This window comes from Nuphar pumila, chromosome 7, assembly GCF_984573655.1.
Source record: "Nuphar pumila chromosome 7, dmNupPumi1.hap1.1, whole genome shotgun sequence".
Taxonomy (NCBI): Eukaryota; Viridiplantae; Streptophyta; class Magnoliopsida; order Nymphaeales; family Nymphaeaceae; genus Nuphar; species Nuphar pumila.
In genome coordinates this window covers 57,947,430-58,019,518 of record NC_143255.1, presented here as the reverse complement: position 1 = coordinate 58,019,518, position 72,089 = coordinate 57,947,430, and the positions used below count along the sequence as shown (strand labels likewise).

General features: G+C 41.0%; 2 protein-coding genes and 1 pseudogene across 4 annotated transcripts; 2 read left to right on the top strand and 1 right to left on the bottom strand.

Annotated features, from left to right (window-relative positions):
- Positions 1 to 17,127: 17,127 nt before the first annotated feature.
- On the top strand, positions 17,128 to 42,014 carry LOC149832329 (gamma carbonic anhydrase 1, mitochondrial-like; annotated as a pseudogene). Its single transcript, XR_016433336.1, has 5 exons — positions 17,128 to 17,919; positions 38,521 to 38,664; positions 40,873 to 40,998; positions 41,151 to 41,302; positions 41,491 to 42,014. The product of XR_016433336.1 is annotated as a gamma carbonic anhydrase 1, mitochondrial-like (transcript).
- A 2,892-nt stretch (positions 42,015 to 44,906) lies between these two features.
- Positions 44,907 to 49,018, top strand: LOC149832328 (uncharacterized). The gene is made up of 8 exons (XM_090014450.1): positions 44,907 to 45,122; positions 46,461 to 46,724; positions 46,833 to 46,904; positions 47,012 to 47,050; positions 47,447 to 47,554; positions 47,639 to 47,736; positions 47,832 to 47,943; positions 48,500 to 49,018. Exons 1-8 carry the CDS (start codon positions 44,961 to 44,963, stop codon positions 48,749 to 48,751), a joined length of 1,107 nt encoding a protein of 368 aa, XP_089870576.1. The 5' UTR covers positions 44,907 to 44,960; the 3' UTR covers positions 48,752 to 49,018.
- Positions 49,019 to 52,748: 3,730 nt separating this feature from the next.
- LOC149832327 (proteasome subunit alpha type-1-B-like) lies at positions 52,749 to 69,349 on the bottom strand. 2 transcript variants are annotated; one of them, XM_090014451.1, is made up of 2 exons: positions 68,890 to 69,349; positions 52,749 to 53,491 (listed from the first exon to the last, which is right to left on the bottom strand). In XM_090014451.1, exons 1-2 carry the CDS (start codon positions 69,238 to 69,240, stop codon positions 53,060 to 53,062), a joined length of 783 nt encoding a protein of 260 aa, XP_089870577.1. In that variant the 5' UTR covers positions 69,241 to 69,349; the 3' UTR covers positions 52,749 to 53,059. The 2 variants fall into 2 exon arrangements, with proteins under 2 accessions (XP_089870577.1, XP_089870578.1); XM_090014452.1 differs by having other exon boundaries at positions 52,749 to 53,479.
- Positions 69,350 to 72,089: the final 2,740 nt, after the last annotated feature.

Below are 72,089 nucleotides of genomic sequence, written 5' to 3'. Positions count from 1 at the left end.
GTAAGTTCGGTAGCAGAGATTTAATTCTGACGGAACTGAAATCAATAGGATCTACTGTGAAAATAGATCAAAAATGATAATTGACCACCAAAATTTCTGAAAATTAAAAGGGGGACTACTGACATGCATATGAACAACTTTCATTTGTATGAATTTGGCATTTGGCTAACCGATAGAGAAATAAAAATATGATATTATACGCATAAATCTGAAGAGCAGGTATAAACACCAAAAAAGGAGACCAAAATAAAAAATATGAAAAGGGCATGCAGATTATCCTAAAAATTACAAAATTTTAGAATCAAACAGAGGACATTTTTAGCATGAAGTTCTTTTTTTACAGATCTGGATTTGGAGCTATATTCAGAGAGAAAAAATCGATCCAGAGTCTCAAATTAGGCTTTGACACGTGTCCCGAGCTCTCAGATTTTTGACAGATAGAAAAAAATAGGAAAACTCTGATAAAATCAGATTAAATACTAGTCTCCATCCCAAATTTAGAGCATCTTTTGGATCAGGAATCGGATCTCACATGAGGGAGATCTCGATTTTACAAATCGGGATCCAATGTCTTGAGCGTTTCCCGGGTCATAAAACCCGATTTGGCATTTTGAATTTTGAATGAAAAAAATAAACTCAAACGATTCTAATTTTTTTGAAGATTATCAGGGATAGCTATTTACACGCAATACAATTTTTTTGGCATTTTTGGAGAAAGATAAAAATATAAAATAATGTATGGACTGACTGCTAAAAACAAAGAACTACTGAAATGAAACAGAATTGAAATAAACACTAAATGCAACCTAATTAACTTCTAAAATATGCTAAATTAACAAAATAAAATATAAATTAAATCTAATTAATGCATGAATGCTGGAAAATCATCAAGGAAGCATGATTATATTTAATATATATCGTTTTATGGGAATGGTTCGATCCATCATTCAGACGAACCCTTTATTTAAAATGAAAAGTCCATGGGATTCAGTATGCAAATTGAAACTAGAGCATTATTTTCATAGAATCAACTTGAGTGGTAGCTCACCTTGTGTTCTTTTGGAACTTCAGAAATGAGCGGCTACGGATGACTTCTCTCGCTTTTCGAACCGAGCTTCGGAATACACATGGAAATCGATCACTGCTCCTAGGTTGAGTTTGGAATGACGTGAGCTAGGTAGGTACTTTGATGCAATCTCTCAGATTGGCCCAATGGGAGGGCATGAATTTAGAGGAGGAAAGGAAGCTTTAAAAAAATGAAGTTGAAGTTTAGATCCAGAAAGAGAATTCTTTTAGCTGGGCGTGGGCTAGGGTATTTATAAACTATTTAGAGAGTTTTGAAATTCAAACAGAATGAATCTGGACCCTTCATGTGGCACCATCTCAGAGGATGCTACTTTGGATTTTTTTGAAATAAATAAAATACAAATTTTGTAAATAAGACACCTCAGCAAAATTTAAATTTTTTTGAAATGAGGTTGGCTTGATTTTCTCTGTAGGAGCTTCCCATGTGGCGCCACCTATGTGTGGGCCCATATTGAGATTTGCTTTTTCTGGAGGAAGTAGAGATGGACATGTGGCATCAACTCAGGGTGGCTCTACATTGCCATGTGTTAGAGGGAAGGAGCAGAGGAAGCATATGGCGCCACCTTAGAGGCCTTTTGAATTTTGGTTTTTGCTTTTTCCTAAAATCAAGCTTCAAAGCTATTTTTGAGAAGAGCTCTTTTCAAGGATGGTGTCACCTCAAAAGAGGGTGATTCTGCTTTTTCTGAAGGGGGAGTTGGACATGTGTCGGCTGTAGGAGGAGACATCTCAAATGGCGCCACCTCAGAATCATTTTAAAATTTGAACTTGGTTGGTTCTGGAGAAAGGAGGGATGGCCATGTGGCACCACCTCAGGGTGGCCTCACATTGCCATGTGGCAAGTGAGAGAGAAGCAAGGGGGTAGACATGTGACATGTGGCATGAAATAAAGAAGAGGACTGAAGACATGTGGTGTCTCCTTAAAGAGGTCCCACACTGACACATGTCAAAAGGTAAAAAGAGGAAGATATAGGGAGGACAAGTGGCAACTAATGGAGGTGCAAGGAGGAAAACACGTGGCATCACCTCAGGGTGACCCCACACTAACACATGGCAAAGAAATGGAAGGTGAGAGAAAGTGACATGCGTCGCCACCTCTGGGTGAACTCCACACTGACCCATGGCAGATGATGGAAGGAGAGAGGAAGTGACATATGGCACCACCTCAGGGTGAACCCCACACTGACACATGGCAGAGGATGGAAGGAGAGAGAAACAACCAAGTGGTGCCACCTCAGGGACAAGGCTCCTACATTTGAGGCTTTTTGAATTTTTGCTTTTTCTGAAGGAGGACACATGTGGTGCCACCTCAGAGTGGCCCCATATTGACACGTGGTTGCAAGAAATTGGGAAACACCAGATGGCGCCACCTCAGGGGAGGCTATATATATATTTTTTCTTTTTTTTTGGCCTTTTCAAAAGCTAAACCTGATTTGAGAAATGCTAGTGTGACGCCACCTCAAGGTGGGTGCCACCTTGCTTTTTATTGAGGTAAGAGCAAAAAGGTAAAATCTCTTTTTTGGAATTTTTATAAAAACTTGGACTAATTAGCATATAAGACATAAACTTGGCCTAATTATGAAAATTTTGAAAAGAGGTGGCCCCTGCAGGGCGATTTTGTAAAAGAATGATATTTGAAATTGCTGACTAAAAGGGCAAACTCTGAGATAAAATTGTTGAATTCAAAGCTTTGTCCCCTTCTTCAGGCAGAGCTGATCCAGTTGATAAAATTGGAAAATCCATATTGAAAACTAACTAGATCGTTTTCTTGAGAAAACTTTTCAAAAATCTAGGGTCTTGGGGTTAAAATCAGAGTTACCGGAAGCGCCTAGGCAAAAGGGGAAGCGCGCTTCGGAAGCGCGAAACGTCGCGCTTCCGAAGCGTGAGGGGAAGCGTCCTCCTTTTTTGGGAAGCGTGCTTCCCTTTTATGGGAAGCGCGTCCCCCTTTTATGGGAAACGCGCTTCCCATAAATGGGAAGCGCGCTTCCCCCATGCTTCCCCCTCGCTTCCCCCATTTTTTTCATTTTTTTCGCTTCCCCTCGCTTCCGGTTCGCTTCCTAGGTCGTTTCCGAGACGGTTCGGAATTTTCTTCTAAGTGGTCCCACGCTTCCCCGCTTCCTAAATTTTTGAAAGTGCCTCGCTTCCCGCTCCCGCTTCCTCGATTGGTAACTCTGGTTAAAATAGGAAAAGATAGCAGTTTTGAAGACCCAGGGGTTGGAAATTGATTTTAAAAGAGTTTGAAATTCAAATCTGGATTGAGAATTTTTAAATCATGAGTTCTGGACTTCAAAATGACATGCTGTGCAGTGAAATGATATGAAATGCTCTAAAATGTTATGCAATGACATGTCTCGAGGAATTCAATGTTGCATGAAGAACTGAAGATTTCAATCTCTTGACGTGAACAAAACTTTGAGGAGATGATTCTGAGCAAAACAATAGGAAAACTTTGAGAATCGGGGATGTAATCTGAAGTTTTGCAGGATTCAAGCTCAGAGAATGATCATTTTGCCCTCCGGTGATCCTAAAGGATGGTTCACAATGGTTGGTGGAGATGTCGGGGAGGTGAGTGAAAATTTGGGGTGTTTACAGTAAATTAGAAGGCCTTGGTGATATAAGGCGCGACGATAGTCACCAGAGGATATACACAAAGTTTGGCATCCAACGAGAGTTACGAGGCGAGCGGGTGAACACTAAAGTGTCCCGAAGGGCTCAACCAAGAACTAGGGTAAGATACCACTTTTAAGAATGCATATACTGCGTATTCAACATATATATCTGACAATAGTTACGAGGCGAGCGGTTGAACACCGAAGTGTCCCAAAGGGCTCAATCAAGAACTAAGATCAAATACTACTTCAGAAAGTATATGCCATATACAAAAAAGCAAATACTTGAAAGAGATGAATCAACGAAGCAAACTTACTTCAGTTTGCGGAAGAAACGACTCCTGAACGCTCTAACGCTTCAAACGAGGTTCAATCCTTCCGTCAAAAGGTCAAACTAGGTCAGACGAGGTTGACCTAGTTGAGAAAGATGTAAAGTAGGTCAAGCTGCTCAACCTAAGTGGTTTGAACCAAACTAGGTTCGGTCCAAGTCAACTGGGTTCAGGAGGTTCGGTCTTAGCCCAAGCAGGCTAAGCCTGGGTTCAGAAAACCAATCCAGAATTTGGATAAAAAAGGACCTTGACTTTGACTTTAAACCAAACCAGGTTCAAGTCAAGTCAACTAAGTTTGGACCAGGTCAAGTGGGTTCAGACCAGGTCAGGTGAGCTAGGACCAGGTCAGGCAAGCTCAGACCAGGTCAGGCAGGCTCAGGTGGGCTAGGCTAGGTAGGGGAGGTTCAGAAAGGAGGAGAGAGAGAGGGGGTCGATTTTTATGAGAAGAGAGAGAGAGTGCTCCCCTATTTATAGATTTTCAAAAGGCATATTCTATGAAATATGCTTTTTAAAAAGGAATATCCTATAACTTATATATTGTAGAATATTCTGAGAATATTCTGAGAATATTCTGAGAATATTCTGAGAATATTCTGAGAATATTCTAAGAATATTCTAAGAATATTCTAGATATTTTCTGAAGAATATTTTCGTGGGTCCCGCCAAGAATCTCGTGGGTCCCACAAAAATGTTGACTTTTTCGGCAATTTTTTTCCGAAAAATTTTGAGTACGCCATCCCTTTCGTATTGACGTAACTAAGAAAGTTGGCTCGAGAAAATCTCTTGATTTCATCCAAGTAGGAAGTTATGACTTTCAGAGTGTTTGAGCATATATTCGTAATGTGACGAATATCCTAAGTATAACTGGTTCATAAAAATTGATTTGTTTTGCATTCTGAGTGAAAAATGCTATTTTTACCGGTAAATGCCTCGTGAATTTTATTCAGAATTTATACTAAAAAATTGTGGGTCTTACATCATTACCCCCTTAAAGGAATTTCGTTCGCGAAATTTAGATTCCATGATGTTGTCATATCACTTTTACAAGTGGAATGACCTTCGTTCTTAGCACTTGCTCTCGTCGGTCCATGATCTCCACTGACCTTTCTTCCACCGTCATATCTTCTTGAATATCAATATCTTCATGTTGGATGATGTGAGAAGAATCATGAACATATTTCTGAAGCATTGATACGTGAAATACATCATGTATTTGCACGTATTGCAGTGACAATGCTACTTGGTAGGCAGTTTCTCCAATCCGGTTCAAAACTTCGAAGGGACCAACAAATCTGGGGTTGAGCTTCCCCTTCTTTCCAAAACGGAACATACTCTTGGTTGGGGAGACCTTGATGAAAACCTTATCCCCAACCGCAAAAGTGAGCTCCCTACACCTTTGATCTGCGTAGCTCTTTTGTCGACTCTGAGCAATCAGTAGTTTCTTTCTGATCATATGGACCTGCTCAGTATAATGTTGCAACACAATGTGCGAGTCCAAGGTTCACTCACCCACTTCGCCCAATGGATTGGTGATCGACAGGGTCGTCCATACAAGACTTCATACGGTGTCATCCCAATGCTAGCGTGATGGCAATTATTATAAGCAAATTTAGCCAACGCTAGATGGAAATCTCAATCACCTTTTCATTACAGTATACAGGCTCTTAGCATATCTTCCAAAGTCTGTATGGTTCGCTCAGATTGTCCATCAGTTTGGGAATGAAATGTTGTACTGAACTTGAGTTTCGTCCCCAGAGCTCTCTGCAGCTACTCCCAAAAGTGAGAGGTGAACTTCGGGTCACGATCAGATATGATCTATATCGGCACTCCATGGAGTCTGACGATTTCTCGAATGTAGATTTCTGTCAATCTTTCAGTTGAGTATTGAGTGTTGATTGGCAGAAAGTGAGCAGACTTGGTGAGTCTGTCCACAATCACCCATATTGAATTATGTTGTCTCTTGGATCGAGGTAGTTCTATGATGAAATCCATCGTAATGTCTTTCTACTTCCATTCTGGAATTTCGATCCGTTGCATTTTTTTGTCAGGTCGTTGATGTTCGATCTTGACTTGCTGACATATCAAACACTTCGAGACAAACGTAGCCACATCTCTTTTCATACCTCTCCACCAGTACTTTCTCTGTAAGTCTCGAAACATCTTTGTACCTCTAGGGTGGATAGTGTACTTGCTACTATGAGCCTTCCGGAGTATTTCCTCTCTTAGCTCAGGGTTATTTGGAACCCATATTCTTTCTTTCATCCATATTCCTCCATCTTCTTTCAAATGGAAGAAAGTGTCATCCTTTTTTGCATGAGCTTTTAGTTCCAAGTACTGGGGGTCCTTGAACTGTTCGACTACAATTCGATCAATGATTTCGTTATGGATTGTCAAACAGGACAATCAGATTCTGCCAGAATCAGCCAAAATGGCCTCTAGTTGACGAAATCCTCCATCAACTTCCATTGTCCTGCGCGGCTGGCGAGAGTGCCAACAGTCTTCCGACTAAGGACATCTGCTACGACATTCATCTTTCCAGGGTGCTAGGAAAGCGTGAATTCATAGTCCTTGAGGAATTTCAGTCATCGTCGTTGCCGCATGTTGAGTTCTTTTTGAGAAAAGAGGTATTTTAAGCTCTTATAGTCCGACATGACCTCAAATTTCTCTCCATAGAGGTAGTGTCGCCAGATTTTAAGCGCGAACACCACCGCAACAAGCTCTAGGTCGTGGATTGGATAATTTTTCTCATGGATTCTTAATTGCCATGAGGCATAAGTGATCACTTTGTCGTGCTGCATCAATACGCAACCCAGACCCGTTCTCGAGGCATCAGTATAAGCCACAAAGGCTCTTTGACTAGAAGGTAAGGTAAGGACATGAACAGTAGTAAGCCTCTGTTTGAGAATCTCAAAGCGCTCCTTACTCTGGTCATTTCATTCGAACTTGACTCCCTTTTTCAATAATTTCATCATGGATATGGCGATTCAGGAGAAGTTCTGTATGAACTTCCGATAGTATCCAACAAGTCTAAGGAAGATACAGACCTCAATGATATTTTTTGGTTCCTTCTAGTCTATCACAGCTTCCACCTTCGCAGGATCCACTGCGATTTCATCTTTCGATATTACATGACCGAGGAACATCACTTTGTCTAGCCAGAATTCACATTTTGAAAACTTGGCATAGTGTTGGTTATCCTGAAGGGTTTTCAGAACGATCCTCAAGTGCTCATTGTGTTGTTTTGAGTTTTTTGAATATACAAGAATATCATCAATGAAAACGATGACAAAGCTATCCAAATATGGTCTGAATATCTGGTTCATCAAATCCATGAAGGCAGCAGACGCATTAGTGAGTTTGAAGGGCATTACTACGAACTCATAATGGTCATATCTCGTTCTGAAGGCAATCTTAGGTATATCCTCCTCTTTAACTCTGAGTTGATGATACCCAGACCTGAGGTCGATCTTTGAGAATACTCTGGCAGTTCTGAGTTGATCGAATAAGTTCTCAATCTGAGGCAACGGGTACTTGTTCTTAACGGTTGTCTGGTTAAGCATCAGGTAATCGATGTATAACCGAAGAGATCCATTCTTCTTCTTTACAAATAGCACCGGGGCTCCCCACGGTGATACACTCGGACGGATGAACCCTTTTTCCATCAATTCTTCCAACTGACATTTCAACTCACTGAGTTCAGCTGGCGTCATTCGATACGGGGCTTTGGATATCGGCGTTGTTTCAGGTAAGGATTGAATTTCAAATTCAACCTCACGCAGTGGCGGAAGTTCTGGCAATTCCTCAAAAAATACATCGGAAAACTCGTGCACCACTTCCAAACTCTCAAGGGGCTGGTCGTTGGATTTTTCCACCGAGAGACTCAATAGGAAGGCCAGACAACCCTTTCTAAGGTATTTTTGTACCTTAAGTGCTGATATGAGTCTTTTTTGTGGAACTGGTTTGGATAACCGGTATTCCATCTTAGGCAATCTCGGTCGAATCTTGGCATTATTCTGGGTCAACCAATTCATTCCCAGAATGACATCGTACTGTACCATATCGATTAGGATGACATCATTAGGCAAGTGTTGCCCTGCTATCTCAATATCCAAGTTTTTCATGCACCGGATACATTTGGTGCGTGAACCCAACAAGTTATATACCTCGATCATTTTATCAATCGGTTGCACCGAAATGTGGAGTTGTTCGGTGAAGTCATCAGAGATAAAGGTACGAGTAGCACCACAATCAAACAAGACGTAAGTTGCATGTCCATTTACAGGTACGGTGCCTTTAATCAGGTCACTATTTTCGACTTGTTCAGTCGTTACAGCATATACACGACATGCAACAGACCTTTGATCTACTCTAGGTGGTGGTCGTTGAAATGGTGAACATTGTGGTGCTTGTCGAGAGGGTCTGACAGATTCGACACTACTCTTTTGTTCATCTGCAGCTTTCTTGGTGCAATCCCTTATAAAGTGACTTATTTTGTCACAATAAAGGCAACCACCAATGTCACAAGGACATGACCTCCCAGGGTGGTTCACACGACACTTCGGGCAGTTGAAGTTGGACTGCTGACCATTTGGAGTCGTGTTCTGTCTTGGCCTCATGACTTGTTGAGTATTGTTTTTACCTTGGAACTTCTTCTTTTGAAAGGGTTGTCGTGAACCTTGGCCACTTTAGAACGTCCTCTTACGGTTCCCATCATTAACTACGGGCTTCTTTGCTACGATCACTTTAGATCACGCTCAGTCCTCTTGGATTCTCGAAGTTGCTGCCACTGCAGCTTAAAAAAGTTAAGGGCATGCTTGTTATCACACGAGATCGCAGCCCTTGTCGCAGACCATTTACATACTTGTCGGCCCTTTCCTGGTCTGTTTCAAACAATCAAGAGCAGTAGCGCTCTAGATTCTGAAATTTGGTGGTGTAGTCCATCAGACTCATACCACCCTGCTCCAACTCTAGAAACTCCATTTTTTTCTTGTTTCTGGAATGCAACGAGAAGTAGTTATCCATAAAAGTTCTCTGAAAGTCCTCTCAAGCAATGACTTTGAGTTATGAGAACTGGATCAGCTTGGTGGTATCCCACCACTTTCGTACATTGTCTTTCAGTCGGTACGTGCAAAAATTTATCTTTTTCTCTTCTGGTACTCTCAATACCAGGAAGGCACGTTCAGTCTCCTTGATCCAACTCTTTGCGAGTTCTAGATTAACTTTGCCAACGAAAACTGGTGGGTCAAGTTTGAGGAACTTCTCATAAGTTATTCCTCCCAGGTTCTCGTTGCGAGGTGTGACTGGTTCTGGACTCATTTCACAGATGACTGTAACCAGGTTGTTGAGCATCTTCAGCAGGAATCCTTGGGTATGAGACTCCTCGCTCGGCATGGTTCTCCTCCTCGTAGGAGTCATTTATCTATTCACACACAAGCACTTGTTTTAGTTTCTCGATGTATATAGCGAAGTAAAACTTTATTTACTTATATACATTCCATCACATAAGCATTGTCGTTATGTATAATCGTCATGCCATACTGGAAGATATTGGCATCGAGAAACTATGTACATGAGTCTATTGACTCCAAAACACAACCAGTTTCTTAAGAACTTGATTTCTTTTTTGACGAAAATAACCCAAAATAGCGTCGACTGCCACATTGCCTTGGCTTAGGCACAACTAGAGTTGGCTTGGGCGGCACTTTCGCACTTTCAAGCGAATCTTGTGGATAGATCAGTGATGTTGGTCCACTTTCCCACTCTATATTATTATGACTCGGGGAGTCTGAGATCATAACGAGATTATGTGAGTTGTATCCCTCTCCTAGGCCATTCAGGCTCGGCATTTGTGAAGCCGCTTTGTTCCCTCATATAATGACACTATGATTCGAGGAATCCGAAATCATAATGGGATTATAAAAGGAGTTGTTGCATCCCTCATCCCGATTGTGTAAGCTAGGCATATATGATGTCTGGTGATAGCCTTGCGTCCGACTGAATCCCTCAAGAAAGTTCAAGTCAAATTCTACCAGATGTGGTAGTTCATCAGAAGTCGATGGGGTGTGGTTACTCCCAACACTTGTATGACGTGATCCATTAACATGCGAGGTCTCATCCCTAAGACCACGTGATCTCCGTCGACCCATATCAGCGGTATACCTCCTTTAGCATTCGTTGGCGAAATGTCCATCTTTGCCACAAAACTGACAGTCTTGGACTTCATACGTGCATATCCACTCATCGTGTACGAAGTTGCACCGATAGCAATATCCGTGAGAGTCGTGAGTTTTCATCTATACAAAGATGCACCCAAATTAGAAAAAGTATAAGATTTATACTTAAAGTGCGATATTGCAAACACGACGGATCTTGAACCAGGTTTCTCAGACACATTCTCTGATACCAATTCTGTAACGCCCTGTATTTCTAAAACAAAGCTAAGTTAAAATTTTCATGAATTTCTTTTTTTTCTTTGTAGCAGAACTTAAAAAAGCTTTTAGCAGTGGAATCAGACGATAATGAGTCATCAGTTTTAGAAAACCCCGGACACATTACAGGTATGGTCAAACAACTCATTGATCACCAAAGTGTTTCATTTTATCGAAAACCACATGTTTATTACAACATCACTGCTTGAAAAAGCAATATATGTTCAATAAAAGGAAGCAGTACAACTCTGTCTAGAGAAACCCTGAAACTCGATGCCGCTTTGCTCCGCATATCGCAACGTAGGTCCAACATCTAAAATCCCCATTAAATAGAGTCAGAACCACTGATGGTCTGGTAAGCAAGCAATCACATATCCATTCAACTCAAGTAAGTGTGTTGACCACTCAGGGTCGCAGTTCGCAATAACGACGTTCAAGCCTCCACGACTTACCGCATATCGCAAAAGCCTCCTCAGGGCTATGAGTTGAACATCTGCTCAAGTCTCCATGACTTAGCCTTGACCTCTTCCGGGTCTCAAAAGGGATGCCTTGCTCAAGTCTTCATACTTGGCACATCCGTAACCTACACATCTAAAGACAGCTCCTCGAGCTTCGTTTAGTCATGCAGATACAATATGGTTCTTTGCCCAGTCGGTCTAGTCATATACCGATCATGACACCTTCACAAAGATTATGCAGGACTGACTCAACAACGTCCATCCACACATACTTTCAAGTATCACTGAACCTAGAGCTAATGCATTATTTTGATATTTAACCTCTTCCACCCTTGGTATGCAGGCAAAGCAATTGTCCGGGCATCAACTCGACGTTCTGAGGGTTGATTATTTTATGTATTTTAGATACCTCAGAGGCTTGTTGACCCTATCCATAGTAGGGCGGTGTGTTTCAATCGGGAGAACCCTACTAGGCCCATATTCGGATGCAACCTCTACTTGCAGTAGTTGGGTTCAATCCTTAGATCTTAAGGATAACCACGACCCCAAAACCTATGAGTGATTGAGGCCATCGTGGACTCTATCAGGTCCAAAGTTTAATACATGTCATTCAAGGTTGTACCATCACTGTCATTCCACTGTGAGCATAATTCCTGAAGGGGTTTGTCAGTCTTACGATTACTTGGTCAGATATTGCATGCCATTTAGGCAGCCCGTGCCTCAGCACTACGGAAGTATATACCCCTAGCACGATTTTCAATCGTGGGGTATATGCGGCCTTAAGTCTTATTCATATGCATGCTGAACACCGCTCTTGGCACTGCGGCCATCACGAGCATCACACCTTTTCCAGATGGAAACAACACACTCTGGCTCTTCGGCCCTTACGAGTCTAGTTGTGTAACCGTTCTCAATGAGCATGCATATGACTTGATCTCAATAAATCGGCTGCTTGGCGTATTTTTACGCAACGAGTCCAACCCTAGTCAAGGCGCAACCTCTACTCTGACTCAGCGACCCTTACGAGCAAAGTGCCCTTACAGGTATTTGGGAGACGAGCCATTCTGGCATTGTTCTAACAACGGACATCATTATGTGGTTTAACCAGTTCTGGCAGCTCTTCTGCCAACCATTTCGTCAGCACCTCCCCTGCTCTATCGGCAGTGGTGCTACGATTCTTTCTACATTGTAGAAAGAATTCCATGAACTGTGTAGCACTCCGCTATATGACAGAGTATCCTTCTACGTTCTTTCTAAGCTACTTTTAGCTTCTTCAAAAAATTCTGCAGCACTTTCTCTCTTTGATGGAGAAAGCATGCATTTCTTTTATCCATTTCAGTGGTGTCTCCCTTCTTTGACGGGAAATCGTTATGCTTAACTTAGGAAATGAATATGCATCGTTGTGCGTACCTTGTATTCATCAAGGTTGTTTGGAACCTTGGGCCATAGCCAGGCCATACGTAAATGACTTAGTATTTACGAAAAGAGCATTTTGCCAAAAAGCAAAGCCTTTTCAATAGGGGCTTCATTCGTCGAGCAAAATCTTGAATGATGAGCGGTAAGGGAATCACATTGGCAATTTGGAGTTGATCTCCATTTGAACGCTCATTTATATACGTAATATAAGTAGAAACTTGTGCTTTATATGGCAGCGACGTAAATAAAATGCATATACATATTGTTCAGAGTGTGTAACTGAACGAAATATTCTACATATATATTTGCAGAAAGCAGGAGCCTTGGCGTCTTTCAACGCGACGACGTAATGTAAATGCATAATTGAAAGTGCATTAATCAAAAATTGCAGAAAGCAGGAAGCCTTGGCATCATATGACGTGACAACAAAGGTAAATTACAAGGCCTTGGTGATATAAGATGCGACGATAGTCATCAGACGATATACACGAAGTTTGACATCCAACAAGAGTTACAAGGCGAGCGGGTGAACACCGAAGTGTCCCAAAGGGCTCAACCAAGAACTAGGGTAAGATACCACTTTTAAGAATGCATATACTGCATATTCAACATATATATTCGATGATAGTTACGAGGCGAGCGGTTGAACACCGAAGTGTCCTAAATGACTCAACCAAGAACTAGGATTAGATACTACTTCAGAAAGTATATGCTATATACAAACAAGTAAATACTTGAAAGAGATGGATCAACGAAACGAACTTACTTCAGTTTGAGGAAGAAATGACTCTTGAACGCTCTAACGCTTCAAACGAGGTTTGATCCTTCCGTCGAGAGGTCAGATGAGGTTGACCTAGTTGAGAAAGAGGTAAAGCAGGTCAAGCTGCTGAACCTAAGTGGTTTGAACCAAACTGGGTTTGGTCCAAGTCAAATGGGTTCAGCAGGTTCGGTCTTAGCCCAAGCAGGCTAAGCCTGGGTTCAGAAAACCAATCCAGAATTTGGATAAAAAAGGACCTTGACTTTGACTTTAAACCAAACCAGGTTCAAGTCAAGTCAACTAAGTTTGGACCAGGTCAAGTGGGTTCAGACCAGGTCAGGTGAGCTAGGACCAGGTCAGGTAGGCTCACGTGGGCTAGGCTAGGTAAGGGAGGTTCAGAAAGGAGGAGAGAGAGAGGGGGTCGATTTTTATGAGAAGAGAGAGAGAGAGAGAGAGAGAGAGAGAGAGAGAGAGAGAGAGAGAGAGAGAGAGAGAGAGAGAGCTCCCCTATTTATAGATTTTCAAAAGGCATATTCGCTTTTTTAAAATGAATATCCTATTGAATATGCTATGGAATATTCTTTGAAATATTCTGGGAATAATCTAAGAATATTTTAGATATTTTCTAAAGAATATTTTCATGGGCCCCGCCAAGATTCTCGTGGTTCCCACAAAAATGTTGACTTTTTTGATAATTTTTTTCTGAAAAATTCTGAGTACGCCATCCCCTTTGTATTGACATAACTAAGAAAGTTGGCTCGAGAAAATCTCTTGATTTCGTCCAAGTAGGAAGTTATGACCTCCAGAGTGTTTGAGCATATATTCGTAATGCGACGAATATCCTAAGTATAACTGGTTCGTAAAATTTGATTTGTTTCGCATTCTGAGTGAAAAATGCTATTTTTACCGGTAAATGCCTCGTGAATTTTATTCAGAATTTATACTGAAAAATTGTGAGTATTACAATATTGACACATTTTATTGTTTCTTTCACTTTCATAAAATCAATGATTTACGTAAAAACACACAAAAACCAATTATTGAGCGCTTATTATTTGGATCCCCTCCCAAATCAGCATCTGAGTATGCAATAAGATCTAACGAGAAAGAAGAGGATAGAAAAACTCCTTTATTTATTGTGCCTATGATGTATTTGAGAATTCTCATGACTGCACACACAATGACATATGCACAAGAGACCTTGCTACCATCATATTCATAGAATTTTCATGGATGAATTAACTGATTATTAGTCAATCATTGATATAGGAGAAACATTTTTCCATGCACAAACAAACAAGCAAATTTTTTTCTCTTACTATTTTTCTCAGGCTACACAAACAATTGAAAAATTTTCTAAAGGAAAGAGTTATCATATCAAAACTTCTCATAGGAAAAACTTTCTTTTCCTATGTGAGTTTTTCTCACTTCCAAACGTGCCCTTAGAGACAAAAGCATAGGTGGTAAACAAAGCCCTAGCTAGGTCAAAGGAATTCTGATGGACACATTTTCTTAAGCAACTCACACCTAGGCTTGGTTTGTGTGTTCCCAAGGTCCAGTCTCAAGTCAATTAGAGAGCCTACACCCTCATGATCAAAGGGTCGCCTCCATGAGAAAAAGTGCTTCTCCTTGACATAAGGTGCAAACTCATGTTTTATAGAAAAAATGTTTTTTTTCTTACACTTATTATGTGGTACGACACATTTTTTAGGAACTTTTTTTAAAATACGTTTGAAATCAAGAAAATTTTTTGTCTATGAGAAATGTTTATATGACAACTTTTTAAAATAAAAGATTATTACTTGTTTGTGTTGCAAATGAGAGAAAAAGAAATAGTCAATCAGAACTAGGTATCCATTGGTTGTAAGAAGGGTCTGAATCGGCGAGCCTGCAGTAGTGAGGGGGTGGTGTAGGATGAGGAGAAAAGGAAAGGAAAGCATATGATGGGGTTCAAAGGATGGGAGAAGGAGAAAGAGAAGGGTTTTGGGTGAGGAGGAGGAGGTGGGTTCAGGCGTTCCTGGAGAAGGACTTCATGGGTTGCTAGAAGAGCAAAGGGATCAATGTATCAATGTCTGTTGTAGCAACAACAATAGCAACTCTCTAGCTGCAAATGAAGGGAAACCTTGTTTTTCCCTACTTATTGTCTGATCTTAGCTCACTGACCTCACCTGCTAAAAAAAAGCACTTTTGTTTTGGGGTGTGTGTGGTGGATTCCTTAGAGACAAAAGCACAGATGGTAAACAAATCCCTAGCTAGGTCAAAGGAATTCTGAAGGCCAAAATTTCTCAAGAAGCTCACACCTAGGCTTTGTTTGTGTTTCCAATGTCTAGTTTGAAGACAATCAAAGAGCCTACAACTTCATAACTCACCTCTGCTTTCGCTTCAAAGGATCGCCTCCATGAGAAAAAGTGCTTCTCCATGACATAAGGTTCAAACTCATTTTTAATAGGAAAATGTTTTTTTTTATATTTATTATGTGGTACCACATATTTTCATGATTTGTTTTTGGAAGCAAGAAAAATTCTCACAAGAAAAGAAAATTTTGCCTATGAGAAGTTTTGATATAATAATTTTTTTAAATAAATTTTTTTTACTTGTTTGTGTCACGTGAGATAAATAAAATAGAAAATGTGAGACAAATGAGAAAAAAAAATAGTAAATCAAAACTAGGTATCCATCGACTGTAAGAAGGGTATGAATTGGTGAGCCTGCAGGTATCGAGGGGGGTGTAAGGAGGAAAATAAGAAAGCAAGTGATGGGGTTCGGAGGAAAGAAGGAGAAAGAGAAGGAGAAGGTGAAAGGGTTTTTTGAAGGGTTTTGGGGGAGGAGGAGGAGGAGGCAGGCTCGGGAGTTCTTGGAGAAGAGGGACAAGAGCAAAGGGATCGCTGGATCGACGTCTGTTGTAGAAGCAACAATAGCGACTCTCTCTGAAAATGAAAGGAAACCTTGTTTTTCCCCACTTACTGATTGGCCTCAGCTCGCTGGCCTGACCTACTAAAAAAAGAAGCACTTTTGTTTGGGGTTTTGTAGGGTGGGTTCCTTAGAGACAAAGGCACAGGTGGTAAACAAAGTCCTAGCTAGGTCAAAAGAATTTTGATGGACAAAATTTCTCAAGCAGCTCACACCTAGGCTTGGTTTGTGCGTTCCCAAGGTCCAGTCTCATGACAACCGAAGAGCCTATACCCTCATGACTCACCTCTGCTCTCACTTCAAAGGGTTGCCTCCACGAGAAAAAGTGCTTCTCCATGACATAAGGTGCAAACCCATTTTTGATATGAAAAGTATTTTTTTACATGTATTATGTGGTAACACATATTTTTAATGAACCTTTCTTTGAAAACATGTTTGGAAGCAAAAAAAATTTCTCACAAGAAAAGAAATTTTGTCTATGAGAAGTTTTGATATAATAACTTTTTATATAAAAGTTTTTTTCTTGTTTGTATTGCATGAGAAAAATGAAATAGAAAATGTGAGACAAATAAGAGAAAAAGTCATCAACCCTATGAGAGAGAGAGAGGTGATTTGAGCATACCAAAGAGAGAGAGAGAGAGAGAGGGGTAGTCGGCCAAACCTAAAAGAGTGAAAGACATGAAAATTGTGATGGATGGAAGGAAGATGAAGATGAGGATGAAAATGAAGGAATTTCTTATTGTGGCAGCTCATGGGATGAGATGGATTGTGGGTAAATGGTTGCCCTAAAAAAAAGGAATTTTTATACGAAAAATTCTTTCAGCATGTTTTTATCTTATAAAAAATCATATTAAAAAACTTTTCAAATTGTTTTGAATGATTGAAAAAGTTGTCATCTTTCTCTCTTGCATTTTTCTAACCATTTTCTCACTTCCAAAGATGCTCTAAGTTGATTATCCAAGCTAAGTTCACCAACCATGGCCCGATCATCCCTAAGCTGAGACTTATTGGTTCGAGCCTATGTGAAAAGTCAAAGGCAAAGGTTAGTTAGCCTTTCCACTTTAAATTCAGTGCAATCAGGTCAAAAGTGAGTTGGCCAACCATGACCAGGTCATCCCAAGACTAAAACCACGATGATCGAGCCTGCCCAAAAGCTCAACGATGCTCCCTGGCTGCTGACCCTTCATACAAGCCAAGTTGACTTCGTGCAGTTGCTGCTGCTTAATAGACCTGGCCAGCCAACGGACTTGAACTGTGAACCACAAAAATAAAATAAAAATCCACCACACTACATAGCGTCACAGTGACGCGCATTTGAAGTACGTGTCATGCTCACACGAGTTAGACACTAAAATCATGCACCGATGCGCAGATATATGTTAAATGTTATTTAAAAATGTTTTTTATTTATGATAAAAATACATTATATATGTATAAAATAAAAAAAACAATTCCCATTGTTGAATGGATTATTTGAAATACTAGAAAAGCTGTGTCCTTGTGTCCCCTTGTTCAAAAAAATTGTGACACTCACGTGTCGGGTCATACCATGCAAGTGCAACCACTGTTAGACTCCCATCAGCAAGCGAGCAAGCCCTCGGGCCTCATCATATCTCTTCACCCAAAACGCCCCCAACAAATTGGGTGCGTTTCTTTTGCTCCTTCTTTTCTGCTCGATTCTCTCGACTCTGTCTCACTCCTCCTGTGGAGGGAGTTTCTTCTTCCTCTTTTTGCGGTCCAATAGAGCCTTTCATCTGAGCGCGGCCTTTGGCCGGAAAGGTACTCAGGGCGATCGTTTTCCGAGCAACAGGAATATGGGTACGTTGGGGAGAGCAATATACACCGTCGGATTCTGGATTCGGGAGACGGGCCAGGCCATCGATCGGCTAGGCTGGCGTCTTCAGGGAAACTACTACTTCCAAGAGCAATGTACGTCTCCTCTGAACGTACCCATTTATTGGTTCTCTTTTATTTTGGTGACCGTCTTCAGGAATTAGTTTCTTTCGGTTGATTTGTAGGCCTCCCAAATTTTAGATTTTTCTTGTCATTTGTTCATGAATGCCTATTGAATGGGTTCTGTCTGATCACAGAGATCGTACCCAGGCGAACATTTTAGTTCAATAGAGTGATTGTGATTTTATGATGCCTAAACCCCCCAGATATCGTGAGCGCCATTATTCGATTGATGAAAAAGCAGAGGGGTTTTTACGGGGTTAGGATTTCCGAGATGCTTGGATATTGAGAGGTTGAATAAGCTATTCGTAGATTCAGAAACTCTGAGCGTATAGTTTTCTCTGTGGATGGTTAAGCCGAGGAATAGGAAAGCTCTGTTGAATTGGTAGTCACTCTTAAGCGTTGACTAATTTTATTTTGGTGGGTGAGCGTATTGTTGCTTAAGATGTAGGGCTCCGTTTGCTGTTGACAATCGATCATTTTTGTTGTTCTTTAAGTTGTTGATCCAATGATACAGTGAGGTTATGTTGTGGATTCTGTCGTCAAATTTCGAATAAGTTCACCGGTAGTAGTATGCTGGAGAGATGTTGGCAAATTTGTATATTTTTTGCTCGTTGGGTGTTTGAGAAAGGTGCTAGAATTATCACTTTTGGCATCATCTTTTTTCCTTATGTCTGTGTCAGTATGTTTACAAGTACGTGAAGGTGTGGATTGCATTGGTCATGTGTAAGCAAGAAATAGATGTTCTTTAAGTCTTCAATCTTTCTGAATTTCTTTTGACGTTCTCATATATTTTTTTCAAATATTTTGGTCTTTTTTTTTGTTTCATATAAAGATATGGAGTAAGGACTTTGATATCTGGTAATGCCATATTTCATTTTTTTGCCTCCCATCTTCATTTTGTTGGGCTTAACACTCTCAATTTTAACATTTTGATTATTCCTTTTTCTTTTTTGAAGCTTCCGTTTCGATGTTTGGGAACAGTTAGTTCTTAGTCAAATGTCACACAAGTACTATTTTATTGATCAAACTACATTGCTAGTAAAAATGGAACTCATTGTTTCACATCAATTTGATATATTCTGAAAAGAAATGTTCATGTTTGATTATCATGCTTATTATATTATTCTTATTATGATTTATGCAACATTTTTCACAAATTAAATGTTGCTTTCCTTCTTTATATTTTGTTGCTATATGCTAATCATACAAACAATGCTGTTTGCTTAGTAATTTTTTCAGTTAGTAATAAATTAAAAGATTTCTGTATGCCGTGAAGTTTATTGTGCAATGAAATTCAAAATATTTGAAATAAAACTGGTTGATCCTCTAAAAGTTGTTTCCTAGTAACTTTTTATTAAAAAAACTTATTCTATTTTGCTTTTGTACCTTCAATCAATAGAACGGTCATAGTTTTCAGATCAAATTTTCAGTATATAGAATTGTAGTTCAAATGCAATTGCTGGTTTGCTTAGAGTCTTGCTATCTTGGCCTTAGTTTGGACACTTTGAGGTTTACCATAAACATACGTTTATGAGTCCTTGTTGGTTCTACGTTTCTTATGCAAGCTAATATCTTTATGCTTTGGTATGAATCCACTTGATTCTGGCTGTTCACGTAACCTATTATTGTAACGCCCCAAAATTTCAAACTTGTAAATCTTTCAAAATATTTGAAAGAGGCTAGAAAATCTTTTATTTTTCAGAGTTTTGTTTAATAAATTAGCAGAAACGATTTTTTTGAAAAAGGAAGACAAGTTGACAACCTTGGGTGCGTTAGCGTAAAAATTCACATTTCCAAACATATATAACTTGCAAACATTTTAATACGCCATTTGTATTAGAAATAACTTTAAGTTGTACAAAATTTGGATTTCTAGAGGAAACCCTTGCCAAAAACCAAAACATCCCGGACGGGAGCTGTCAGCAGAAACAGTGGGATCTCGAGATCTTCTCGCAATCGCACTATCGCTTGTCTTGTAACCTATTCATCACCTGTGCCCATAAAATGGGTCAGTTTCACAAAAAACTGGTAGATGCACAAGTAAGACAATATAGAATAGAATTAAGTACAAACATTTAATTTTATCATGCTTAGCAATTGAAACAAGTGAAAAACCACAACTAACATCAACAGTTAATTAGCACAAGTTAAATGCTACAACTAGCATAAGCAGTTAATTAACACAAGTAAAATGCTACAATTAACAAACAATACACAATCAACAAATAATACAAACAAGATAACTTTTGTTTTGATGTTAGCTGGCCTGCGAGTATGCGCAAGGCACGAATCATAAAAACAACAGAGACTAGTTCGGGGGTCTATTATGACATGTATTTTTAATATCCCAAATAGCTAGTTGAATATGCTCCTAAGGGGACGTTCAGTGACCGAGAGAGGATTCCCCAAAGGCATACGTAGACAATGGATTCATCTTACTTTTGCAGAAGTCTATGGGATCTACCACTTAGGATAATCTTTATTAGTCCCATCCCCTAACTTCGATAATTGGGGGCACCGAGTCATTGCCCGAGGGGTGATTGTTAACAACCTGTCCATCAGAATTTTTGTATCTTTTCCTCTCCCTTGACGAGAAACAACGGGTCGAATGAGTGCTTCAGGTTTTATTTAACTGAAGACTCATTCTGCATGCTCTGGTCTTTCGACCCAACTCGAGCATCTTGCTTGTAAAGGCGAATCATCACTATTTATGTGATTACAACATTGTGCCAGTAGCACGATTCGAGGTCACATGACCGTCTCATCCAATTATCGTAGTACTAACATGCTGCGCATGTCTACAAGTCCGCTACAATGAAAGGGGTATAGGTTTCTCAAAAGGAAATCTCATCACAATGTTTCGCAAAGATGTAATATAATACAAAACTCATGATTTGACATGATTTAACTTTCGAAACAGAAGTACAACTCTTGTGCCATTCGCACAGCATGAGATCGTCACTGATCTCTCATCCGTTTATCATAGTATTTGAATGTTGCGTATGGCTCGATACTAGCTTCGATAAATGGGATACGGGTTTCTCTATAGAATCCCACCCAAACACTTGCTCGTGCCCCTCATTGGGGTTATCTGAGTCGTATCAGATACGCAAATAGAAGTAGTAAAAATACTCCCAAATATGGCGATTTAAGAGACTTGGTTGCTATCTCACAATAGGAAGGACTTTCAAATTCTGCTTTGCAAAACTACGCATTTGGAAAACAGGTTCGCACTAGGAATCCTTTAGAGAACTAAAGTGCATAAGTGTGACTTGCATTTTTTAAAACGAGCAAAACAGGATACGCTCAAGGCTGCACTTATGCAAGTGCAAGTTAGCAAAAATACAAGTCCGTGCACAATACAGTGCGACGACAAGACGCAAGCAATGCTCATTATGCGAAACTGCACATTGAGCACAAAATGCGTAAGCAGTGCACAAAGTATGAAACCGTATCTCGACTAAATAAATACGTAAGCAGGTAAATGCATAAAGCAAATAGCCTTTGCACTTAAGTGCGGTGGCAAAGTAGATGACAAAAAGTAGTAAATGCGAAAGCAGCAGCCTGTGCACTAAAGCGCGACAACAAAGTAGATGCCAAAAAATAGTAAATGCGAAAGTAGTAGCCTGTGCACTAAAGCGCGACAACAAAGTAAATGACAAAAAACAGTAAATGCAAAAGCAGTAGCCTGTGTACTAAAGCACAACGACAAAGTAAATGACATAAAGGAAATGATAAGGATTACAAAACTGCTTCTTTGAGTTAAGATACATATATATATATTATTTATTTTCGTTTAAATGTTAAATGCTTAATTTAGTTCATCCATTGTCCTTTGCGTAACTTTCCCCTACCTTGGGGAGTCTCGGGGTTGTGCTTGCCTTCGAGAGTAAGTAACGAAGGGCTTGGGCCGCAAGGCGCGAGCGGGGGTCTGTTGTGCGAACTATGAAAGACAAAAAGCGTGAGTATACATACAAATGTTTGAAAAGAAACATACAGGGAGCGAGGCAAGTGTCAGCTACCAGGACGAGCCCGGTCCTGCCCGCAAGCACCAGGGAGGCAGGGGGTGGGCCCGACTATCAGGCTGAGTCCGACCCTACCTGCATGCACAAGGGAGGAAGGTGGGCTCGGCTGTCAGGCCGAGCCTGGCCCTGCCTGCAGTGGCCAGGGGTGAGGGGTGGGCTCGGCTGTTAAGCCAGTCGAGCCCAACCTTGGGCCCCAAAAAGAGCAGGGAGGGGCTCGACCCCTCCCTTTGCGAAAAAGGGAAACAGGGAGGGGCCGAGCCCCTCCCATGTAAACATAGGTAGCAGGGCAGGCAGGGAGGGGGCTCTGGCCCTCCATTGTAAAAAAGGGAAATAGGGAGGGGCCGAGCCCCTCCCCTGTAAACATAGGTAGCAGGGGAGGCAGGGAGGGGGCTCGCCCGCTTCACTGGGAAAAAGGGGAACAGAGAGGCATGCAAGGGCTTTGCCCCTGCCTGTCGAAAATACACAGGCGGCAGGGGCATTGCCCCTGTTGGCCTGTCGAAAAATAAGAGGTTGGGGCTTGCCCCTGCCGATCGATCAAACGCAGGCGACACCAGCCTGCTAGAAAATGAGAGGCAGGGGCAAAAACCCCTATCGATTGATCTAATGCAGGTGGCAGGGGGCATCACTCTTGACGGCCTGCAGGAAAAGAGAAGAAGAAGACAACAGAGGGAAGGAGGAAGTCGGGGGCATACCTGGAGGTCATTGGCGCACACAGGGGGTCCCTGGCTCCGATGAGGGTTCTGTCGACAGAGGGAGTGGGGTCAGGGGGTGCTGGTCAGGGCTCGTCGGAGGCATGCCAACCAGAAGAATGGCGAGAGCGGAAGTGAGGGGCGAGGGACACAACACGAGGAAGAGAGTGGTAGAGCGAGTTTCTCTAGTGAGAAACCCTCGCCCCTCACGGGGGGTGTCTTACCGAGTTTGGAACCAGGTCGGATTCGGATCCAACCCGGATTCATTTTTTTAAATACGGGGCTTTACATCTTATACAACAACAACAACTACGCCTTCATCCCAAAACAATTGGGGTCGGCGATATGAACCAAAAAAGAAAATCATTCTGGGTCTTCCACATGAATCCTTCTCCTCCAATCATTTCTATCCAATGCCATGTCCTCGTGAGGTTCAAAGCATTCATATCCTTTCCTATCATCTCCATCCAAGTCTTCTTAGGCCTACTCCGACCTCTTTTAACTAATATATTTTCCCATTTCTCCATCCTTCTAACTGGAGCATCATTAGGCCTTCGCCGAATATGTCCAAACCACCGTAACTGATTCTCTCTCATCTTATTTTCAATAGATGCAACACCTACCTTCTTACGTATCTCCTCGTTTCGAATCTTATCTTTTATTGTATTTCCACACATCCATCTAAGTATACGCATCTCAGCTACACTCATTTTTTGAATATGATGTCTCTTGGCTGCCCAACATTCCGTACCATATAGTAAAGCGGGCCTAATTGTCGTTCTATAAAACTTTCCCTTTAACCGCAATGACATTCTACGATCGCACAACACTCCTGTTGCACTTTTCCATTTCATCCACCCAACCTTTATCCTATGATTTACATCTCCATCAATTTCTCCATACTTTTGAATGATAGATCTCAAATATTTGAAACAGTCATCCACCGATATTTCTTGCTCACCAAGCTTCACTACACTCCCATCACTACTTCGTTGCTTAATAAATCGACATTCCATATATTCTGTCTTACTCTTACTCAACTTAAAACGTCTTGCTTCCAATGTCTGTCTCCATAATTCTAACTTAGCATTAACCCCAGCTCTAGACTCATCAATCAAAACAATATCATCAGCAAACAACATACACCACGACACATTTTCTTGAATTGATCTTGTAAGCTCATCCATCACTATAGCAAATAGGAAAGGGCTTAATGCATATCCTTGATGTAACCCAACCGTTATAGGAAAATTGGTTGTCACCCCTCCACAAGTGCGGACATTGGTTACTACTCCTTCGTACATATCTTTAATTATACTAATGGGGGGCTTTACATCCTATCCTCTTTGAAAATAATTTCTGCGAAATTTTATTGCATTCATTGCTAAAAGTACAAGTTAGGGTATTTCTCCCTGATATCAGCCTTAGGCTTTGAAGTACATTCCTCAATTCCCGTGATGCTGCCAGCGAACCTTGACAAGAGATATCGTCTTCGACCTAAGCACTTGGTCTCGTCGATCAACGATTACCACCGGTCTTTCTTCGAATGTCAAGTCCTCTTGAATGTTTAGATCATCATAGTGAATGATGCGTGATGGGTCGTGAACATACTTCCTCAGCATGGATACATGGAACACATGGATCTGAGCGTACTGAGGAGGCAATGCCACACATTAAGCTACCTCACTGATCTGGTCTAAGATCTCGAAAAGCCTAACAAATCTGGGACTCAGCTTCCCCTTTTTCCTGAACCGAAAAATGCTCTTTGTCGGAGATACTTTTACAAAAACCATATCTTCTGTTGAGAAAGTGAGTTCTCGATGACACCAATCAACGTAGCTCTTCTACAGACTCTGGGTAGTGCGGAATCGCTTCCGAATCATCTGCACATGCTGAGTATAGTGCTGGAGTACTATCGGAGAATCCAACTTCCGTTGGCCGACCTCATCCCAGTAGATAGGTGATCGACAAGGTCTCCCGTATAAAGCCTCGTAAGGGGTCATCCCGATGCTAGCATGATAATTGTTATTATACGCGAATTCGGCAAGACTGGTATGAGAATTTCATTCTCCCTTCCAGTCCATCATACTAGCTCGCAGTATGTCCTCCAAGGTCTGAATGGTGTGTTCAGTCCAGAGTTGTGATACGTGAAGCAGGAGCGGGAAGCGATACGTAAAGCGGGAAGCGAGGCACTTCAAAAATTTTAGGTTCTCGGAAGTGACCTAAGAAGCGAAGAAGGAAGCGATATAGGATTCAAATGAGAAGCGAAAGGGAAGCAAAAATGTAATTATATATTTTTATTTTATCAAAAAAATAAGATTTATGTCATCATTGATAAAATAAAACATATATCTAAGACAATAAATAATATAAGTTGCAATTATTTAACAAATGCATCATTTGCAACTTTACATCAAGAGAATATCATAATTCACATTCTTGTTGCAACCATTTAACAAATGCACGTAAGCACTAAATAATGCATTAAGAAAACTAATACATTTGATTAAAAAGCGTACCTTTTTTAATGAAAGAATCAAATGACTTGATTATTGTAAATCTTGTGATCTCTGCAATATAGAAAATGAGAAATCAATAAACTCAAAGATTATATAGAGATATGGTTAAATTTTTAAGCTATAAAGTTCTAAACTGTAAATTATAAGCTATAAAGTTCTAAACTATAAATTATAAGCTATAAAGTTCTAAACTATAAATTATAAGCTATAAAGTTTTAAACTATAAACTTAAAATTAACATAATCCACTACTTCACTTCATCATGCAAGGTTCAAAATAAAAATATATATCAAACCAACAAAATATTAAAAGACCATGACAAAAAAAGTAACATAAAAGTTTATAAGTTGGACTACTCCAACTACATCATCAAAAGAATAATTAAGAATTCAAGAGTTCATTAATCTGTCATCTTTCTCTTCCCCTTCAAGTCAGCAATAGATCGAGAACTTTCTGTATCATCACGTGCTTTTTGTCCTCCACGACCATGCCTTCTGCTCCTTATGTTAAAAAATAAAAATGTTCAAAAACCATAATTTAAAATATAAAAAATACATATATAGAAAAAAGTAAAAATAAAAAATACAAGATCAACATACCTTGCCTAGGCCTCCTGCTAAAGAAACGATCAATCTGGCCTTGATGAACTGATGATCGCTCTTGTATATCTGTAGTTCTACTAGTTCTATTGGATTGATTTGTATCCTCTTCAACTTCATTTGTACGTATGATTATTGGAGGTAACATAGCTCTTGGTTGCGCATCTTTGGGTGTGGATTTGGAAATAGTCTTGATTGTTGTGCACTATCATTCAAATCTCTCCAACGCATGTCCTCTAGTCTCAACATATTTTCTTCTACAATAGGAAATTCTGGATTGATATCCCATTTTCGACTAGGTTCTTCTTTATAGCAATTGTTGCACCTTTTTATAACAAGAATATAAAATATGAATGCTAATAAACAATCAATGATAGGAAAAGAAAAAAAAATACCAAAATAAAAGTACAACATAGCTTAATTATACCTGTCAATCAATCGAAGATTGAAATGAATATACACCAAGGTATCTTCATTGAGCCTATTTCTTTTAACATTGTGAATATAATTATAGGTGCTCCACACTCTTTTTGCAGAAGATGTGTGCTAATAGGTTGAGATAAAACCTTAATAGTTAATTGATGCACAGCAAGTGATACCAGTACCCTGTGACCCTGGCACGGCCAGGGAACCCGACCCACCATTTGGAATGAATGAGTGGACCCAGCAGCAGGATTCGACCACAGGTAAGTCGACTCGACGCAGGGAGATAACGCGAACCTACTCCAGAAAAAGGAATATCCGGCTCAACACCGGTCCAGGTCCGAGTTCGGACCCGAGACCCGGATCCAGTGGCCATCTTTAAAACCACGGCTTAGGGCTGCGTGAGAGCAGTTTTGGAGAATAACTACAGCTTGTTTTCTTTTCTCAGCAGCCTTACTTTCTTTCCCTGTCATTCTTTTTTCTTTTCTTTCATTACTGTTCATTGTTTACCATTTCCTTCAATTTGTTTATCAGCAACCTGTAATTGACATTGAGTATTTAATAAAATAAGTCCCGCATCACCATCTGGGTGAGCTTTATTGTTTTAAAGCCTGTTCAGCCTACGACTGTACACAGTCGTGCCTTTCCAGCCTCCATCAAGCTCACGCGAGGGTTGGAGATCGCCTCCAGCAACTGTGTCTTCGCTGCCGTTATCGCAGCCCGCTGAAGGCTGCATAAACTTGGTATCAGAGCCCAGACCTCCTCCTTCAGCTGTCGCATGGCTCAAGAGGCGAGGGACGATCCGGCACGCGACAAGGAACGGGAAGAAATCGGTACCGAAGACCCAATGATGCGCATGATGGAGATGATGACAAAGATGTAGGAGAATATGATGCGCATGAACAGAGAAATGACTGGGATCACAAAGAGGCTGGATGGGATTGACTGTCGACTCGTCGCCATCGAATCGACCGTAGGATCGAACCCAGCGACAACCCAACCAGTGGGTACCACCGTGGGCGATGGTGGTATCCTCATGGCTGCCATGATCGACCCAGCCCAACTGGGTCCTCAGCCTGCGGTATCTCAGGAGGGTTTTGGGGAAGGTCTGCGTCGGATTATCTGTCGAGAGGCGTTTCAGCAAGGTATGCCCCCCCTGAACTCTGGTGCGACTGTGATGTAGCCGACCCCGGGGCCTCTTGGAGATCCTCCCCTCATTGGTGTGAACCCCAGGCCGGGCATCGACCCACGCACTTGGGAATACAGGCTGGACCCGGCCTGCATAGGCCGAGTTTGACGCCGGATCAGTCCGTGGGTGTGCCAGCGTCAGCTCGTGCAGGGATGGGTCTGTCAACCCTCCCAGCACCCGCGCGCGGGGGTGTCGGCGCTGACAGCTCGAAGACTAAGGGGATCGATCCCCTGTGGTCCGGACATGACCCCTCAGGGACCGGTCAGGAGATTATTTTATTTGGGTCCAAACCCGATTATCGAGGACCACCCTTTGGGTTCTCAGGAGCGGGTCCGGGTCTGGCAGCCCCATACCCAGCCTACCCAGTTGGGTTTGGTTTGCAGTTCACTCCGAATCCGACCCAACCTGTGAATTTTGAACCCCAAAATGGATCCCATACCGACCCAAATTTGTATCGGACCCGGACGAAACTCCAGCTTGATCTTGAGCCGGGTCAAAACCAGACCCATATTCATATGGACCATGGATTGAGTTCGAACAAAACCTTTTATCCCCACAACTCGATCCCCGATCCGACCTATCCAAATCTGGGTCCGACGAGTAGTTTAGGCTTAGGCCCGATCCATATCCAGTCGGGCGAACCATCCCAGTTCTACACCAACCCAACTCGATACCCGAACTCTAACCAACCCAATAACCCCTTCCCGATCCAAAGCCCGGTACCTCGCCCGACCCTACACCATTATCATAACCCAAACCCTTACTACCCTTTTCCTACCCACTTAGAGCCAGTGACCCAACACAACCGCCCACCTTTAGTAGGACCCCCTTACATACCAATGCCACAGTGACAGCCACAGACGGCCCCCACCCGCGGGCAAACCAGGCTGTGACAGTTTCAGCAGGGAGCGGCGCGACCTGAGCGTCGACCACCCCTCGGTGGAGTTCGTCAGCACCAGCATCCAGGCGAGCAGTACCGCATAGAGGACAATGAAGCAGCGTGTGACGATGACGCGTTCTGGAACGAGTATCCTGCAGGAATGGTGGAGGCTCGTCAACAGAGAGCAGTGGAGCATCCCTCCACTTATGGGGTGAAATTGGACCTTCCGGAGTTTGCAGGGCGGTTCGACGCAGAGCAGTTCTTCGACTGGTCCTATGCCGTGCAGTTTTTCTTTGACTACCACACCATAGCCGAGCACCGTCGTGTCTCTCTAGCGTCTACTCGGTTGAGAGGATTAGCACATACATGGTGGGTGGAGCTGCAGCGATTGAGAGAGCGGCAGGGGCTAGAGCGTGTACTGTCGTGGGAGGAGATGCAGAGATTGATGCAATCAAAATTCGTGCCTTCAGATCATGCTGAGAGAGCCTACAAGGAGTATCTAACCCTGCGTCAAGGCACTCGTACTGTGGCGAAGTACACTGCCAAGTTCCATCGTCTTTCTCTACGGGTGCAGATCGAGGAAACTGCCCACCAACAGGTCATGAGGTACATTTTTTGTCTCCGTCCTGTTATTTCTGACGACTTTAGTTGTATTACGGTTGAGACATTAGATCAGGCCAGCAGTTATGCAATGAACGTCGAGGAAAAGTTGAAACAAAGGTAGGAATATATGACCTCCCGTAGTGAACCGTCCAGTCGACCCAAGTCGAGCTTTCCAACAGGGGAGCGAGCTCCCCTAGGAAGGAGGACTCAAAGTCTACCCCTAGAGCAGAATTTAGCAAACCTGATCCGTCCGGACCCGCATTCAATACCCGGTCTAAAACCAAACCTAGTGAGTCTACCATCCGTTGTTTTAGGTGTCAGGAGCTAGGGCATGTCGCATCTAGGTGCCCCACTGTGGAAAAAAACACCCATCTCGTCGAAGGTATTGTGGAGTCAGCATCCGAGAGTGAGAGTCACGCATGAGTCTTTGGTCGAGGATGAGGATGAGAGGGAAGTCGTAGAGTTCGACGGCAACGTCGACAATCTATTATCCATCCGTCATGTCTTGACCGCACCCCGTGAGTCGACCCCTGCAGGATGGCTACGAAACATCTTTAGAACCCGATGCAACTGTGAGGGTCACACATGTAATGTTATTATCGACACCGGTGCTTTTGAGAACATGGTGTCTGAGAGCGTTGTGTCTACCTTGAATCTGAGAACCGAGAAACTGTCTCACCCCTACAAGATGGCGTGGTTCAAGAAAGGAAATGAGGTTCCCATCACTCAACATTGTTTAGTTCGGTTCTCCATGGGGGAGCACTACCACGACAAGGTGTGGTGTGATGTAGTCCCTATGAGTGCGTGTCACATTCTGTTGGGTTGTCCTTGGCAGTTTGATCGCAAGACCATTCATGATGGCCATAGGAACACATACTCGTTCATATTTAAGGATCATAAGATAATCCTTCTCCCCATCAAGGAGACGGGGTTCTCCACGGTAGATAAGCCTGAGCGAGTTCCCCGGCTGGCAGGACTATCCTACCGGTCTTTCTTGAACCAATGTCAGGAGGATGGTTATTGTTATGCTGTGGTGGCTAAACCGTCAGTGAGTACGTCGTTACCAGTTTCTACGGACATCAACCCCCTTATTGAAGAGTTTAGTGACATTATGCCAGATGACCTTCCAGATGGTCTTCCTTCCATGCGTGTCGTGCAACATGCTATTGATTTTGTGCCAGGGTAGAGTCTCCCCAATCTCCCCGCATATCGTATGAACCCCTCCGAGCATGCCGAGTTGTTGAGGCAGGTCCAGGAGTTACTGCAAAGGGGCTTTATTCGTGAAAGTGTGAGCCCTTGCTCGGTACCCGCCTTGCTCACCCCTAAGATGGGTCCATGCGCATGTGTGTAGATAGTCGAGCCATAACCGCATCACTGTCAAATACCGTTTTCCCATCCCTCGTTTGGATGATATGTTTGATATGTTGGCTGGTGCTTCCATTTTCTCCAAAATCGATTTAAAAAGTGGGTATCACCAGATACGTATCCGAGAGGGGGATGAGTGGAAGACGACATTCAAGACACGTGATGGGTTGTATGAGTGGTTAGTCATGCTATTTGGTATATTTTGATGATATTTTGATTTATAGTTCATCTTTGTCTGACCATTTGAGTCACCTGCGTCAGGTCTTAGAAATTTTAAGGAGAGAAAAATTATATGTCAATGCGAAGAAGTGTGAGTTCATGACATCCAGTGCCGTATTCCTAGGCTTTATTGTGTCATCTGATGGAGTTAAGGCAGACCCTGTGAAAGTTCGTGCGATTGTCGATTGGCCTATCCTAAAGACTATTGGCGAGATCCGTACTTTTCACGGATTAGCCACTTTTTACCGACGTTTTGTGAGAAACTTCAGCACCCTCATGGCTCCCATCACGAAGTGCCTCAAGGGTACTAGTTTTCAGTGGGCGCCTGCTGCGGAAAAAGCGTTTACGATCATCAAAGAGAAAATGACCAGTGCCCCTGTCTTAGACCTTCCTGATTTTAGCGCAGTCTTTGAGGTTGAGTGCGATGCCTCCAAGGTGGGAATTGGCGCAGTCTTGAGTCAGAATCGTAGACCTGTTGCCTTCTTTAGTGAGAAGCTGACGCAGGCCAGGTGCCAGTATTCCACTTATAATGTTGAGTTTTATGCCGTAGTACAAGCCCTTCGTTATTAGAGACATTATCTCATTTATAAGGAATTTGTCTTGTACACGGACCATGAGGCATTGAAGTATCTGAATAGTCAAAAGAAGTTGAGTGTTCATCATGCCAAGTGGGTAAGCTTCTTGCAAGAGTACACCTTCTCGAATCGCCATCAATTTGGTACCCTGAACAAGGTGGCTGACCTATGTCACATGGGTGCGGGTGCGGGGATTCAACACTTTCAAAAAACACGGGTGCGAGGGTGCGGCAGGGGCAAAAATGTAATATATATATATAAAGGGGACAGAGAAAATCCTTTACAAAAAAAAAGGATTTGAAAAGGCAGGAGCTGTCAGTAGATTTTTTTTAAAAAAAATTTCGCAACCCATCAACAACTGTCAGCAGAATTTTTTTTTTAAAAATTTCGTAGCTCATTTCATAGGGCAAATTTTTTTTTTTAAAAAAATTCCAAAAAAAAATGGACCTAAATGATCTTGGGTGCGGTCAACGCACCCAGGATCGGGTTGACTGCACCCGCGTCGAGTCGCGTCGACGCGGGTGCGACACCCTGCTAGCCGAATCCTTGTGACATAGTGGCTGACGCTCTTAGCAGGAAGAACAACCTCCTGATGACTATGTCAATGCAGGTCATTGGGTTCGAACAATGCAAAGAATTATATCCCACGGACCCTGATTTTCAACAAGTCTGGGAGGGGTGCATCTCTTTAGATCGCACCATCGACCCCCGTTTTAGTATTCATAATGGTTACCTCTTCCGTGGGAACAAATTATGTGTGCCTGATTTCTCCCTTAGGCTTCAGTTGATTTTTGAATTACATGAAGGAGGGTTAGCAGGGCATTTCAGACATGATAAGACGTTCACTCTGTTAGATGAACGATACTTTTGGCCCAAAATGCGCAAAGATGTTGTCAAGTTCATTCAAGGGTGTCATGTGTGTCAAGTGTCCAAGGGTCATCGTCAGAATAGTGGTCTGTATACTCCGTTACCCATTCCTGAACGACCGTGGGAGCACGTATCCATGGATCTTATCGTGGGCCTCCCAAGAACGCCACGTTGTTTTGATTCAATTTTAGTCGTTGTTGACCGGTTCTCCAAAATGACTATTTTTGTTCCGTGTAAGCGAACCACCGATGCCTCTTTAGTAGCGTCCTATTATTTCAAGGACGTTGCCCGCTTCCATGGTCTACCCCACACCATCACTTCCGATCGTGACACGCGTTTTATGAGCCACTTTTGGAAGTCGCTATGGGCCTTATTGAAGACCAAGCTTCAGTTCAGTAGTGCGTACCACCCCCAGACCGATGGCCAAACCGAAGTCGTGAACCGCACTTGGGAAACTTGTTAAGGAGCCTAGTAGGGAAAATGTCAAAACCTGGGATCTAGTCTTACCTCAAGCCGAGTTTGCGTATAATAGCTCCATCAATAGGTCCACGGGCAAGTCGCCTTTTCAAGTGGTTTATGGTCGGTCGCCCACTCATGTCGTCGATCTAGCTCCAGTGTCCAGTCTCCCCGACCCAGCCCCCGATGCCTTTGATGCCGTTGAATATATGCGTGATATACATAGGCAAGTTCGGGCTAAACTCGTTGAGAGTTACGAAGCGTACAAAGCCTTCGTTGACCAAGGTCGTCGCGACGTTCAGTTTCAAGTCGGTCAGTTTGTTTGGGTTTACCTGCGTCCTGAGCGTTTTCCCGTGGACACTTATAGTAAACTGAGCCCAAAAAAATACGGTCCATTCAAGGTCCTACGACGATTAGGTCCGAATGCTTACCTCCTAGAACTGCCCAACGATTGGAACATTTCCCCGATTTTAATGTGTCTGATCTATATGCTTACTGTGGGGACAACAAGTCGTCGGAGCCGACTTCTTCCCAACCAGGGGAGAATGATGCACAGCAGGTGATACCAGTACCCTGTGACCCTGGCACGGCCAGGGAACCCGACCCACCATTTGGAATGAACGAGTGGACCCAGCAGCAAGATCCGACCACAGGTAAGTCGACTCGATGCAGGGAGATAACGCGGACCTACTCCACAAAAAGGAAGATCCGGCTCAGCACCGGTCCGGGTCTGGGTTCGGACCCGAGACCCGGATCCAGTGGCCATCTTTAAAAGCACGGCTTAGGGCTACGTGAGAGCAGTTTTGGAGAATAACTACAACTTGTTTTCTTTTCTCAACAGCCTTACTTTCTTTCCCTGTCATTCTTTTTTCTTTTCTTTCATTACTGTTCATTGTTTACCATTTCCTTCAATTTGTTTATCAGCAACCTGTCATTGACATTGAGTATTTAATAAAATAAGTCCAACATCACCATTTGGGTGAGCTTTATTGTTTTAAAGCCTGTTCAGCCTACGACTGGACACAGTCGTGCCTTTCCAGCCTCCATCAAGCTCACGCAAGGGTTGGAGATTGCCTCCAGCAACTATGTCTTCGCTGCCGTTATCGCAGCCCGCTGAAGGCTGCATCATTAATGCTCTCAACTCAGGTGTATCACCACCATAAAAACGCCACCAATTAAGCACCGACATTGTAGGATTCAATACATCTATTCTTGCTGCATTTCGGCTAAATCTTTCACTTCTTGATGCAAAAGCCACAAGTTGTGACCTATAAAGTGTAGAGAGCTCTTCATTTTTAGCAGATATGACTTTATAGCGCGAGCATTGCACCGTCTAAGATATCATTATCCTTTTCTGTAAAAAAAAAATGTTTAATAACTATAACAAGAAAATACAAATGAAATAATAAAATAATTAAATAATTAAACTTTAAACTTTATTAAATAGATAGAATAAAATTTTTATAACCCCTCCTGCTGCTGGGATCTTGAGATACTCTGACTCGTAATATTTTGGAGTAAGCATGTGGGCTAGACTATGGAGAGGCACATTCATTCTATCCCATCTATTTGAGATAATCTTATGAATCTTTTCATACAAATCTGGTTGTCCTTTTAGACTGTCTTTGATTTCTCCTAACATGTTGTCCATGCCTTCATACACTTCACCAATTATAGGGCCTTCTTGATCACAAAATTTAATCATTTTATATATGGGTTTTGTAATCAATAATGCTAAACGTACAGAATCTCAATATTATTCATCAAGAACAGTTGTTTTTATTGTAACAACTCTTTTTTTTTCATAGTTTCATCCGTGCATGATTGCTTTCACTCGATCCATCTATCTGAAATTACTGTGAGCTTCAAGTTCTCCCTCACATCAAGCAAGCGTTTCAAAGTAGTATAATGTGAAGCAAACCTTGTTTTTGCAATCTTTATTAGCTCTAATTTTTCATTGCTTCTAAAGATTGCTAGTGCTTTTGAATTATTTGTGGTATACTTCATAATTATTTACTTTGCAAATATGTTTTTCTCAACCAATGAAACTCATATGCCAAATCCTTAAAGATCAAATTAAGTGTGTGCACAACACAAGGTGACCAAAAAATATATTTATACGTTTGTTTTAATTTTTCACCTGCTAACTTGCAATTTGTTGTATTGTCTGTAATCACTTGCACTACATTAGAAGGCCCCACAAGTTTAAATCCCGTCTTCAAAAGCTCGGCAATGTTTGCAGCTGACTGTTGCACATTAGAAAAATCGCTTGCATATAAGAACATCGAGCCAAAACAGTTTGATGCAAGTATATTTATCAAGTGTTTGTTCTTGATATTTGCCCAACCGTCAGAGACAATGGAAACTCAAAACTCCTTAAACTTTTCTCGAAATTCATTTAACTCCATGTGAACACACTCTTTCTCATTGTCAAGCAACGTTGTTCGTGCTTTTCATATGATGGGGGTTTATATACAGGCACTTTACTAACTGTAGATATCATCTCTTCCCAATATGGTGATTGAAGCACATTGAAAGATATGCCATTTGCATACAAAAATCTGATAATTTTATGATCTACATCATCTCTTTCTACCTTTTTAAAGATATCACGAATATCAACTGTGTTTCGGCTTCCACTAGATGATGTAGTCATTACTAATAGGCTTCTTCGGTTTATCAATTCTTGATCTCCTCAACTCAAATGCACTTGATGAAACCTCCACTCGTCGAACTTGCCTCTTAATTTTTTTTTGCCAATTCTGCATTTTTTGCAACTACAGGACAAAAGGCAATCTCAACACTTTGTCCCTTTGGAGATCCCATGAGATGTGCAAAAACTCGAGTATATGACCCATGATAAATATTTTTGTAGTGCCTGCACATAAAAACCTAGATTCCACCTTGCTTTCCTTGCCCACTCTTCTTTTGTTTCAATACATGCCGCCATAGGACAGTTATTTTATGCATGCTAGGTGGTTCATCATTTTGGTCATCTTCAGAATAGTAGTCGTCCAAGTTATATTATTCTTCATCTTCCTCATCAAAACAATTTTCTTTTATGTCCTCAAACTGATATGGCCAGTCAGAAGACCCCTTGCCTTTTCTTGCATTGTCATTCCCAACACCACTAGACGATTCATGCTCCAAATTGCAAAAATAATCATCATAATTATCATGATCGTAGTTTGTGATGGTCATGAGAGTGTCAATGTAATAGGGGTATTTTGGTCTTTTACTTATATAGGAGGTATTTTGGTCATTGTACATGTCTATGTAATATGAGTAGTTTCTTTTTGTTTTTTATTTTGATTGTAAATATTAAATAGGCCATGGGCCTTATGGTAAATAGCCATAGAATTGTTGGGATCTCGCCAACGGCTACATTTCTAGCCATTGGGGAGACCCCAACAGCTATATGGCTCTCCTCTTGTATGGATAGGGGTTGTAACCCCTCCTCAAATATATGTTTTTGCTTAGAGCATTTATGGAATACAAATCCTATATTTTTATCTTTGTTGTGTGCCCTGATTTGTGTGGATTTGTGTTTATGTAATTGACCCGTAAGTAGTCATTGTGATTGTGTATATCCATAAGTGACATTTTTGTATTTCATTACAATACAAGGGTTGAGCTTGGGCTGGTCTCAGTTAAGCTCTCAATGGTAAGAGCAGGCATGAAGACCAATTAGACCTAACTTGGAACCAGCTGTGTTCTGATTGGGCTCGAGCCTAGGCCCAGTATATATTGTCACCAGGCCCAGTATATAATGTTGCCAATTAGAAAAAACTTGGCCCATCATGTACTATTGAACAAGCCTTGGTTTGGGATGGAGAGGGCCCATTTGGGCAAAATTTCTGCCTAGTCCGAGCTTGAATCTGCTTCATGTTGGGTCTAGCCTAGGCCCTGGTCAAACATTTTCGGACCCAAACCTGGCCCACTTTTGAGCTGCTTGATGTCCACCTCTGCATGTAGGCATGACCACCAACCTCTTGAACCAGTCCAGCATTCATCGGCCATAGTTTGTCTCCAGAGAAAAGAATGAAAGACCTCTTCTGAACACACTTTGAGTGGGCTTGGGCTTGGACATAGCTCTTCTTGGACCCCCGGTATTTGAAAAGTCTAATCAGGCTGAGGCATAGGGCTGTTGACATTCAGTGGTGAACCCAAGATGAAGCCTGATTGAAAATATGATCTGGGTGGTCTTGTAAAAAAATTTGCACTGACATCCAAGCTAAGGTTGATACTTATTGGGCTAGGCCTAGGCTGAGATACATTCATGCTGGCCCAAGATTTGGGTTTATCCAGATCCAAGCCTATGTAAAAGTATCTCCAAACAAGATACTAAGATCAAGACCTTAATATTCTTGATAATAAACCCGGCTCACATGCACAATAAGAACATTTTAGAACACTTGTGCACAAAAGCACAACTCACAAGAACTCACAAATGCACAAAGGCATAAAAAATATTGGAATCACTTTATTGAGCACTTGGGCTTTGACTCAAAGCCATGAGAAATACAAGAGGGGAAGCCCCTTATTTATAAGGAAGAAAAGGAGCAACATAGGGGGCTCCCAAGAGAGTCGTTGGGAGCCCCCAACGGTCACATATGTGACCGTTGGAGGCTCCCCAACGACTCTTTGGGGAGCCTCCCTATGTGGCACAAAAAGACAAAAACAAAAAAGAAAAAGTAAAAAAGAAAAAGCAAAAAAAGAAAAGGAAAAAGCAAAGGTACAAGCATATTCCAAAATGGAATATGCGTAAAACAGGAATTTACAGAAATGCCCTTTTGGGTGAATAAGAAAAAAAAATCTATATATATATTTATATTTATATTCATATATATATATAGATATATATACATAGTATATATGTATATATAAGATTACAATTATCGATACATAATTTAACAGCCTATCCCATCTTGGGCTGGTTCCTTGAAGCCAATGCAACCCAATGTTCACCTCTACTTTTAAGTGAAATGAAGGATGTTGCACTTGTACATCAAGTTGGTAGCTTTGTAAACCACAATGCTGCCATCCATAATCATCCTTCATTTGATTTAAGTCTTTCCCATAGTGCTTTCCTCTGGCATGAGTACAACGAGATTCATTCACCTCTTTGCTGTTTACCTTGTAGGTGTCAAACTCATGGACCATCTGTTTTCTAAAATCTAGTGCAATGATTGAAGAAATCTACCATAACTAATATGGTCTTGATTCTTCATCAACTAAGGGGAAACATTGCATGTTTCACTTATTCTTTTGTAAATCTCAATAATGGACATCAAGCTGAGAAAGAATGTCTTGGAGCACTGCAATAAGATTAGTTGAAAGGAATCATTGGAAGAAAAGTACTAGTTTGAGCTTATTTTTCCTATTATGTTGCCTTGTGGTTTATATATATACCTATTCAATTATGACATTGTAGTCTTTACATTCCCTTTTTGTTCTCATGTTTGACTAATAGATGTATTTTAATTGATTCTCTTTTTCTTCACATCTTCTCATATTCTTAAACCTTGACATGCACGTGTCTATGCTAGGCCCTGCAACAAATATATAGCATGATTAATCTTTTTTGGGTTTTCTCTTTTGATTTCCTTTGTTTTGTCTTTTTGTTAATTATTCTGTATAGCCATTGCCCTGATCATTCTCTTTGCGGACAGAATGCATATTCTCTAGCAACAGAAAATATATGTTTTCTTAGTCAGTTATGCTCCTTTGTTTATTTCTCATTGCAATTCTAATTGTGACATTGTAGTCTTTACATTCCCTTTTTGTTCTCATGTTTGACTAATAGATGTATTTTAATTGATTCTCTTTTTCTTCACATTTTCTCATATTCTTAAACCTTGACATGCACGTGTCTATGCTAGGCCCTGCAACAAATATATAGCATGATTAATCTTTTTTGGATTTTCTCTTTTGATTTCCTTTGTTTTGTCTTTTTGTTAATTATTCTGTATAGCCATTGCCCTGATCATTCTCTTTGCGGACATAATGCATATTCTCTAGCAACAGAAAATATATGTTTTCTTAGTCAGTTATGCTCCTTTGTTTATTTCTCATTGCAATTCTAAATTTCAAATTGATAATAAAAATGAGTATTTGGTTCAATGTGAAAAACTTCTAACTTGTTCATTTTCAAAATAACCATAGTATCGTAGCATCGGACACTCATGAATATCTTTGACAAAGTTCCAACTGTTCATGAAGATGCATTTGTTGCTCCAAGTGCTTCAGTGATTGGGGATGTACAAGTGGGACCAGCATCATCCATTTGGTATGGCCGTGTTTTGAGAGGTATGCATTAATGTTGAAATGTGTCTTTGATTATGTGTAATGTTATGAAGCAACATTTTCAGATAAGTCTTCTTCCTGTTTAGAGATTGTTGTATTTGAGACTAAGTGGCATTAAGGCAAGGAATACTTTTCAGAGTATGTTCATCATTTTAACATTTAATGCAAGGCTGCCATGTCAGTAAAAGATTCACATTAACTTTATTTGAAGCGCTTAGTAGGAATCCCGATTCCTAGGAAGCAGTTGGGAATCCTAATTCTCACTCGTGACACTATTTGGATGCAGTTTTTTTTTTAATTTTAGTAATGTGATACTATTGGGGTATTTTTGTAAATTCTGATATAATATGAATATATTTGATTATTGCTTCATAAGTTTGTCTTTTTAAAAGAAAGGAATCAAGGATTTTCTTAGTTTAGAACTTTAGATCAATGTTAGAATTGGTTTAGGGTCTAAATCAATTTTGAAAACGATTCAGAGGAGAACCAAACCGAATCGATTTTGGTCAAAGCTTAACCATCAAATGACACGTCATTAAAAAATAAATTATAAAAATATAAAAAAATTATTTAAACACCCTTACAAATATTAATATTAAGCCGAATTATCCCTTCAGAAAATTGTTTTTTTTTTTTTTCGTTTTGTAATGATTCTTACAACAATGCTTTAGATTGGAATTAAATATCATTTTATAGGTATGGATCTATAAAACACTTTCTACCCTTAGCATTCTTTTTTAATGATTTAAAATATCATGTATTCACTAATTTATTAGGCTTATAAAAAAACTTTTGTTAGCTTAGTTGAAGTTTCTTAGATTTGTAATATATGTGATTAAAATATGATTTTTTGAAAACTTGTCAAATTTAAGTGAAACAAGATTGCATCATTGCTGCTTTTCATTTTTTTTTTTGAGAAAGCGTGCTCTTTTTACCCTTTTTACTGAGAAAATGGTGGCTACTCTTGTGGTAATTTTCTATGAGATTTTTTCCTCTATTTTAAAGTATATATCCCTGCCGTCACTTTTTGTGTTGCAATGGGGATATCATTTGATCCGATTATTTACTTGAGATAGACATAACATGCATTTGAACCAATTGAATGATCATTAAGTAATACATGAAGTATTCTACCACATTCAAATGTTTTGGTTATATTTCTAGAAAGCTGTTTTGACCCATTTCACAGTTATAGGAAGAGATTTTTAAATGCAACCAACTTTTTAGCAATTAGAAATTTTGTTCTTTTTGCTTCTTAAGAAAATGGGAAGGGATCCAGCTATATGTAAATTGCATTTCTTCCTGAGCTGTTCTCAAGGGCCAATTGATCTTTTTGCTCTTGTATAAAAGGTGGTTTACCTGTTGTCCCCACCTTTTTTCTCTAATTATAAAATGGGTTCCTGTGTTTTATCTCAATAGAAAAAAATTGACGATCATCTGCTCGAGTGTGTCATTTAAAGAAAGGCATCTCCCAGTCATGCTTTTCTTCATCATTGAGCCATGTAAAGGTGGATATATTCTTTGGTCTAGCTGCTCATGCAAACATGACGTAATTCTGTCGTCTAAGTTGTGAACGACGCTTGGGACGTGTGAGTTGTGTTATAATTCTCAGCAGAGTTACTGGAAACGCCTAGCTAAGTGGGGAAGCACACTTCCTCGAAGCACGTTTCGGAAGCTCAAAACGTCACACTTTTGAAACGTGCTGGGAAGCACCATTTTTTTGAGAAGCATGCTTCCCTTTTATGGGAAACACGCTTCCCATTTATGGGAAGCGCACTTTCCCCTCACTTCCCCCAGTTTTTTCACTTTTTTTGTATTTTTTTATTATTTTTTTCTCTTTTTTTCGCTTCCCCCTCGCTTCCTAGGTCGCTTCTGGTTCGCTTTCGAGACGATTCCTGATTCGTTCCTAAGTCGTCCCACGCTTTCTGCTTCCTAAAATTTTGAAAGTGCCTCGCTTCCCGCTCCCGCTTCCTCGACTGGCAACCATGATTCTCAGTCATTCTAAGTTGGAACAGTACAGCAACCAAGTTTGTAGAAGCACTTTTCTCTATAAATAGCCTGACAGAAACCCCATTGATGGTCCTTTTTAAACAAAAATGGTTGTAATTTTTTGGTTATGTTTGTTCATAGTTCTGTCTAAGATCTTGCGGGTATTGAACTTCTTTTTTAAATTACTTTTTTTCATATACTGACTACTTGTGGTCATTACAGGAGATGTGAATAGTATCAGTATTGACTCTAGAACAAATATCCAGGACAATTCACTTGTGCATGTTGCAAAATCTAATCTGAGTGGGAAGGTCCTGCCTACTATCATCGGGGACAATGTCACTGTGGGCAACTTGCTTTGTTCATTTTTTGCCTTTGTAGTTTTTTCATTGATCTCTATGTAATGTTGATGCTATATTCATTGAAGTTCTTAAATTTCCTCATCTTGGGGGCATAAAATAGCAAGATTTATTTAATATAGTTTTTTCTTATGTGAGTAGGTCATAGTGCTGTGTTGCATGGATGTACGGTTGAAGATGAGGCCTTTGTTGGAATGGATGCAATTCTGCTTGATGGGGTGGTTGTCGAGATTCATGGTATGGTTGCTGCTGGGGCACTTGTGAGGCAGAATACCAAAATTCCCTCTGGAGAGGTACTGTCTCAATTCCCCCTTTTTTCCCACAATTGCTGTCCGATGCTAAATTTGGGGGAGAGAATAATGATTCTGATAATCAGTGGTCAATTTTTGTTCATCACATGCAATATCATGTAGCACTTCCAGGAATTTTTGTTAACGAGTTTTTGGCAGCCAGTTACTGAATTTCAGTCATCAAAATCCAGGTTTGGGGAGGCAATCCAGCGAAATTCCTCCGGAAACTTACAGAAGAGGAGATTGCTTTCATCTCTCAGTCAGCTACCAATTATTGCAACTTAGCACAGGTACATGCAGCAGAAAATGCAAAGACTTTTGATGAGATTGAATTCGAGAAGGTGCTGAGGAAAAAGTTTGTGAAACGAGACGAGTATGATTTGACGCTGGGGGTTGTTCGTGAAGTTCCACCGGAGCTTGTTCTTCCAGAAAATATTTTGCCTGACAAATCAGCTAAAACATCTCGATGATCTTTCTATGGGCACCGTAATTAAGCTACCAGTTTGCAAGGTGGTTTAGTTTTTTTCTTTGTGAATTTGGCAAATTAGTTCTCTAATAAATTTTGGGGGATAGAGTTAACTGAAATTTTAGTATCCAAATTGATCAGCATGATGCTGTCTGTGGTGTACTGTTCTTTTAGGGTGGAGCCTGGCTATGTTAAGAACTTTTGTATTTTCAGGTTTACCAATTTCAGGATTCTGGTTTTTCATGCTTGCATTATCTGGAGCAAGTCATTCTACTATATAATCTAAATTTTGATGCTGTGTGCATGGGACCTTTTACTACTATAGACAGCAAATTTGCAAAAATGTTGCTAAACCCTGATCAATAAAAAGGTTGCCTCTTGCTGTATTTAGAATCTCTCTTTCTAAAAGAGTGGTAGTTTCCTAGTTTTCCACAGAAGACAGATGGACTTGACTAACCACTTCTTGGTTTGTATTGCATCAGAGTTGTTGGACTCAATGACTCGGAATGCCTCACCAGGTGGTAGCCATGACTAGATGGACCCACTCAAGAGCCCTTGATTACTTCTGTATCTACTAACATTTGGACTCTTCTGAGTCTAGGAAGTCCAACAATGCCTCTAGGGATGGTAAAGAGCGATGGTCACATGCATTAGCTGTCACCACAAGGATGCATTATGCTGCCTGCTGGAGCATTGATTACTGAAGCTGAAACCCCAAACCAGTTCCATGTTGGGCTAACCCACACAAGCCTAGGCAGGAATGTCCCAATCCGCTCTTTGAATGATGGTATCCCAAAAACAATCATCAAGGCAAGGCAGCTGTGATTCAGATCCGTTGTGGACAATGTTAGACCTGTTATAAGACCCATTCAGCCAATTATTATCGGGTCGTGTTGGGCTAAAAGGAATGTCCAGATTGGACCTGTTTTCTCCATCGTGTAATCTGTGCTTGGAATAACCCAGAACAGACATTTTATTTGTCAAATACCTATTTTTTGACAGTGTCTTAAGAATTCTGTATTCGGTCCTGCCGGTAAGATGGAACTGTTCAGGACAGTGAATGGATGGGAGTTTACGTTTAGCTTTTGAGCGCCTAAAGAAGTGCAGAAAATCCCAACTAGATCACCTAGGGTTTGATGAAGGGAAGGTAGTGCTCCTATCATGATATCTTGAGAGCGGATGCGATATAAAAAGACAAAAGTTGTGGTTTTGGTGCTTTCGGCTAGTGGGCGCCGCGCTCTCAAAGTAAAGCTACTCTCTCTCTTATATATATATATATATATATATGCAAAACCTACTAAGTGAAATATGATAGTAGATTTCTGGTATTTTTTTCGAAATTTCGACCCATAGATTTGTTCAGAAGGATTGATTTACTAGGAATAGGCACTTGGATTAAGCATTTTGGATGAAAAAATGGTATTTGAAGCCTAAAAAATTTATAAAAATTGTAGGCTATTGATTATTTTATAAAAATCTATCCATGCATCAGAATTAAATGTTCCAAGAAGTAATTCCTATAAAAACAAGCATATATATATCATCTGTATAGTCAAAATTTCAAAAAAAAAACATGATCTAATAGGATGTTTCATTTAGTAGATTTTCATCTCTCTCTCTCTCTCTATATATATATATATATATATATATTATTTATACTGGCTTATATTGAAGGTGAGCTTTCAGGTATCGTGCTGAGCATGGTAAAATTTGCATGAATGGCCCTGTTATAGGATTGCCACATTTTCTCTTGTGCATCAAATATAAACAGTTTTGCTTATGATATATCGAAATAGTAAATAATATCATTGAACTTCTTTCATAATTTGTGAGGATTCCAATCTGTGAATTTGGGTTGCCAGTGTTCCCTCATACCCATTGATTTCCAATAAAGTCTAATAGCAATTTTGTGCAAAGGAACCAACATTGAGTCATGACCCATCCAAGGTCAGGCTGTGAGTCCTTGAATTCCAATTGAAAAGTAGAAATAGGTGGCATGTGGTCACTTGTACCATCAATATGAGTAGCCCCCAAGGACAAAATACCAGGGCTCAGTGCAAAGTCTGTATGGATTTTATTAAATTGGCGAGGAACTCTGCAAGTAGGTGCGTCAAGTCTTTCTGAAATCTTTGCTCCCTTCACGAGGGGAAGAGTTTGCAGAGTTTTGTGTGTCAACTGAGCTTATGCTACCAACATGACCCGGTCTGCATCAACTGAAATCTTTGCTCCCTTTAATACGCCGATAAAAGCACCGCGTTCTTCTTCTTTTTTTTCGACAAAACATCGAGGGAGAGAAAAGGTTGGACCCCCAGGGGTCTAACTTCCGCCCCCACATTTTTAGGGATATTTGATCCCTCAAAACAAGGAGCGAGCGGTGGGGCGAAACTATTACCGACAGCGTTTGATCTGCATGCGGAGCCCATGCTGAAAACGGGTGGCAAACATGCCCTAACGGTCAAGTCTGTACAAGACTCATCATCATCAAGCCTTATATCTCAACTTATATGGGTTGGGCTTTGTGAGTCCTATTTTTTCATTCCTGTTTATCTAGAGCTGCAACTTGGGCTACAAAAACTCCACCATCAACGCAGACTACTTAGTTGACTTGGCTGAACTTGCAGCTCTAGTCTTGAGCAACTTTGAAGACTGCGTCCAATTCTTCCAGTCTTCACCTTCAAGAAAAAGTTCACACTACACTTTTTTTGTGGTGGTGGTGAGGGTAGACTCATTCATTGCTCGGTGCACCAAACTCAGACCAGCTAAAACGTCGTAAGGACTAGTGTAAATTGAACATGAATGAATGAACGAACGAATTGGCAAATCCTATACATGATCCAACTCATAGTTTCTGAGGACCATATTGGGTAAGAGCAATTGTTGGTGAGGCTACACGAATTAAGTCAAGTTTCTGATAAGGAAATTCTTGGTGATTAAATAATAGCGACGATGGCATTTTTGTTATGTCCTTGAACTTGAAGACTTGGTACCCTCCCCCTCCCACGAAGGGGCTTGAACTTGGTGAAAAGATCAGGTGCAATATGATCGCACAAATATTTGTGCATTAAGCACCTGATCACCCTCCAAAGCTGGTCTCTCTCTCTCTCTCTCTCTCTCTCTCTCTCCTTGTATCGTACTATATAAGCAGGCTTGGGCAGGCGGGCGAGAAGGGAGGGCTGCTCCTGAGAAACTGGGCAGATGGGGGCAGAAGAACTCCCCACCCCCCTCCTCCCCAAGAAGGAATGTCTATCTCGGCCACTCGTTGTAGGCCTTCAGCCATCCGCACTCCTCGATCACGTCGCAAGGGTAGACTGGGATCTGTTAGACGCCATCCGAGGAGATAGAGGAGGTTCCCAACAGGTAAAAGAAACACCCAACAAACGGATGCTAATCTTACCATTAACTCATCTCTTATTGGGCTTTCCTCTTCTCTGTATATCCTTTGCTCTTTCGGTCATGTGGGCGTGGCGTTATGATGCGGTTGGTTGACTCTTTTTTAAGTTTTGATATTGCCCACAAGGAAAGGTTATGAGAGGAGAAAAAAGATGGTACTTTTGGTGTTGTGTATCGGCATTTTTTCTGTCTTTTTCGACCGAGATTTGAGTTTTGATTTCTGGAGCGGTAATATAAGATGCGTAGATTCATATGTTTGGGGAGTCGGTGGTGTTGAGTTCTAGTCGTTCTTGGAGTGCAGTGATTTGCATTTATGATCTCTGAATTTTGAAGCATATTGAGTTTTTTCTTGTTTTTGGTTGATGTAATGTTTTATGACTCTCAAACTATTATACGTTCATGAGATTTCTGCAGTTGTTTTCTTTCCTGGGTTACCGTTGTTTAGTTTCATGTGAATTCCGCAAGCGGAGGTTGAAACCAGTAAGGTTCGGTTGTGAGAAGAGGCATTTACACAATACAGCATCTTGCTCCAAGCAATTTTTATTTTAGTATTTGGATTGATGTTACTGCTTTTCTTCGTATTTTTTAGCAAGCTAGTCTAAGGATGCAAAAACGAGCCGTATAATGCAGCAGAACTGCATGCTACTAGATGAAGGGATTATTGACCATATGCTTGATGTTTCTTTATAATGATCTTCATGAGGTTGAATTGTGGAATACATGATAAACTTGCTTTCTGGTTTTTCACTTTTATCTACATTTGGATGCAACCATTTATCCTTCAAAAACAGGGATAAGTTGGTAACTTACATTGTGATATTTTCACTTGCTATCCTATCCTACTTATCTGTGTAAGAACACGCCATCTCCACATGCAAAATATTTTTTTTAATGCATTAATATAACCGATTTGATCCTGCTATTTTTCCTTTAGACTTTGAGAACATGGTCATTGACTCTGAATTTTATTTTATCATGATTATTCTATCCGGTAAAATAGAGTACACATAACCTAATCTATTATTTTTTTATTATCGTCACAAAGTTCTCCCTTGTTATCTAGAGGTTGATGTCATTTATGGCGATTTCCATGCCAAGGTTCGTAAATCCAAGTTCTTTATTTTAAAAATAGAAATGGATTTCCTGTTAGTCAATGTCATCGTAGTGTACTGTTTAATTGCAGTTGAAATTAAAACTAAACCTCGTAGGGCCAAAGAATACTGCTTGAATGCCAGTCCTCTCTGGTTTTCTGTTTATGATCGTGAATCTTAACTAGATCTACAAAATTGTTTGATTGATAAACAGGTGCAGATCGCAGAACTGGAACATATACTCAGTGAAGTAAACACACATATCCTCCCATTGTCTGAAGGCATTTCTCCTATAAGGACCATAGCAGGGGGCAGTGTAGCCAACACTGTTCGAGGTTTGTCTTCAGGATTTGGTATTTCATGTGCGATTGTTGGGGCTTGTGGTGATGATGAGCAGGGGACATTATTTGTATCTAACATGAGTTCTAATGGAGTAAATTTATCAAGATTGAGGATGAAAAAGGGGCCAACTGGTCAGGTGATCTAAATTTTCATCAACTTGTTTCAGCACGGCTTTTGATGAGTATTTCTTCTCAAAGATCTTCTGGCTATCTCTTTTAAGGGACTAACCGTCAGTGAATTGCAGTGTGCATGCCTTGTGGATGCACTGGGCAACCGTACCATGAGGCCATGTCTGTCAAGTGCAGTAAGACTTCAGGTGCATCCACTCTGCTTGACTTTCAGAGGGGAAAATTGAGATAATTAGTAGTTATTACATTTTCTTATAAATTTATCCCATTATTGATCTTATTCTCATTTGTCCAGGCCAATGAATTAACTAGAGAAGATCTGAGAGGTTCTAAGGTGGTTCCCTTACTAGATTCTTATTTTCAATGTATCACCACTTTCTTCATGGTGACATTTTGAACTCATTTTTGAGCAAGCAGAGATTGCAGACATGCTTTTGCTCTTTGAGAAAACCTGAACAGCAGATTTGATTTTCAATTTGGTATATTAGCTTGGTTCTTGTTGTCCAGTCTCTTCCGACTCTTTTCCACACATGCATTTTTCCCTTTCCACTATTTAGATGCTTCTTAAAAATTGTTTTCTTGAAACTGTGAAGATGCTGTCCAAAGGCCGGGCTAAGAAATACTCATCGATTTTTTGGCACAAATGCTATTAAGAACCTCTATTCCATAATTGTATGTGATACGTGTCTGCTAAATGTTTAAACAAGTTCATTTACCTTAATATATGCAGTGGTTGGTGTTGAGATATGGGATTTTCAACTTAGAACTGATACACACAGCTATTAGAATTGCAAAATTAGAAGGGATACTTGTGTCTATGGACCTGGCAAGTTTTGAGGTGAAGTTTCAAAAAGCCTTATATGTGAACTACTCTAAATTGGTAAGGTGGAATTCATGAATTCAAACTGTTTTCATTGAGCAGATGGTGCGGGACTATAAATCGCAAATTCTAGATATGCTGGAGAATGGGTATATCGACCTCTGTTTCGCCAATGAGGATGAGGCCAGAGAGTTAATGAGGTATTATCTTTTAGCTTGATCTGATTATCTGTTATGCATATGAGGTAGTTCTTTTTTGGTGATAGAAAGAATAATTGCCTAAGCTTGAATTTTAGGGGTCAGGAAAAGACAGATGCAGAAGCCGCTTTGAATTTTTTGGCTGGAAATTGCCAATGGGCGGTGGTCACATTAGGTTCTAAAGGATGCATAGCTAAGCATGGCAAAGAGGTTAGTATAAATTTATTTACAGTTGTAATAGACATCGATGCTCTTCATGATCCAGACATGGGTTGGGCAGTGGGTTAACTCATCAACTGCAATGAGCTGACTCAGGAGGGCCAACCTCATTTTAGAAAAATATTTATCTGAGTACCACTTCTCAAAAGGGTGAGATTTAGTTATTTTGCACATTATTTGTTTCAATCAAATCCCAAAGAACATTTTCATTTTTCATTTTCCCAAAACTTTTTCAATTGTTTCAACAGAATTAACATTGTTATGTTAATTTGTGCTGCTATGTCTTATTCAGAATGGCCAATTTCTGATTTTTATCTTGAATAGTGCTTTCTTCAAAGCATAACATTGATCATTTATTGTCTTTTTGAAGTTCTGTTAAAATTAATGATATTTGTCATTTTTGAAAAGAGTTATTTTTATCATTACAATAAAGTTGGTCCCTAAAAACCTTGCACACAATCTTGTGCTTCTGTAGATACTAGATAGTGTATGGATTGTTGGTAACAAGCATATGATCCAGTTCTTAATTATCATTGGATACCCTTAGGTTGTTCGAGTTCGGGCAGTTGGGGATGTGCAAGCAATTGATGCCACTGGAGCAGGGGATCTCTTTGCCAGTGGATTCCTATATGGTATGGTCAAGGGGCTCTCTCTTGAGGAATGCTGCAAAGCAGGTGCTTGTAGTGGTGGGTCTGTGATCCAAGCTCTTGGTGGTGAGGTGAGGCCTGAGAACTGGAGGTGGATGTACCGGCAAATGCAGTTGCAGGGCCTCTCAGTTCCTGATCTCGTGAAGCATTGATTGGCCAGGAGTATTGCTGCAGATATTCGTTTCAGCTGAGCTATTTGTTTTCATTACGGCAGAGGGCAGCTATCATGTTGCATTTTTGGGTCTGCTAACTGATGTTACTGAGATACACTGGGATGAGTTGAAACCTCTTTAAATGTATTTGCACTATTGATTGTTACCTGAAGGTCATGGTACATTGGAATTTGTCTCCTCGACTTTTAGTTTTGGCCATCTAAGCTTGTGGGCAAACGAAATATAACTCATTTCCTTGATTTAGAATCACCATTTGTTGCATACTTGCACTGCGAATGATGCAACTGCTGTTGAATTCATCCAAGTTCTTTGTGTTCTTGGTATGAAACCATCTTTCCAATTGCATTGCGACATGTCTTAGGGACTAGAAATTGCCCTTGCAAGGGACCCTTGACATCAAGTAGAGGTAACTTGAGTAAACATTTTCATTTCTGTAAAACTACTACAATTCTGTAAAAATAAAGATGAGGCATTTTTATTTAACAATTACCTGATACGTCTCTCTCTCTCTCTCAACACGAAGATCAAGATTTTATTTAATGAATAGTGAATAATGAGTGGTAGAAGAGGTGACGATCGTTCAACGGACAATCAGGGTTTGGAACAATAACAAAAGATTGGCGCTATCTGTTAAGCGCAGGCTTCCATTTCTCTCTCATCCTAATATCTGCCAACGGAATTTCATGTAAATGGGAATTTCTTCTACCTTTCCCACCTTCACACACTCTACAGTCCTGCATTCCGATTCTTCCACGCATAAGAGCATGTATGAAACAAGCATCAATGCCAAATTATTGACAAAAAATTACCCACCTTTTGTAATGTATCTTTCCTATCTAAACCAAATTTTATATCAACCCATGCTAATTTGAATACATTTTGAAAAACTAAGCACATCTACAAACCGGTAACGATCTCTTGCGAAGTGTCATATCGGAGATATGATCCAAGTGGAAGTAGTCAGTTTCGAATCTCCAATGGTTTTTATTGAAAATATTGGTGGCATGATCAAAGAAATCTAACTTTATATCATGATTTGACTGAAAACGCTCCTTTATGAAAGCTACGTGGCTGTAATCTGTCTTTTTTATTCGACTTTCAAGTCTAGATTTTTTCGTCAGTTGGTTTCTTCACAAAATTCATTTCTTCTAAGAACTGTATCGCAAGCCATCTCCCATCCCAATAGTTCTTAACCAGCTATGTTTTTGCAGTAACAAAGCCGAGGAGAGCGTTCCTTCAACCATGGATCCTTTCAAAAAAGAATGAAATTCCCATCACTCAGTTTTGCAATCATCCTTTCTATGAAATATTCCGAGTACCTCATTCTACACACCCTATCTCATCTTCCATCCATCAATTTAACTTGGCCTTCTTTTTAGATTGAGGTTTGTCCTTAACTTTCACATTATTCTTTTCAGATAAAGAGGAGGGTTCATCGACCATGTATATCTAAAAGTACAATTTCTATAAGTTGGGCGTTTTAGATGGTTTTACTTATTGTTGTGTTTGATGGACGTTCAGTGTTAAAACAAAAAAAAAATATTAAGTCAAAAATGAGTTTTTCCGCCCAAACGAGCAATAGCGGCGACAAAAATTGCCACCATTGATTTTTAGTGGTGATTTTTGTCATCGCTATGGACCTTTAGCAGCGACTTTTGTCACTGTATTGCTCAGATGGACAGCCAGCATGTTCAAGTACGTGTCAAGTACAACAATGGTGATTGGTTCAAACAAATACCAATAGGGATACGGATTGTGATTCATTAGTTCAGGTGAATCTTGAGTTTACTGATTAGCTTAAAATTCCAAGTCTGCTTCCAGAATATAATAATATAAATTGAACATACTTTTTCAATGCAGGTTAAAATATATTTCACTACGTATCTTAATCATGAAATTAACTTGAGGTCCCTCTTCTACGATCTCTTTAAGGTTATAAAGCAAAAGATGGGACTCTATGTGGAAATTTCCCATGCAATAATTATATTTCAGAAAAGTGAAGCAGATAATATCCGCCCCGTCAGGATATAGTATCAATTTGCAGGTGTATAGGTACATCGTACATTATCCTAAAGCTGGCGATAGAGTCTGGCACAGAAGACCAACCATGTGAGAGAAAGACTGCCTCGTCTGCCTAGGCAACCATAGACTTCAGTTGAGAATCTTCCTGTCGATACACCATCCGAGAGAGAGGGGTGGTCCCTAATCCCTATGCAGCCAATCATGCCAACCATTTAAACAGGATTGTGACTAAATAACTAAACTCTCTCTCTCTCAATAATGCTGGGGTTTCTCTCATACCTGCTTAGTTATATTACCATTAGTCGGGATTTGCATCTAAAAGTTTTTCTTACCACACCTTAAACGTCGATGACAGATTCCTATCGAAATATGACAAAATCAAGTGCAGCAGACAAGTATTATGCAGTTGGTAGCCACATCCATGTAATTATTTCCTCATGTAATATATTTTTTCTTGGTACACAGACGTTTTTTTTATAAAGGCAAGCTGGGGTTTGGCAGACCCCCACCAGTTATACCATGATACCATTGGGATTAGAACTTACAACGTCCCAACACAAGGTGACGTGCACTAGCTGCTCCTACCAGACAAGCTGAGCCCCCGTTGGTCTATGCCAAACCCTACGTAACCTAGGAAAAAATAAAATTCCTGCATTACGACAAAAAAGAAAAAGCTTTATCCTTTTCAAGACAAATAAAAGGCTAGTAGCTGTGCTTCTGTTTCCAATTCACGAAAATGGAATTTCTGAAAATCGCCGCATATTTTGTTTTGCCATCCAACGATGCTTCTTCCCTTTTGAGAGAGAGAGAGAGAGAGATTACAAAATTGTCCCGTTGAATCCGCAGAAGTAATCTTCATGTTCCACCGTCCAAGAAGTTTCAGAACATTCAGGGGGCGGCATTTGTTTCAAGTTTCATGCCCATTCCTACGAAAGAAGCTCTCTTAGGTGGGAGTGTAAGAAACGCCCAGTAGAATAGGCTATCACCCATCTCCATTGCATACCACAACCCCCCTAAAATTGAATGAAGTGACATGAAATTTGCCCGAGACTAGTGAGTTCCAGTAGATTGATGGCTCATATTCGCTGACAAGTAACAAACGAGCTTGGAAAATATCTCTGATCAAGTGGGTACTAGTCACTAGCATAACACCCACAGAAGAAACCGATGAATCACAACTTTACTGATTTTGCAAAGCTCTCTCTTTCTGTTTCTGTTCCTGTTTGACAAGGAACAAACTCACTCCACCTACCAATGGGCCACCTCTCATCTTTCGCCCAATAGATGTAGGGATGAAGAAGTGGATGGAAACGAAATGCTATGGAGAAAAGAGGGCATATGATGTCATACATGCATGGTATAGGTGCCTGGATGCTAGACACCATGCACTTTAGAGATGTGTGGCCGCCCTCAAGAACGGTTCAAGGCACAGGCCAACCTCTTGATGAAACCATACAGCACGTCCAAGTATATAACATTACATTATGCCCGGTTCATGGTTCTCTCTCTAATGGATCGCACTGCCCTGATGCATTGGATCGCACCAAGCCCCAACAACCACCCTCTCAACAGCTCTGGCAAATGCCTTTATACGGACAACAAAATCAACAACCTAAAATTAGGCAGCACCATGCCACTACCAGTATCAACGGTTGGGTTCGTGGCTCATCAAACGTACCATGAACCCGTAGCTTATGACACCATTTCTGTTTTTTCTAGAACAGAAATAAAGTTGACATTCTCAATTTCCCATGTAGCTAACAAAGCATATCATCAAATTTTAGTAACCTAGTATACTACTAAAAAACCTGATCATCAACAAATCACTTTCAAGCAGCCAAAACAGTAAAAGGGTATCCAAGGAACGGGGCACAGTTCATGCGCTAGGCTTGACATGTGCTTGCTTCAGGCCCGTCTTTATATTGAATAAACCAAGCTCAAATCAAAATCAATCTTGTTTTATTTAACAAAACAAACTAGATTACTTAACATGGTTAGTTCAGAGATTGGTATGGTTTGTGTGGCTGGAGACACACGCACACAGAGAGAGAGAGAGAGTTTGGTACATGTGCGTCCGTATATAACAGTGAAAACATGAACCAGAATGAGGATTATACTAAAAGAGCAAAGTATATTCCAATTGCAAGAAAAGACATCAACTAACAGTGCAGACTACTGTCATCTTCTTAACCACATGAGATAATACCTATTTCCCAAGAAATGCCTTTAGAAATGAAAAATCAGATGGTTGACTCTCTTTCATGATTAGATATCCATCGGAGCAACATCTGGGATTTGCTCTTCTTGCATGGCACTCTGGTCAGCTACTTCTTCCTTTGGCTCCAATGAATCAATCAACTGCTGTATGGTCTTCTGATCGATTATCTGAAAAGGTTCATCTTTTCCGAGAATGGCAACAGTGCAAGTAGAGCTACTGAGCTGTTCCCCTTGTAGGGTCTCCTTGATTGCAAAGAGCCCATGCTTTATGAGCTCCTCACGAGAACAATCATTGAACGTCTCAAACTTCCGCTCCAGGTAGGTCTTTGCAGCTTGAGAGCGTGACCCAATGGCAAAGGCTTGGTACTCGAAGTAGTTCCCACTTGGACAGTTGTAATAAAGATGAGCTCCAGATTCATCTAATCCAGCAACTAGAAGACCCACACCATAAGGCCTCTTCCAGGAACGCTGCGTACAGACCTAAAACAGGAGCATGTTGGCTACTGAGCACACAGCAATTATTGAAGCAAATGCACAACGCAACACAAATATAATTTTGCATACAGCAACTGAGCTCTTCCATGTTGCACAATTAAACCTACCTCAACCAAAATGTAAAACAAATAAACCTCAACCAAGGCATCTAAAAGTAAAGGATCTCATGTTCGAGGGCTACTGTCCCCCAGCAGCCCATCACGCAGCTTCACTGTCAAAACAAAAAGAAAACCTAACTGCAGGTGTGCGCAAAATTTATGGAAGTACTAGAATAGCATCCGAATAAACTCAATTTTCTCTCCAATTAAGCAAAATGGCTGTAGCCATACTATCTAAAAAAATTCATCATCCAACAGGATGATCATTGGAGGCATAAGCATATGTGAACTCTGTAGTCTGTAGTGAAAGCCAATAGCTAGAAAACCAGGATCCCTAAACATGCATCAACTAGCTTAAATCCCCTAAAAAGATATTTTATTCAAGTAATACAACAACAACAACAACTACGCCTTCATCCCAAAACAATTGGGGTCAGCGATATGAACCAAAAAAGAAATTCATTTTGGGTCTTCCACAAGACTCCTTTTCCTCCAATCATTTCTATCCAATGCCATGTCCTCGGTGAGGTTCAAAGCATTCATATCCTTTCCTATCATCTCCATCCAAGTCTTCCTAGGCCTACCCCGACCTCTTTTAACTAATATATTTTCCCATTTCTCCAACCTTCTAACTGGAGCATCATTAGGCCTTCGCCGAATATGTCCAAACCACCGTAAACGATTCTCTCGCATCTTATTTTCAATGGGTGCAACACCTACCTTCTTACGTATCTCCTCATTCCGAATCTTATCTTTTATTGTATTTCCACACATCCATCTAAGCATCCGCATCTAAGCTACACTCATTTTTTGAATATGATGTCTCTTGGCAGCCCAACATTCCGTACCATATAGTAAAGCGGGTCTAATAGTCGTCCTATAAAACTTTCCCTTCAACCGCAATGGCATTCTACGATCGCACAACACTCCAGTTGCACTTTTCCATTTCATCCACCCAACCTTTATCCTATGATTTACATCTCTATCAATTTCTCCATACTTTTGAATGATGGATCCCAAATATTTGAAATAATCATTCACCGGTATTTCTTGCTCACCAAGCTTCACTACACTCCCATCACTACTTCGTTGCTTACTAAACCGACATTCCATATATTCATTCTTACTCTTACTCAACTTAAAACCTCTAGCTTCCAATGTCTGTCTCCATAATTCTAACTTAGCATTAACCCCAGCTCTAGACTCATCAATCAAAACAATATCATCAGCAAACAACATACACCACGGTACATTTTCTTGAATTGATCTCGTAAGCTCATCCATCACTATCGCAAATAGGAAAGGGCTTAAAGCAGATCCTTGATGTAACCCAACCGTTATCGGAAAATTGGTTGTCACCCCTCCACAAGTGCGGACATTGGTTACTACTCCTTCATACATATCTTTAATTATACTAATGTACTTTAGGGAAACACCTTTCTTCATCATTGTCCACCAGAGAACGTCCCTAGGTACTCTATCGTATGCCTTCTCTAAATCAATAAAAACCATATGCAAATCTTTGTTCCTCTCTCTATATCTTTCAATAAGTTGTCTAAGAAGATGTATAGTTTCCATAGTTGATCTTCCAGGCATAAAACCAAATTGATTCTCCGATATCATGACAATCTTCCTCAACCTAGACTCAATCACCCTCTCCCAAAGTTTCATAGTATGACTCATGAGTTTTATACCACGATAGTTTGTGCAATCTTGTATATCACCCTTATTCTTATATAAAGGCACCAAAGTACTCTTCCTCCACTCATTAGGCATCTTATTTGTTCGCCAAATCAAGTTAAAAAGATTTGTCAACCATTCTAAACCTTTCTCTCCCAAGTATTTCCAAGCCTCGATAGGTATACCATCTGGGCCAACTGTCCTTCTTGATTTCATTTTCTTCAAAGCCTCTGCAATTTCTTTCTTTTGAATCTTGCGCATGAAGTCACGATTTATCTCATGAAAAGGAATGGAGAAGTCTCCAAGATCTTGAGCATGACTATCATTAAATAGCTTACCAAAATAATCTTTCCATCTCTCCTTAATCTCCTCATCTTTGACTAAAACCCTTTGTGTTTCAACTTTGATACATCTAACCATTCCCAAATCCCTCGATTTCCTATCTCTCATCTTTGCAAGCCTATAAATATCCTTCTCGCCTTCTTTGGTATCCAACTTGTCATAAACCTCCTTATATACCTTAGCTCTCGCGTTTCGAACTACTTTTTTAGCTTCCTTCTTTGCTATCATATACTTCTCCAAATTCTCATTATCACGACTCTTACTTAGATTTCTATAACACTCTCTTTTAACCTTAATAGCTAATTTGACATCCTCGTTCCACCATGATGTATCCTTACCTAGTAGTGCACCGCCTTTAGACTCACCCAATACCTCCTTAGCCACTTTTCTCATGCCACCCGCTATCTTATTCCACATTGATTCTGAATCCTCCTCGAGACACCAATCAACTTCCTTAACTACCTGCTCTACAAACATTCCTTGTTTAGCTCCTTTCAGTGCCCACCACTTAATTCTAGGATCTATCCTATGTCTATCCCTTTTGCGGCATTGTCTAATTCTAAGATTTAAAATTAAGACTCTATGTTGTGTAGCTACACTTTCTCCCGGTATAACCTTACAATCGATGCAACAACCCCTATCTCTCTTTCTAAGTAGGAAAAAATCTATCTGACTCGTATTAACCCCACTTTTAAATGTTACTAGGTGAGACTCCCTCTTCCTAAACCAAGTGTTTGCTAAGATCATATCATAGGACAAACAAAAATCTAAAATCCTTTCTCCACTTTCATTTCTTTCTCCTATACCATAGCCTCCATGGATACTCTCAAATCCATCTCTACTAATGCCTACATGTCCATTAAGGTCACCGCCGATGAAAAGCTTTTCTCCATAAGATATCCCTTGTACTACTCCATCTAAATCTTCCCAAAATTGATGCTTAATGGAATCATCTAAACCTACTTGAGATGCATAAACACTAATAATATTAATAATATCCGTACCTAATACTAATTTAATAAGTAAAATTCTATCACCCTTCCTACGGACCTCAACTACATGATCTATAAACTGACGACTCATAACAATCCCTACTCCATTCCTATTCCTATTTATTCCTGTATACCAAATCTTATATCCCCAAGGTTCTATCACTTTTGCTTTCTCACCTACCCATTTGGTCTCTTGTAGACATAAAACATCAATATTTCTCCTACACATAACATCTACTAACTCTACCAACTTACCAGTTAAAGACCCTATGTTCCAAGTGGCTAACCTAATTTTATGGTCTTGGACTAACTTCTTTACCCCCACCCGTCCAACAAAGTGAGGGAACCCTTGCCTATTTGACACCACACCCGGGCGCCGGTGTGACGCGTCGCTTCTGGGCGACGACCTAGCAACCCTTGCCCATTTATCACTGCCTTCGGGCCTAGAGAGTACAGCGCGTCGCTCAGTAGGGAACGCCCCAACGAAATTCTCATATTGGTTCATTTTCATAGGGTATGACTAAGTTTTTATGCGGGCTGTCACAGGCCTACCGCAACCCTCCTCCTTTATCCGGGCTTAGGACCGGCAGTGTATAATTAAACAGTTATACACAGGCGGAGTAATAAAGAACACAAATAATAACTTAATAAACAATATCAGAGCATATCAACATCATGGAATTCAGATTTCAGAATGGACCCTCAACTCAAAAACACCATTAGTATCTCACAGTATGCTCAGGGAGATAAACCTCAAAATTAGTTGATCAAAGTAGGGGTTGATAGTTCATGAGGGGGATTCTGGTCAACTAGATAGCTGCCTAGCTCGCTTTTAATGCGAGTATACCAAAGGAACCTTCACACCAATAGCCCATTGAGTAAAGAATTTCCCATATTTATGCATTTCTCATCAAATATCTCATTTCAATGAAATTTCTTATGACAATTAATTTCCTATACAATATGAAGGCCATGAAGAACTCTAGTCATATTGCTATCCAAATAAATCATCAATCTGACCAGACAAAGTATGATGCCAAGAACTAGAACATGTTCCCACAGACAAAGAAAGGATAAGTGGGGAAAACCGGGAGAAATAGATCCCAAAATAAGGTCTAGGAGAAGAGAACATCCATCTGAGAGAATGCATATTAATTTGAGACATTTCTCATTCCATGCAAGGCTTCCCATGCACATATCTTGCAACCTGCAAAAACCTGCATGCTACCAGAAAGAAGAAAAGGGGAAATCAAGGACTACCTCACATGCTCACTAACAACAAGCACTGTGTGGCAATAACATAAAGAAGGCATGCTGAACTTCACAAGCCATCAAGAGGGAAGCTGTCCAACAGCAACCACAGCAAGCAGCTCTATACAACAACTTCAGATTTTAAAGTGCGGACATCAAATAAAAACAGGTCACGTACATCCTCAGCTTCATACAACATAAAGAGACAACTAAACTGAATGCTATCTAATAACTTTCATGTCACACTGCTGCAATAAAATAAACTAAGGTCACAGCATAGTGACAAATATCGCAAGATTTATGAAAATCTCGTGATAATATCGTGAGAAATTGCCTGAAAGTTTAAAACGGCAATTTCTCGTGAGATTTTCAAAATATTGCAAGATTTATGAAAAACATAAACACAGTGATTTAAACGCGATATTTACATTTTAAACGGCTATTTATCATGAAAAAACTGTGTTTTTTTATTTTTAAATATTTTTTATTAATATTTTTTACACAAAATATTTTTTATTATTGCCGATATTTTGCCGAAAAAATGCAAGATTTATGAACATTTTTCAATTTCTCGCGAGTTTTTGAAAAATGAGATTTTTCCGAAAAAGGCGTTTGTCGCTATGGGTCACAGTGCACCCTGAGCGTCATAGGCCATGAAAATAGGAGTCTTCTTAATTTAATGCTGTCAAAGAAGTACACACAAGTGATTGTGTGACAGCATAAGCAGCATGCACCAAAGCACAGCAGTTTTGGATTACAAGCTGGTTAATCCATCACCCAGACCATCTGGAATGAATTAACAACCCAACAACCCAAGGGAGTGATGGTGGGATGACATACCACCAGCAAAGCCCAGCAAAACAGAAATCAGAACTTATATATATCAAAAACCATGCAAGATGCATCTATGGGGTCAACTAGATAAATCTTGCACCTATGATTTCTAACTAGATAGTATTGTAGAGTAGACCTTAGAAGTTCACAACACATGCACACACACACACATCAGAAGATAGAAAATTCATCTTGTTACTATCAACCATCATACCTAATTGATGTGGTCTGATCATCTCTACCATCACTTTCCATTAATAGATCTTGTGACAAAATTTCAAAAGCCCTACTTCTTGGTCATTCACTCAACCAGTCAGTCCTTTGAATCCTTCCCACTCAATTTTGAAGGTTAAGATCAGCCTAGGAGCAAGAGGCAAAAGTCCCAACAACCATACAATCATATGATAAATATATTGACACACACCTCTATGCATAATATGTACCAGGGTTACCAGAAGCGCTAAATGGCATCGGGAAGCACAGCATAACATGGGGAAACATGCTTCCCTAAAACGCAGTTCGGAAGCGCAAAACGCCGTGCTTCCGAAACATCACGGGAAGCACAATTTTAATTTGGGGATCGTGCTTCCCATTTAGGGGAACCACACTTCCCCAAAATGGAAAGCACAATTCCTTCTAATTGGGAAACACACTTCCCCAAAAAAGGAAAGCACACTTCCCCTACATGGGAAGCGAGCTTCCCATTTCGGGGAAGAGATCTTCCCATTTTAACCTCGTGTTTTGATTTTTTACAAAAAAAAAAAACTAAAATTGTAAAATACCCCTTTTAAAGGGTATTATGGTAAATGGTCCCTATAAAAGGAAAAGTTGAAACTCTATTCAACTCTCTCTCTCTCTCTCTCTCCCTCAATTTTTCGGCGACCTCCGACGACGAGGAGGCAGCATGGGTAGAATCGTAAGGTACACACTCATCTCTCTCTATTTGCCTCACACTCTCTCGAGTCTCTCCTCTTCCTTTCACGCTCTCTTGAGTCTCTCCTGTTCCGCTCTTGCTTTCTGTCTCACTCTCTATCTCCCATTTGTTTCTCATTCTCCCTCTTTTTCCCTCACGCTCTATGTCTCTCTTCCTCTCTCGCTCTCAATCTCTCACATTATTTCAGTCTCTGTATGTCTCCCATTCGTCTCTTGCTCTCTGTCTCTCACGCTCTCTGTATATTGTTCTTAAATATAATTTTTTAGTTTCAGGAATATGAACTGTGGATCTTTTTTATGTATTATTTATTAAATGCTTGCAACATGATGCATTTGTTAAATGGTTGCAACATGAATATGAATTATGAATTTTACTTGATATACTATTTATTAAATGCTTGCAACAGATGTATTTGTTAAATAGTTGCACTTTGCATATATGATTTAATTTTTAGATACTCATGTTTTATTTTTTCAATGATCACATAAATCTTATGTTTTAGTAAATAAAAAAAATTATAATTATATTTTCGCTTCCTTTTCGATTCATATTCGCATTCCTTTTGCTTTTCACTTGAATCCTAGGTCGCCTCCCTCTTTGTTTCTCATCTGAATCCTGATTCACTTCCATTTCGATTCCTAGGTCGTTTTCGAGATGATTTATGATTCGCTTTCCGCTTCCTAAAATTTTGGAAGTACCCCTCTCTTCCCACTTCCGCTTCCCGAATCGCTTTTCACTCCCGTTTCCTCGATTGAAAACTCTGATATGTATTGCTAAGGAATATTTCTTAGATATAGGAGAGTGCATCATGCTACATAACTGAATGACACCATGTTACCATATCACACAGTTTATAGAGAATTTTTAGACAACTAATTATTAGCATTGTTTGAAAACCCAATGACTTCTGGCACGACTAGACTTGGCAAGGTCATGTTAACTGTATCAAAAAACAACACACACACACATGCACACCACACATCTATATTACTGTTTGAATATGCATGTTTATAACAATTCAGACACCTAAATATACAATTCTAATCTGGTATAAAAAAGAAAAGAATTATAGAGACATGAATACAAAACTTACTTACTCAACCAGATTGCCTCGTAACTCGGCCATATCAACCCAGTAACTTGGATGAGTCAAGCAAGTTTACAATCAGTCTTGTTGACTAGGGGTGGTACAACTTCAGATCTGAATCAAGCCACTGGGTTGACCTGTTAGGTTTCTAAACTATGATTGCCGGTGTAATAGAAGGCATTAATTCCACTTACATACGTTGATAGGTTGACAAAGAAAATTAACCATCAACAACATCCTTATGTAGACAAAGCCAAAATGAGGCCACACCTTTCCTTTTGAATGCTAGGCTAATAAGCAAATACAAACAGTTTTGAGTAGGTTATGACATATACAAAAACTAGCATCTAAAAGGTTCAAGGGTGGTAAAAAGCCTAGATGGATGGATATGGCCAAAGTCTCAGAACCAAAGGGGTGGAGCAGGGGCGGAGTCCACCTTGACCGGGTCAAGGTGGACACAAATGTCCAACCCAAAGGGGGGCGACGCCCCTTTGGTTACGCATTTCTCCAATTCGTCTCTCTCTCTCTCTCTCTCTCTCTCTCTCGTCCACCCTTACTAGGGTTTTGTATATGTGTGTTTTCTTTTTAATTAGCATTAAGCATGAATAATGAATGTTTGATTTTTTGTTAGAATATTAGAGCTTTTACTTGTTTTTTTTCAATTATCATAAATCTATGATTTATTTTAGGATTTTGGGTATTGATTTGGTTTTTTTCAAATTATATGATTATATAACAAAGGTTTTAGGGTTTTTTATCTAGTATTTTTTGTTTAATTATCATTAAGTGTGATTCCATTAATAAAGGTTTGATTTTGGTTATCAAACCCCTAAATCTTTTATTTTTGTTAGGATTTATGTCTTTCATTTTGGTTTTTCAAATACAACAACAACAACAACAACAACAACAACAACAACAACAACAACAACATCCCAAAACAATTGGGGTCGGCGATATGAACAAAAAAAGAAAATCATTCTGGGTCTTCCACATGAATCCTTCTCCTCCAATTATTTCTATCCAATGTCATGTCCTCGGTGAGGTTCAAAGCATTCATATCCATTATGTTTTTCAAATGACATACATATTTAATTAGTTTTTTTTTTAATTAGCATATCTAATATGTGATGTATGTTAGGATTTAAGGTTTTTATTTGCTTTTTTTAGAATGAAATAAATGTTTAGTTTATGGTTTTAAGGTGTGTGTATGTGTGTTTAATTACCATTATGCATGAATCCATGAATATTATGTGGTTTGATTTTTGTTAGAATATTAAGGGTTTTTTATTAATTAATCATCACTGCATAGGGATTAGTTTTTTTTTAAATGACATAAATTTTAGTTATGCTTTAAGGGTTTTTCAGTGTTTTTTTTTTTCAATTATCATTAGGCTCATGGATATATGAATATTGCAAGATGTGATTTTGGTTAGAATATTAATGTGTTTTCCATTACTTAGCATAAATGCATAATTTGTGTCGTTTGTAGTGATTAATTTTTATTTTTCTTTTACAATGATATAAATGTTTAGTTTATAGTTTTAAGGTTTTTGTGTTTTTTTTTCTAATTACCATTCGACATGAATCCATGAATATTGTGTGATTTGATTTTGGTTAGAATATTAGGATTTTTGTATCCAACATAAATGAATAATTTATGATGTTTGTAGAAAATAGATTTTCGATTTGGTTTTTTGAAACATATTGTTAGTAATTTTTCCTAAAAAAGTTATTGTTAGTAATTATTTTTTTTTGCCCACCCTAGGTTAGAATCCTAGCTCCACCACTGGGGTGGAGTAGTGATGCAATGGCGATGCTGGCAGCGAGACACCAGTCGACTGATCGCAATGGTCAGATTTTGTATGGTCGAATGATGCTCAGAAAAGGAGAGAACTGCCCACTGGAAATCAGTGGGCCTGCTTCTTTTATTTGAAAATAATGGAATCAATATATAAAAGACATTAGACTGAATGATAACCTACGAGAACAAATGCAATAGAAGAAAAAAAACACTGGTAAAGGCAAAGAAAAGGAACTGCTAAAGAATAAGGCTGCTGCCAGAGAAAATTGTGATCTCCCTTCGTAAAACCCTAGGAGAGGGTTTTAACTATTCAGCTGGCGGATCCGGGTCTCGGGTCCAGTCATGGACCCGAGACGAGATCCGGGTCTTCTTCTTGATGGATCTGGATCTGGGTCACGGGTCTTGGAGTAGGGTCTGGGTCCATCCTGCCCTGCATCATTCTCCCCTGGTGGGAAAGAAGTCGGCTCTGACGACTTGTTGTCTCCACAATGAGCATATAGATCAGACACCTTAGATGTAGGAGAAAAGTGCCAAGTTTTGGGCAGCCCAATGAGGGAAGATCGGTCAAACAGGCCCGCTAGACGGGGCAACCCGGTCTCCTTGGTGGGAAGGAGAACTATCCTATGACCCTGAAAGACAAATGTGTACGTATTCCTACGGCCATTATGGATGGTCTTACGGTCAAACTGCCAGGGACGTCCCAATAGGATGTGACACGCACTCATGGGCGCCACATCACACCACACTTCATCGTGGTAATGCTTCCCCATAGAGATCCGAACTAGACAACGCAGGGTGATGGGCACCTCGTGGTCTTTCTTGAACCATGCCATTTTATAAGGTTGGGACAATTTTTCGGTTTTTAGGTTCAAGGTGGACACGACACTCTCGGACACCATATTCTCGCACGCTCCAGTATCAATGATAACATCACACGCACGCCCCTCACAGTTACACCGGGTTCTAAAAATATTATTTCGTAACCATTTCGTGGGGGGCGACTCTCGAGATGTGGTCAACACATGACGGATGGTTAACAAATTTTCGATGCTGCCATCGAACTCTACGACTTTCACCTCGTCATTCCCCTCAACAAGCGACTCACCCTCGCTCTCACTATCGGACGCAGACTCAACAATGCCCTCTGCTAGATGAGTATTCTTATTCATGGTGGGACACTTGGACGCAATATGACCTAACTCTTGACACCTAAAACAACGAACAATGGACTCATGGGGCTTACCCTTGGATCTGGTGTGGTACGCGGGTCCAGACAGATCGGGTTTGCTAGGGTCGACTCCTTGGTTGGACTTTGAGTCTTCTTTCCTAGGGGAGCTCGCTCCCCTGGTTAGGAAACTCAACTTGGGTTGACTGGACTGATCACTACGGGATGTCCTATGTTCCTGCCTCCTTTTCAGTTTCTCCTCGACATTCATAGCATAACTACTTGCCTGATCCAGTGTCTCGACTGTGATACAACTGAAGTCGTCAGAAATAGCAGGACGGAGACCAGAAATATACCTCGTGACCTGCTGGCGGGCGGTCTCCTCGATTTGCACTCATAGGGAGAGACGATGGAAGTCTGCAGTGTAATCCGCCACAGTATTGGTGCCTTGACGCAGGGTCAGGTACTCCTTGTAGGCTCTCTCGGCGTGATCTGACGGCACAAACTTAGACTGCATCAACCGCTGCATCTCTTCCCAAGTTTGTACACGCTCTAATCCCTGTCGCTCCCTCGACCGCTGCATCTCAACCCACCATGTCTGTGCTAGGCCTCTCAACCGAGTAGAGGCTAGGGAGACACGACGGTGTTCGGCGACATCGTGGTAGTCGAAGAAGAATTGGACGGCATATGACCAATCAAAGAACTGTTCTGCATCGAATCGACCTGCGAACTCTGGAAGCTCTAACTTCACCCCATACGTGGAGGGGCGCTCCGGTGCTCTCTGCTGACGGGCTTCCACCAAACCTGCAGGGTATTCATCCCAAAAAGTATCATCCCATACTGCCCTATCATCGCGGTTCTGCTCGCCTGGCTGCTGGTGTTGTGCTACTCCAATGATGTGTGGACGACGCTCAGGTCGCGCCGGTCCCTGCTGAATCTGCCTCGGTCTGACTGGTCCATGGGCGGGAGCCATCTGTGTCCGACGTTGGGGTACCGGTATGACAGGTGGTCCTGCGATAGGCGGAAGGATGGGTCGGCTCTAGGGCTCTAGGTGGGTAGGAATTGGATAGTATGGGTTTGGGTTATAGGTCGGGTTAGGATAATGGTATTGGGTAGGATATGGTATTGGGTTTTGGATTTGGGGTGGGTTACCGGGTTGGTTCTGATTCGGGTACCTGGTTGGGTTGGTATTGGACTGAGATGATTCGCCCGACTGGATATGGATCGGGCCTAATCCTAGACTATTCGTCGGACCCAGATTTGGATAGGTTGGATCAGGAATTGAGTTGTGGGGGTAAGAGGCGTGGTTTGAACTCAATCCACGATCCATACGATTATGGGTCTGGTTTTGACCCGGCTCAAGATTAAGCTGGAGCTCCGCCCGGGTCCGATACAAGTTTGGGTCGGTATAGGATCGATTTTGGGGTTCAAAAGTAACGGGTTGGGTCGGATTTGTAGGAAACTGCGAACCGAACCCAACTGGGTAGGCTGGATAGGAGGGTGCGAGACCCGGACCCGCGAACCCAAAGGGTGGTCCTCGACAACCAGGTCCGGACCCAATTAACATAGGATCCAAACCGGACCCTGAGAGGTCAGGCCCAGTCCAAGCAAAATCAGCCCCCCCGAACCTGCGGTTGGGTTGCGACATTTCCCCTGCACACAGGTGCTGGGAAAGTCGACAGACCCTCCCCCGCCCGAGGTACGTCTGGTGCGACGGCTGCCTGACTGGGTAGCACAGCCGGGCCACGTGGGCCGTGCCCGCCCTGCAACCCCTGCTGCGTGGGTCGGTGCCAGGGAGGCGCACCCAAACTGCGGTTGGGGAGCCCCTCTTCAATCTGGTCCGGCATCATGCTCGGGCCACGCGTGCCGTGCCCGACCTGCAGCCCCTGCTGCGTGGGTCGGTGCCAGGCAGGCGCACCCAAATGGCCACTGGGACCCCCCTCTCCCCCCAACCGAGTGGTTACCCCATCACAGGGCATCAGCGGTACCTCAGGGTTGGGCGACGTGAGGTCGGCGTACCTGCACAGCCCCCTTCCTGCATTTTCTGGTGGTGCGGTGGCCTGAACAGCTGGTTGGGTTGGATCGTCAGCCACCGCTTCCACGAGGACGACCGTGCTGCCACCCCTAACCAGATCCATTTGCTGTGTAGAAGGCGTGGGAGTCGCTGCCGGTGATTCGATCCTCGCAACCCTATCTTCGACCCCATCAAGTTGGCGTGATATTCCGGCCACGTCACGGCTGATACGCAACACGTTCTCTTGCATCTTCGTCATCACTTCCATCATCCGCAGCATCGGATCTGCGTTGCCGGCATCCTCTTGCTCGATCGTCGTCACCGGATCGCCCCTCACCTCCGAAGCCATCTTGCGTACGAGGGGAAAGGCGTTGGCTTTGATACCAAACTGATGCAGTTGCGATGCTGGTAGCGAGACACCAGTCGACTGATCGCAATGGTCAGATTTTGTATGGTCGAATGATGCTCAGAAAAGGAGAGAACTGCCCACTGGAAATCAGTGGGCCTGCTTCTTTTATTTGAAAATAATGGAATCAATATATAAAAGACATTAGACTGAATGATAACCTACGGGAACAAATGCAATAGAAGAAAAAAAACACTGGTAAAGGCAAAGAAAAGGAACTGCTAAAGAATAAGGTTGCTGCCAGAGAAAACTGTGATCTCCCTTCGTAAAACCCTAGGAGAGGGTTTTAACTATTCAGTTGGCGGATCCGGGTCTCGGGTCCAGTCATGGACCCGAGACGAGATCTGGGTCTTCTTCTTGATGGATCTGGATCTGGGTCACGGGTCTTGGAGTAGGGTCTGGGTCCATCCTGCCCTGCATCAAGTAGTGATTAACATTTTCGGCTTAAAAAGGAAGACTACCATTGTAAAAGGTATGACCATCCACTCTAACATCTATTTTATTTATTCAAAATGTGTATACTTTCGATCACTCGAAGCTACACTTTTATTTTTTAATTTTTAGAAGATTCCTGTTTCGACTCTGATGAGGTTCAAATTAGTCAAGCCATGATGATGGGGCTCATGACTGACATGATCCAAGTTCAATCCCATGATGAGAATAAGAGTCCAAATCAAGGTTGTACGTATTGAATAGTAGCACGTATTAGTCAGGCCCAAAATAAGATATGTATCATATCGTAAAAAATCATAAATTTTGAAAAAATTAAAATTCTACAGAATCAGAAAAAATTAGCAAAAATTCTAAAAAAAATCATAACACATGAAACAATGATGAATTACACAAAATACAACCAGAAAATGACATATGAAGCATTTATGTCTCTATAAGCTGCATAAAACATCATTAAACATCAACTATCTCACAAGAACAATGCAAAATATTAAAAATCTGGCAATTAACAACATGCCACAAGACTCATACTTTCATATTACAACAACAACAACAACAACAACAACTACGCCTTCATCCCAAAACAATTGGGGTCGGCGATATGAACCAAAAAAGAAAATCATTTTGGGTCTTCCACATGAATCCTTCTCTTCCAATAATTTCTATCCAATGCCATGTCCTCGGTGAGGTTCAAAGCATTCATATCCTATTACATAAAGAAAAATATTGTGAAAATAATTGCACTCGATTTTCAATCGGTCTCCACTCATTACTTGAGTGCTTCAATGGCATGCCGGATGCCATCATTGTTGGAGGAGTACGGAGAGTGATTTCTACCTTGATATAAGTCTCTAATTGCAAAAAAAAATTAGAGGGTAGTTTTGTAATTTTACTCATAATAAATATTTTTTACATTAACCCACTTTTTTGAGTGAAAATGCACTTTTACTTTAACAAACCGCAAAAAGCCCTCTCCCTTGAGCAGGGATCGGCCCCCCAAATCACTCTCATGAGTCTTAGGGTGTGTGGATACCTTTTTCATGGCTTCTACACAAATGAGGGAGTCGGCGCTGAAGAGGTTTTTAAAATCCAAAACTGAAAAATTATGATTTGACCATTTTTTAAGAGTGCTGACCCTGTATCGTAGATCTCCGATACACACTCGTTATCGTATCGATATTCTAAATAGTAACGGCATGTATAGTACCATATCGGACGATATGGTATGAAACATAAAACACTGGTCCATATACATAACTTTCTGGCTAATGCAACCTTGCAGCTGCACCAATTTGAATTAGTGTAGGACCAGCGAGGTGTTCTCAGGCACATGATGGAAAGCAAATTCAGATATTCAGTACATCAGGTTCAAGCAATGCCCGGACATATGGAGGAATTAGTTCCAATTCTGATTTTGACTTACGAAGGAGTGTTAAAAGGAGCATACAAGTATGAAAATATAAATATGTGAAAAACATATTATAGTAGCGTAGATCAAATATTGAGCAAGATTGCTAACAGAATCAGAACGGTAATGGTAGACAACCAAACAAAATTGCAACTTCAGGGGTTAAACCATTGGACAAGCTTGCAATAATCTGTCTCGAGAGCTAGAAAACCCTAGTTCAGAAGATCAGTTCCATCAAGGCCCCAGAGGACATAAATTTCACACCCGGATCCTAAAATGAACTGATTTCTAGTAGTGGAAAGTTCTTTAAGATACCCACGACTCTAGTTCCGCTGTGGATTGTTAGCATTTGTACCTAAAGTAGTGCATCTCCTAAATGACCATGAACCAAGTAGCATCAAAGAGCATTTCCTCGAAAACCCACTGCATCAAATTCAATTATAGACCTACTGTCGCTCACAGTCTTGAGTACACAGCAGTTAATTCAGACAACAAATCCGACATCTCTCTATCTTCTGTCAACCACAATACAAAAAGGACCGTAATAATGCTAGCAACCACAGCAACCTAACAATCCGAGGAATTCTACTTGCTCCATTTGATATTCACACAGAATCATAACATAAAAAAGGAACCGATCGACCAAGTACACCCAAAAACCAGATAAAAGAGTAGCGATCTAATTTATAAAGACGAGAATATATACATAAAATCAAAGCCTCAATCGCGAGATTTAGCAACCTAACATCTTAACAATCCCACTAACTCTACTTCCATTGTTCAGAAACCACGCGAAATTTCTCTTGTTCGAGAGGAATCATCAAAATCCACAAAAAAAAAACTGAATAACAAAGAAAGAAGCCCCGGATCATCAGAGAAGGAAATGAAGAGGATCGGCCGAAGACAAGACGGACACACCTGAGCCTTATCGGCGAGCTGGACGACCAATCTGCCGACGGGGAGGGCCGACTGGTAGACGAAACTGTAGTTGATGCACTCAGACCTGAGGTACCTGGAGAGGACGCGGCCGTCGGCGGTGAGCCCGGCGATGGCGATGCCGATGTGGTCGTCGATCTTGAAGATCTTTCGCTGGTGAGAGGAGAGCTCAGAGTTGGCCTTGTTGACGCTCGCGAGAACGACGTGGCTGCGCGACCTCAGCCCGATCGCCGCGCTGCCTTGCTTCACGGCCTCCATCGCGTACTCCACCTGGAAGAGCCGCCCCGCCGGGCTCCACGTAGTCACGTCCGTGTCGTATTGGTTCCTGAACATCTTCCCCTCTCTCTCTAGGGTTTATACGCGGACGCTTTCTCGCCGGAAATCGGAATTGCAGCAGCAGGGGAGACGCCGGAGTTTTCTTAGGTCCTAGCCTTTGGTTTGCTCGTGCCTTATGAAGAGGAGAGCGGAAAAGAAGAGAAAGAAGATGGCGCTTCATTTTTACTTAAATTACAATAACAGACATTTCCTTTTCGTTTTTTTTTTTTCCCTCTCTTTCTCCTTTTGGGGTTTTGTAACACGGTTGTAGTCGAAAAATCAAGCCCTGAAGGTTTTTGCATCAACTTGCAAAGTTATTCTAATATATTTTCATTTTTTTTTTCATATTTTTAATTACGACTAATTTGCTAGCTGGCTGGCAGTGCGACTTAGCGGACTTGATTTTGTGGTTTACGTTTTAAGAATAATTGAAAAAAAGTAACACGGTTCCATTCGTTCACACAAAAGACCTAGCAATCCTTATGATGCAAATCAAATAAACAGATCATGTTTTTAGCGGGGACACGAAAGGGAGGGGTGGAAGGTCTTATTAAAAGAGCAACCAGAGATTACAAAACTAGTGAGAGAGCGATGGCATCATGACAATTTTTGCATAATCAAGGTCATAAACAAATTGCTAAATTGCTGCAACTCTCATTTCTTTTCCCGCAAGAAAACTAGGAATGGAAGTGGATCGGGAAAATGGAGCCCCGGCCCACCCTTCTCGCTCCGATTTGGACCAGGAACGGAGGCAGGGGATGAAAGTTAAAATCAAAACCGGTAAAAGGATGGACTTATGCTTTCCTCGACACTACTCCATCCTAGGGGTGGCGAAATCTGACCCGACTCGCCAACCCGCTTCTTAGCTGGGTTCGGGTTTGTCTTAAACGGGTCGACCCGCCTAACCCGTTTATTAAATGGGTCGGGTTCGTGTTAGGGGTATGCCAACCCGCTTATATATATATCCCGAAATCCAAGCGGGATGGACTCGTGTCGAGCAAGACTCACGTGCATTATCTCAACAAAAGCGAGGAGAACCTACGCAGCGCGCAAGAATCAGCCGGTCGAAGGGCATCATTTTTCGACGAGGCTCCGCCCGGCAAGGCTGATCCATCTCTGCGGGGCGACCGGAGACGGGGTTGAACAGTTCGATGCGGCCTCCTTCGAGGCGAAGCATCTGTGCCTCGACGCCGAGGCGCGACGGTCGATGGCAGAGGTTTCTTTCCGAGAGGCGAAGGAGGCAGCGGTGGACAGCGAGGATCTAAAGGCATGGAAGTGGAGGATAAGGAAGAGAGTTTGGGACCTAATGGAGAGAGAGAACATCGCTCGGAACCCTCAGCTCGTCCACCACCGAATCCCGAACTTTGATGGAGCGTCAATGGCGGCGAAAATGGTGAGTTAGGGTTTCTCTCTCTCCTTTTGTTTTCCTAATTTATTTCATAAATTTTGTTGCCAGTAATGATCTGGTGACAATGTGATCACCGAAAGGTCAAGTGGTTCGCATAATGCTGCCACTTAGATTTGTCAGTGGGCGTTTGCGGGGGTTTTAGTAGAAGAAATGAGATGATTTCTACGTGGAAGTCAACCTGCAACCCGTTTAATAAATGGGTCAAGCAACCCAAAACCGAAACCCGTGTAATTGGGTCGTGTCAACCTGACCCATTTATTAAATCAGTTAACCATGTCGTGCCGGGTTACCTGTTTAATAAATGGGCCGGGTTCGTGTTTGCCACATCCGACCCATTTAATAAACGGGTTGGCTTTGTGTTGAGGTATGCTGACCCGCCAACCCGCCGACACGAGCCGATTGCTACCCGTACTCCATCCCCGATCCCCGTTAAATGCTAAATCACTCTTAGAGTGGACTGGAAAAAAAAAACGGAGCCCCACCCCACCTCGCCCTGTTTGAACCGGGGATGAAGGGCGGAATTTTGAGATGGGCCGGGGGTGGGAGCCAAAAATCTGAACTGTATAAATTAAGTAGATACGTATCTATAGTAGAAATTACGTATAAAGTATTCTGGTAGAGGATAGAGCCCGGTTGCATGGTTGGATGTCAGATAACAACCAAAGCTCAAATCCGACCCATGTACTATTTGGATCGGGCTTGAGTTAATCCAAATAGTATTCGAGTTGGCATTTTTATGCCCATATCTAGAAAACTGAATTTGTCTTTTAGATTTGCTAGTCAACATCCCTATCCGAGCCAATTTGATTGCCCTAAGCCTGGTTGGAGGCTTTTTTGTGAGTGTAAGTAAGATGTGGATCTGATTCGGTTGGATACCTGATTCAAATCTAACACATTGTTTCCTGATATGTATCTCAAAATAAACTCTGAATCCTTATTCTGATCAGATTTGGACTTTTACGGTTAAGAAGTTTTGGATTTGGACTCGTATTTTTTAGGTCCAAAACAAAAATTTGGTCCATTCAGTCTTTACATGTACTGGATCCAGTACTTTCATATAACATTTGGATGTGAATTCAATTTTACCTAGTATTGATCCAGTATCCAACCACTTCGGGAGAAACTACATTTTGGCAACCTGTCCATCGTTCACACAACTTTTGAATGTGGATTGATATGTATCATTCATAAAAAAAACTCAGCGTAACAAAAGCTAAAAATAAAATAACAAGCAAGAACACACCCTCTTTGGTTGCAACTAATGGCAGCCAAACGGATTGTGTACTTAGTGCAGAGTAGGTCAAGCTTGGGACCAGTTTTTCCCAAGCCAATTGGCCTAGGCCTGGTTCAATTGTTAGTCATGTTTAGACATGAACAATTGAAGAGCACCTAATTCTAAGACTAATCTAACATTAGTCATGGTAGGCGTAATTTTTTTTTTTTTTTGTGTGTGTGTGTG

Bases quoted from the DNA above. Each gene is read 5' to 3' on its own strand.
- LOC149832328 (XM_090014450.1), top strand. From the start codon at position 44,961: ATGGGGGCAGAAGAACTCCCCACCCCCCTCCTCCCCAAGAAGGAATGT. The intron at 47,737-47,831 runs GTATTATCTTTT...CTTGAATTTTAG, and splicing joins GAGGCCAGAGAGTTAATGAG to GGGTCAGGAAAAGACAGATG. The intron at 47,944-48,499 runs GTTAGTATAAAT...GGATACCCTTAG, and splicing joins TAGCTAAGCATGGCAAAGAG to GTTGTTCGAGTTCGGGCAGT.
- LOC149832327 (XM_090014451.1), bottom strand. From the start codon at position 69,240: ATGTTCAGGAACCAATACGACACGGACGTGACTACGTGGAGCCCGGCG. The intron at 53,492-68,889 runs GTGTGTCCGTCT...CTCCTGTTTTAG, and splicing joins AGCTCGCCGATAAGGCTCAG to GTCTGTACGCAGCGTTCCTG.